The sequence below is a fragment of the Cervus canadensis genome, chromosome 29 (genome assembly GCF_019320065.1).
Source record: "Cervus canadensis isolate Bull #8, Minnesota chromosome 29, ASM1932006v1, whole genome shotgun sequence".
Taxonomy (NCBI): Eukaryota; Metazoa; Chordata; class Mammalia; order Artiodactyla; family Cervidae; genus Cervus; species Cervus canadensis.
In genome coordinates, this window is record NC_057414.1 from 24,852,215 (window position 1) to 24,916,073 (window position 63,859).

The following is a 63,859-nucleotide window of genomic DNA, read 5'->3' on the forward strand; positions in this document are numbered from 1 at the left end:
GAGCACGCGCGCGCGCACACACACACACACACACACACACACACTTACCAAAGCATAAAATTTGCTATCTTCACCGTTTGAAGTATATAGTGCAATAGTATTAAGCATATTCATGCTGTTGTGCAACTAAACTTCAGAACTTTTTCATCTTGTAAAAGGAAACTCTATATTCATTAAACTACCTATCTTCCCCTCCCCAGCCCCTGAAACCACCTTTCCACCTTCTTTTCTATCATTTAACCGCTCCAAAAACCTCAGATAGCTGGAATCCTGTAGTATTTGTCTTTTTGGGGAGGCTTATTTCAATTAACTTAATCTTCTCAAGGTTCATCCATCAAGTAGCATCCAATTATGTCAATTTCCTTTCTTTTCAAAGTGGGAGTAATATTCTATGTTATGTATATATCACATTTTGACTATCCTTCTATTATTAATGGATGAAAATAGTTTTCACCTCCTATGTAGTGTGAATAATGCTGCTATGAACACGCTATAAACATGAATATTCAGGCCGCTTTTGGATGTATATTAGAAGTAGAATTGCTGAATCATAGGGTAATGTTAATTTTAAATTAATTGAGGAATCTCCATACTATTTTCCATAGTGAATGCCCCATTTTACAGTTCCCACAAACAGTGTACAGTTGTTCCAATTTCACCATATTTTTTTTCCTTTTTCCTTTCTTTTCAGTGAATGCCATTTTAGTGGATGCTGGGTAACATTTCCTTGGCAACTTAACTTGCATTTCCCTAATGGTAGTGATATTAAGCATCTTTTCATCTTCTTATTGTCTGCTTTGCAGTATGTCTATTTCAGACCTTTACCCTCCTTTTAATCAAGTTGTTTTTGTTGTTGATGATGGAGTAAGATTTTAATAATTGGTGTTTGCATGTGTGTGTGTGCACATATAAGTAAAATTCTATGTTTTGTGCTATATTAAAGTTTTAGATACATAAAATATTTAAACTGGTTTATTTATTTTATTTTATTGTTGTAATTCCAGTCATCACAACACTGATTTAAGAGTCAAGAAAAGTGGATGGAGTTCATTCAGATTTGGTTTTCTTACATCTTCAACTTTAAAGAGAATATATTTTTAAAATTAATGTAATTGTTTTGTATCCCAAATACTTTGCTCGTGTTTCTGATTTCACTTGACCCTGATGGCTCAAGCAGTAAAGAATCCCTCTGCAATGTCAGAGACACAGGAGATGAGGGTTTGATCCCTGGGTCTGGAAGACCCTTTGCAAAGGAAATGGCAATCCACTCCAGTGCTCTTGCCTGAGAAATCCCATGGACTGAGCAGTCTGGCGAGCTACAGTCCATAAGGTTGCAGAGTCAGACAGGACTGAGCACACATGCATATATGCATATATTCTGTTTTCATGTAAATAAATAAGCAATTGCATCATAATTTGAAAGGCGAGGTGGTATCATTCATTCATTCATTCAACAAACTCACTCAATACTTACTAGGTCACTGGGCCTTGTCCTGTGGGCATAACAGTGAATAAGACAAATGTTATGGAATTTTCCATTTAAAGACATCTACTGAACGAGTTTAAGTATTAGTGTGGTTAAGTATCTGTCCATAATTAGTCTCCAGACTTTACCAGAACTCACAGCATATGGGTTCTTCTAGCTGTATCCAGTATTAAGTGGACAGAGAACTAATACTACTTAAATCCAGCATATTGTCTAGGTTACACTCCTATAGCACAGGAATAAAATTCTAGGTGATTTTAGATTTTTCAAGTCAGGTTAAGAGGGGCCATAGAACTATCATGTTATTCTATGCTTTAGTGAACGTCCTTTTGTTCTTTTGTCTCAGGTCTTTTGTAATGGCAGCAATTTATTGTATTCAAAATCTTCACTTTTTTTGTTTTAATGGTTTCAAGTAGTTTGGAAACTTTTGAGACTAAAAGTGGAATACAGAAACTACAAATCACTAGAATGTCATAAAAACTAAGAGCTGACATGTCTGTGGGATCTCCAATAAATATTACCCACTCTTACTCCATGGATTCTGGAGAAAACTGAGAAATAATTATCAACTAGAATATTGTTGTAGACTAAGTTGGAAGCTGTAACTTGGTGGGAAAACCAGATTAGCATGGTAATTGAACTCAGTAATCAAGACATCTTCTCTTCAAACAAACCTGGACAGGAGAACTTCCCTAATCCTTTTACATTATAGAGTAATCTGGGATGTTGTCAGTATGGTAGAGTAGGAAACATGGACAGTAGGAGCTGAGGGCTGGGACTAGACCTGGCTTTATCATAACTAAGCATGTGTTATGAATGGCAAGATACTTATTGCTATACGTCAGTGCCACCATGTACAGAGGGGTACAATGGGTTGTGGCACAGAATTAGTGGAGATAATAATAAACTCAATGTATAAACAAGACCTGTGTCAGTGCATGCTTTACCAGTTATTTACTGAACACTCTCTGAGCATTATGAACTCTGGAGAGAGGTAATGAGGATGAGCAACTGCCAAGTAGGTCCTTTAAGGCCGTCATGGGGTAAGAGCTATGTAATTAACAAGATCTGAGCTTCAGGCCTGGTTTTCCACTTAATGTGCAACCTTGGGTTCATCTAAATTCTCTAATCTTCAAAGTTCTGTTTACAAAATGAAAACTACTTTATGGTGTGATCATGATGTGAAGATTACATGAGACGTTATCTGTGTAATATTCATCACAGAGCCTGGAAAACAGATCATGTTCTGTCAATGGTAATAAAAACTATTAGCAACATGGAGGAAATGAAATGTTTATAGCCAGAGAAGGGGAACAATTACATCCTAAATGGAGCAAAAAAAAAAAAAAAGAAAAGAAAAGAAAAGAAAAGGAATGAAGGGTGGTTTGGCACAGAGAGGGCTGTTAAAGATCCTTCTTCTTGGATAGCCACAGTTTCTCACTATGAGCAGCCAGGAAACACAGGCTGCCCATTGTAAGGACAAGAAATCTGTCTCTAGCTCTTTGGTATGCCTCTTGGACTTCTTTCCTAGGATTAAGGTACTGAGGATAGTATTAGTTATGGAGTTACTGTTGGGACTCTATGGTTTACACACAATGATAGAAAGTCTTATTGGGTAAACAGAATTTAACACTGTAGAGAAAGGATTTTCTATTATCTGTTTATTCATTTAAAAGGAAGGGAAGTTTAGAGGAGAATGATACATGTATATGCACGGCTGAGTCCCTTTGCTGTTTACCTGAAACTGTCACACCATTTCTAACCGGCTATGCTCCAGTTAACAATACAAAATAAAAGTTAAAAAAAAAACAAAACAAAAAGGAAGAAATGGACGATCTTATTTGCAAAACAGAAATAGAGACACAGAGAATAGAAGTATGGCTATTGAGCCTGAAAGCAGGGGAATGAATTAGGAGATTGGGGCTGACATATATACACTATTGATACTATACATAAGGTAGATAACTAATGAGAATCTCCTGGGTAGCACAGGCAACTCGACTCAATGCTCTGTGGTGGCATAAATGGGAAGGAAATAAAAAGAAGGGATATATGGTTGGGTACGGCTGATTCACTTTACGGTGCAGAAGAAATTAACACATTGTAAAGCAACTATATTCCAATAAAAACTGTTTTAAAAAAGAAAAAGAAATAGAGAATGATGTTAAAAGACAAGAAGTTTCGAAAATCCTTTACAAAATTCACAATTTATTTCAGAGCAGTAAATACTACATTGTAGAAAACCATTTTTAGGGATCTTTTCACTTCCTTGTTCCTTAAGGAATAGATTAAAGAGTTCAGCATGGGTGAGACAGTATTATTTAATATTTGCACTGTGACACCTAGCAAGGGGTTGGGTGTGGGCTGCAGATAGACAATGATTACAGGTCCAAAGGCACAAAGAATGGCAGTGAGGTGGGCACTGCAGGTAGAGAAAGCTTTCTGCCTGCCCTCTGCTGAACGGATCCTCAAAATGGCAATCCCAATGCGTGTGTAGGAGACACAAACACACAACCAAAACATTAAAACCAGAAAGCCAACATTAGTGGAACTCACTCTCCGGGCCAGGGAGCTGTCAGCACAAGCCAGGGGTAAGACAGCAGGAATGTCACAGAAGAAGTGGTCCACCCGATTGGGGCCACAGTAGGGTAGCTGAAAGACAAAGGCTACCAGGACGGAGGCATGAAGATAACTTAGCAACCAGGCTGCCACGACCAAACCAACACAGACTCCAGGTCTCATGATGAGCATATACCTCAGTGGGTGACAGATGGCAACAAAACGATCATAAGCCATCACAGAATAGAGGCAGCCTTCCGTAGAACCCAGGAAATGATAGAAGAAGAGCTGAACAGCACATCCCTTGTAAGATATGGCTCGGCTCTGGCCAGAGAGATAGAATAGCATCTTGGGACAGGTGACAGAGGGGAACAGCATGTCCAAAATCGATAGGAGTCCCAAGAAGAAGTACATGGGAGTGTGAAGGGTCGAGGAGGAGACAATTGCTAGAAGGATGAGCAAATTTCCCAGCAGGGTCAAGGGGTAAATAAATGAGAAGATGACAAGGAGCACAGTCTCCAGTCCCTCTGTCTGAGGTATTCCCAGTAGGATGAACTCATTCAGCTCTGTGTGGTTCCTCATGTTCCTGGGAGGAAGGTCTAGGGGAGAAAAAAGAGCAGAAAGCATGACTGTGGAGGCTGACTGTGACAGACACAATACCTATACATTCATCACCATTCACTCTTAAAGGAAATCAACCCTGAATATTCATTGGAAGGACTGTTGCTAATCTGAAGGTCCAATTCTTTGGCACCTGAATGAAGAGCTGACTCCTTGGAAAAGACCCTGATGCTGGGAAAGATTGAAGGCAAAAGGATAACGGGGTGGGCAAAGTATGAGATCGTTAGATAGCATGACCAACTCAATAGGCTTGGATTTGAGCAAACTCTGGGAGTTAGTGGAAAATAGAGGAACCAAGAATGTTGCAGTCCATGCGATGGCAAAAGAGTCTGACAGGACTTAGCAACTGAACAACAACCACCACCATCTCTGTTTAAATATAAAGATGATGTTGAAAATGAGAATTAGAAATTCTGCCAAGAATATTGTGGGTCTACTAAGTGCTTCCCCAGTGACTCAGTGGTGTGGAATCTGCCTGCAGTTCAGGAGAAGTGAGTTCCATCCCTGGATTGAGGAGATCCCCTGAAGAAGGAAATGGCAACCCACTCACGTATTCTTGCCTGGGAATCCCATGGACAGAGGAGCCTAGAGGGCTACAGTCCATGGGGTCGCAAACAGTCAGACACGACAGAGCAGCTAAGCAACAACTTTATGGCAGCAGACAGCCCAGGGGTAGGCATAGTAGAGGCTCCTTTCCAATTTTCATCTTTTAAATATTTCTCATATCTTTTTCAACTTGTCTTAACTTTTCCAACACAGCGAGGTCTTCAAATCATAGATCAACCCATGAATTCTACCCTAACTAGTTCAAGCTCTATTTTTATTTTTACTTTACTTTTACATTGGTGATTACAATGAGAAGGAGAGGGTGAGAGTCAAATTATTGTTTTTTTAAATGAAGGATAAAATTTGGGCACTTACAAGGCAACATAACTGGCTGGTGCTATTGAGTTGAATGTTGCTTTTCTCTCCTTCTGCAGGAGAAGGAAGCCGCCCTGTCCTGCTGAATTCCCATCAGCTTTTGCAGTCTGCTGGTAGACCTCCAGAGTGCTCTTTTCTGATTACTTTCAAATAGAATGTCAAAAATCTCAGTGTGTTTTCTCTCTTATAGTAATTTCCTCTCTGACTCTAGGAACTGCAATGATGCCCAAACAAACTTTAGTAACCTTGGTCTTCCTTTGGGTACTAATCACAGAAGTCAGGGACCTTATTAAACCAGGGAGCTTAATTAATATAATTAGCCTTTAGTTAGCAATGAGACAGAAAGAGAGAGAGGAGGAAACTGATTAAACAGGAAATATTTTACGATAATCTTTACAAAATATACTTCAGTGGAATGATATTATAATTTAAAAATTCATTTGGCACATATATCACATATTTATAGGTACATTTATATATTTACTATTTTTCATGTGTATGTGTTGTTTTAATCAAACAATTGTTTTACTACTTGTGTCAATAAGATTGATTTATTGCAAGGACTAGTAACTGGGTTAGCTCAGAAAATTAATGAAATTGTTGAAAAACTAGGCTCATGGAAGGCTAGGAACTAGGGCAGCTCCTCAGCAGTAAGAACTTGTGGCACATCTTCAGGGCCCTGCTGTAAGTTGATTCAGCCTCAGCTGCCCATTGTTTCTGGGAACCTCAGCTCCAGATTCAAATCCAATTTCCTTGGCAGAATCACCTGCCCGCCTCTGTGGCCAGGATACAGGGTGCAATGGGATAGAGACTGAAAGTTATCCAAAGTGTAGGGGAGATAAAGGCCTGTTGTTAGGAGAGAAGTGGTAGGAAACACGCTGATAAGTCAAAAAAAACTTTTAGCTGGAACTTGAAGTGTGTGTCTTTTAGTACTTGATATCTGTTCAAATGTCTAAATGCCTAGAATACTCAATAAATATTTGAGGGGATAGATTTCAAAGTCATCATTGAACCCATTCATTAGCTTGCTTATTTATGTATACATGGATCCATTTATTTGCATAAATACTGAGTCCCAATCATATCAGGCAGGGCATTAATTATTTTCCAAGAGTCAGAAAGTTTAAGGAGGGCAGAGTGGTTAATTATAACCCCTCTGCTTAAAATTCTATCTGAAAGGAAAAGAGTACTTGACAGTCTTATTTAAACCCTTTAAAACTCTCATGAAGTCTTCTACAGATAAGGAAAGTTAGGATCCAAGAACTTTATTTGCCCAAAATCATGGAGTTCACTCCGAAGGAACTGGAATTTGTTCTCTTTAGAACTTTTGCCCCTAAAGTTTCTGATCATCAGATTTCAGGGTTTAAAGAGCATTGAGGTAGTTACATTATTCCAAGTATATCTAGAATTTCTATTTAAAAAGTAAACATTATTTTTGTTGCACATCTCACTAAGGCTAAAAAGATGTAAAAGTTGATAATTCTAGGACTTCCCTCATGAAGTGAAGTGAAGTGAGGTCTCTCAGTTGTGTCCAACTGTTTGCGACCCTGTGGGCTGTAGCCTACCAGGATCCTCCATCCATGGGATTCTCCAGGCAAGAACACTGGAGTGGGTTGCCATTTCCTTCTCCAGGGGATCCTTCTGACCCAGGGATCGTACCCAGGTCTCCTGCATTGCAAGCAGATGCTTTACCCTCTGAACCACCAGGGAAGCCTCTAGAAAAGATATAAAAGTTGATAGTTCTAGGGCTTCCCTAGTAGCTCAGTGGTAAAGAATCTGCCTGCCAATGCAGGAGACACAAGGTTGGATCCCTGGTCCACTGATTCCATGTGGGGTGAGGCAACCAAGCCGGTGCACCATAGCTACTGTGTCAGTGCTCTTGAGACCGGAGGTCACAACCACTGAGCCTGTGCATCACAGCTACTCAAGTCCGCATTCCCTAGAGCTCATGCTCTGCAACAAGGGAAGCCACCGTCTTGAGAAGCCTGATCACTGCAATTAGAGAGTAGCCCCTGCTAGCCATGATTAGAGAAAAGCTGGAGCAGCCATGAAGACCCAGCACAGCCAAATAAATCTATCAGTCACTCAGTCGGGTCCTACTCTTTGCAACCCCATGAACCGCAGCACGCCAGGCCTCCCTGTCCATCACCAACTCCCGGAGTTTACCGAAAATCAGGTCCATTGAGTCGGTGATGCCATCCAACCATCTCATCCTCTGTCGTCCCCTTCTCCTCCTGCCCTCAATGTATAAATACCCTAAATTATTAAAAAATATTGTAAAAAATGTTAATAATTCTACCATCCTATTTATCTTTGATTATCTTTAATACTTTGAAGCATGACGACCTACTTGAAAAACCTTTACAGGTTGTATAAATAAAAAAAGATGATAAACATGATTTTGATTAAGAAATAAACACCATTGAATTGATCTTGGTCTATAAAAGTGTTCAGAGTTAGGGTTAGGAAGGATAAATAAATAAAAAGTAGAAAAGACATGAAGTAACTTGTAGAAGTTTAATTGTTTACTTGTAAGTTTACTTGTAGAAGAAAAAGAAGGGATAACAACAGGAGGGGTGTTTGCAGGGTTTGAAGATAGGAATAAGAAATAATATGGGAATACTCTCATACATCTGGAGAAGAGAATGGAAATCCACTCCAGTATTCTTGCCTGAAGAATTCCATGGACAGAGGAGACTAGCAGGCTACAGTCCATGAGATTGAAGAGTCAGAAAAGACTGAGTAACTAACACTCATATGTCAGAGATATTGAAAGAAAAAAAAGCTGAGGTAAGATGTTTTGGTGTGTGTATGTTTATTTTCAAAATTTTGGCAAAACTGCTATATTGAGTAGAGCTGCATGAAGATTTGAGACGGAATCCCAATTCTATGCACAAACTGTAATTTACAGAAATCTACCCAATATCCCTAAGCCATGTTTCACCTTCTGTAAAGTAATCTCAGCATTGTTTGTAGATAAATGAGATATAACATGTAAAGCAACTGAATTGCACACTGTCTGGTAAGGAGTAAGGACACAAATGATAACTCCAGGCAGACCCCCTGAAGCCTACCTAAGACTGCATTTCTGACTCTTCTCTGCCCACAGCAAACTGAGGTATTCAACAATTTAACAGTAATTTGAGTGGGTTCAAGAGTAGATGAAGTTATAAGAAAAAGAAGAGAACTAGCAAACTCAAAAATCTCAGGATATGTGAGAACCAGAGAAGGAGGCTTCTTTTTACTTATTATTTTATATTGGATTATAGCTGATTAACAATGTTGTGCTAGTTTCAGTGAACAGCGAAGGGACTCAGCCACACATATACATGTATCCACTCTCCCCCAAATTCCCCTCCCATGCAGGCTACCACATCACTTTGAGCAGAGTTCCCTGTGCCATGCAGTAGATTATCCATTTTAAATAGAGCAGTGTGTACATGTCCATAACAAATGAGCCTCATTTTAAATAGTGGAAAAGCAATACAACGCTTAAATTTACCATCTTAACCATTTTCAGTACACAGTTCAATAGTGTTAACTATATTCATGCTATTGAGCAACCGAACTTTGCAACTTTTTCATATAGCAAAAGGAAACTCTATATCCTTTAACTTATATTCATCTATTTCCCCCTTCCCCAGCCCCTGGCAACCACAATTCTTCCTTCTTTTTCTATCATTTCACTACTCTAAAAACTTCATATAATTTGATTCCTACATTATTTGTCTTTTGTGACTTCTTAAATCACTTAACACAATCTCCTCAAGTTTCACCCATCTAGAAGCATCCATCTGTGTCAATTCCTTTCCCTTTTAAAGTGTGCATAATGTTCCATGTATGTATACATCACATTTTGACTATCCATTCATCATCAATGTACACTTGAATAGCTTCCACCTGCTACCTATTTTGAATAATGCTGCTGTTAACATTCTATAAATATGAACATTCAGGATCCTTTTAGGTGTATACTCAGAAGTAAAATTGCTGAATCATAGAGTAATTTTATTTTTAAATTTTTGGAAGAATCCCCATACTGTTTTTTCCATTGTGGATACACTATTTTAGAATTCCCACCAACAATGCATAATGGTTCCAGTTCCTCCACATTTCTTTTCTTTTTTCCTTTGGTTGTGAGGTGATATCTCATGGTGAATTTGATTTGAATTTCCCTAATGATTATTGATATTGACCATCTTTTTATATGCTTGTTGTGTTTTCTTTGTAGACTGTCCATATGAGACCTTTACCCTCTTTTTAATCAAGTTATTTCTTGTTTTTGATGTTTATGGAATAAGATTTTAAGAATTGGTGTGTGCATGTGGGTGTGTGCACTTGTGTTTTAAGTAAAATTTTATGCTATGTGCTATACTAAAGTTTTAAATACAGCAAAGATTTACACTGCTTTATTATTTTTTTTGCAATACCGGTCATTGCAACACAGATTTAGGAGCTGAGAAATATTGTTGGAGTTCGTTCAGATTCAACTTCCATATATCTTCAACTTTCATGAGAATATATATTTAAATTGTGTATATGGTTGCTCTCTATCCCAATTATTTCATTCATGTTTCTGTTTTCATGTAAATAAATATATAATTACATAATTTGAAAGGGTAAATTGTCTATATATTGAAAAGTAATGACATTACTTTGCTGACAAATGTCCATTTATTCAAAGCTATGGTTTTTCCGATAGTCATGTATGGATGTGAGAGTTGGGCCAGAAAGAAGGCTGAACGCTGAAGAATTGATGCTTTTGACCTGTGGTATTGGAGAAGACTCTTGAGAGTCCCTTGGACTTCAAGGAGATACAACCAGGTAATTCTAAAGGAAATCAACCCTGCATATTCATTGGAAGGTCTGATGCTGAACCTGGAGCTCCAATTCTTTGGTCACCTGATGTGAAGAGTTGACTCACTGGAAAAGACCCTGATGCTGGAAAAGACTGAAGGCAGGAGGAGGAGGGGATGACAGAGGATGAAATGGTTGGATGGCATCACCAACTCAATTGACATGAGTTTGAGCAAGTCCAGGAAATGGTGAAGAACAGGGAAACTTGACATGCTACAGGAATGGGGTCACAAAGAGTCCGACATGACTGAGCAACTGAACAACAACAACAAAAGGATTAAAAATATAAAGGCAGAAATCTCTGAAAAGAGAGAAAGTCTCTGAATCAGACCATCACCAATGGATGGTGAGAGATCAACCGTTCTTGACAAGGAAACTGCAGTCTGCTAAGCCCCAAAGGGAAGAAGCTTAATTAGCAAGCTGTTTATCTAGAAGTAAGTCTCAAATCATTCCCAGAGCAAAGAAGCCCCAGAACTTCTCCTTATGATGGCCCTGATCACCAGACAGTGCAAGAGTCATCAAAGAGACGATGAACTTCACCAGAGAATTATTCTTGTGGGGTTTAAAGCCCACATTTTTCACCTTGAATTTAAAGAAGAAATCAAAGAAAACAAAACCCAATACCATAAAACCAAATCATTCCCAGCACAAGGAATTTTTTAACCAAGAGTGTCATAGGTATTTAACTTGGAATTTAATTTTGGGCTAAGTAAAAAGTCTTATGGAATGATGGCCCATCAAATGCAAAGAAAGGCATTTGGGAAAAAAAGCTAATTATTTATCACAATATGGAACATTCTCATCCACGAGGATTCAAGAGCCAAAACAATATCTCTTGAGATATCAAAGCAATCTAAAGTTATATTATTTAAAATCAATGTTTCTCTAGCTTTTCCTCTAGTGGTTTTGTCTATGAGGGGAAAAAGAAGCACTTTACTCATCAAAGATGGACAGTTTCTTTAAATTTTGAATTTTACTTAATGGTCCAAATCCTAGTTGTAAGATTGGTAAGTAGCAAAATCTTAGTGTTTTTCATTGCTTGGAATTTTGGGGTGATTACAATGTGTTTATGGTCATAATTTTGTTTTACATCTTCAGCATAAGCAGATATTGCTTTTGTCATGGCTTATGGAACCACCTTTGTGTCATTTTATAAAAAAGACAATATGAAATTCCATAAAATTACAAGTCAATAAAGTTCTTCCTCCATGCACCATAGCTTTTCAACTCTACATTTTAAACAAAAGAAAAACTCCGATTTTATCACATGCTCCAGAATAGAAGTGTGTTGCTGATATGACTCTGTGGCATTTGCATCTTCAAAATTCAAGGAGAAATGTTCCTCTTCTCTTACAGGGGTCCAGGTGTCCAACCAAATTTCTCTTCATTTCATTCCTTTTCTCTTTGAATATGTAATTGTTCACTCAGATCACTCAAACAAAATAAAACAAAATAAAAATACTTACAGTATGAGTCCTGGAATAATAGAAATCCCCCCCCCCCAAAAAAAAAAATGATTTCAGGCTACCTATTATCCTTTACTTTTAAAAGCACATTTGTATTTGTTTTATAGCAAATATAAATATTCAGTCTTAGGACTCAATTCCCATAGATACAGTTTAGTTCTATTCATTACTATTTAAGTAGATTGAACCCTTCATGGCCATCTCTAAATACATTGTGAGATGATTTGATCACACATTTTTTTTTCATTTATTTTTATTAGTTGGAGGCTAATTACTTTACAATATTGTAGTGGTTTTTGCCATACATTGCATTGAATCAGCCATGGATTTACATGTGTTCCCCATCTTGATCCTCCCTCCCACCTCCCTACCCATCCCATCCCTCTGGGTCTTCCCAGTGCACCAGCCCTGAGCACTTGTCTCATGCATCCAACCTGGCTGGCGTTGATCCACTTTTTAAGGAAGATGATTAACTGCTTAAAATCCTGGAGGGAAAGGAGATAAAATAAAAATTTATAAATACAAATAAACATTGTATAAGAGGAGTTGAGGAAAGCAGTGATATTCTGACCACCAGTGCCTAAGTTTGGTGCCAGATTTCACTTAGAAACAAGAGACCATGGTCTAGGGTGGGATGGAGGAATCTGGCTGCAACTAATGCTGGACCAGTATTGGGCTCCTGACTTGACACATCTACGGCTGACCAGAGAGCTTTAGGAAGGCAGTTTTCTCTCCACAATCAAGGATGAAGGTCTCTTTGTGTGCTCAGTTGCTGCAGTCGTGTCTGACTCTTTGCGACCCCATGGACTGTAGCCCGCCAGGCTCCTCGGGCCATGGGATTCTCCAGCTAAGTATAATAAAGTGGGTTGCCATGTACTTCTCCAGGGGATCTTCCTGACCTAGAGATCAAGCCCCGCGTCTCTTGCATTTCAGGCAGATTCTTTACTGACTGAGCCACCGGGGAAATCTTTAGGATCTTTTTTTTTTTTTTTTACTGTATTTTTTTTTCATTTATTTTTATTAGTTGGAGGCTAATTACTTTACAATATTATAGTGGCTTTTGCCATACCTTGACATGAATCAGCCATGGATTTACATGTGTTCCCCATCCCATCCCTCTGGGTCTTCCCAGTGCACCAGCCCTGAGCACTTGTCTCATGCATCCAGCCTGGGCTGGTGATCTGTTTCACCCTTGATAGTATACTTGTTTCAATGCTGTTCTCTCAGAACATCCCACCCTCGCCTTCTCCCACTGAGTCCCAAAGTCTGTTCTCTTTTTATGTTTTGCATATTGGGTTATCGTTACCATCTTTTTAAATTCCATATATATGCATTAGTATACTGTATTGGTCTTTATCTTTCTGGCTTACTTCACTCTGTATAATGGGCTCCAGTTTCATCCATCTCATTAGAACTGATTCAAATGAAATCTTTTTAATGGCTGAGCAATATTCCATTGTGTATATGTACCATAGCTTCCTTATCCATTCATCTGCTGATGAGCATCTAGGTTGCTTCCATGTCCTGGCAATTATAAACAGTGCTGCGATGAACATTGGGGAGCACGTGTCTCTTTCAGATCTGGTTTCCTCGGTGTGTATGCCCAGGAGTGGGATTGCTGGGTCATATGGCAGCTTATATTTATTGTGGAAACCCTCTGATGATCAAAAGACAAAATCTGTATGTTTGGAAGTATGTGTGTATGTGGCATATATTTCTGTCTGTCTCTATGGTGTCTGTATAGGCATGTATGTTAGAGAAAAACAGAAAGTGAAAAAGAAAAAGAGAAAGAGAGAGAGGCTTTATTCTTAGAGTAGCTATCAACTCTGAAAAGTAGCTAGTTTGGGTATATCTTTCCTAATTCCACAGAAAAAACACTATAAAATTTACTCCTCTTTTCTATTTAGCTGATTTCATATAAATTTAGTCCTCTTTTTAATTTCGCTGTTTCTTTTCTATTGGGTGATTTAGGTTCTGCAATAGAGAAACAACCATTCCTCCTCAGAGCCCCATGATGAAGCAAACATGCTATCTGCTATCTTTGTAACAGATAAATTTATCCATTGTTTTCTCTATAAGCTAAGATGCAGTTGGTATATTTCATACTGAAATATGTTCTTATATGAAATATGTCAGTGTTGGATTTGCTGTCCTTCCTGTAGGAACAGAGTACCATACAGAGGAGACATGACAAATGCGAGCCTAGTGATGACGTTCGTCCTCTCGGGCCTTCCCCACCCACCAGAGCTGGACACGGTCCTCTTTGGAATCTTCCTGGTGATCTATGTCCTCACTGTGGTGGGAAATCTCATCATGCTAGTGATTATATCGAATCCCCACCTGCACACCCCCATGTACTACTTCCTGAGCAACCTGCCCTTCATTGACATGTGGTACTCCACGGTCACTATGCTGAAAATGCTGATGACCCTGGTGTCACCTGAAGGCAGTCCTATCTCCTTTTCCAGCTGCGTGGCCCAGTTCTACTCCTTTGACTTTCTGGGCAGCACCGAGTGCTTCCTCTACACCGTCATGTCCTATGACCACTTCCTGGCCATCAGTTACCCACTCAGGTACGCCAGCATGATGAGTGGGAGGACGTGTGCCATCATGGCCACAACCACATGGCTCAGTGGCTCTCTGCACTCTGCTGCCCAGACCACACCGACATTCCATTTGCCCTTCTGTGGACCCAACCAGATCCAGCATTACATCTGTGACGCACCGTCTATCCTCAAACTGGCCTGTGCAGATACGTCCACCGTGGAGATGGTGATCTTTGTCAACATTAGGTTGGTGGCCTTGGGCTGCTTTCTTCTTATTGTGCTGTCCTACGTGTCCATCGTCCGTTCCATCCTGAAGATCCGCACCTCGGCAGGGAGAGGGAGAGCCTTCCAGACCTGTGCCTCCCACTGCATTGTGGTTCTTTGTTTCTTTGTTCCCTATGCTTTCATTTACCTGAGACCAGGCTCCAAGGAGGCTATGGACAGGGTTGTGACTGTTTTCTACACTGTGCTGACGCCCCTTCTGAACCCTGTGGTCTACACCCTGAGGAACAAGGAAGTGAAGAAAGCTCTGTTGAAACTGAAAAAGTGAGTTAGTGTTTTCTCAAAGTAAATAATCAACACAGATCAGATATGACTAACTTTTATTTATAATTAAGTTAAACACCAACAAGAATTTATACTAAAAAAAGAAGAATTGATACTTTTAAGGGACATTTCAATTAATTCTTTAATGAAAACAGTAATTTTTTACTTTCTCTCCCTGTGCAGAGTTCCAGCTTAAGCAGCCTTTTAATGGCAATAATTTAAGGGATGTTCCCTGGAGAAGGAAATGGCCACCCACTCCAGTATTCTTGCCTGGAAAATCCCATGGGCAGGCTATAGTTCACAGGGTCACAAAGAGTTTGACACAACTGAAGCAACTTAGCACAGAGCACACATATATAGCACAAAGCACATTATAAACAATAGAAACACAGAAAGACCCAAATCTCTGCATTCGCAAAGGTCATCGTTGGGTAAGGGAGAAAAATAAATGCAGCATCAAACAAGGTACATTGAGGTAGGTGTCATGGGTGCCCAGGAACAGACTCATTAATTGTTTTAACTTGGAAATTCACTGGAAGACTCAAAATACTATAATAATATGTATGAAACAAAACCATGTTGAAAGTTATTTAGATTTTTAATGAAGACACAAAAGGTAAATAAAAGTCAGTGTCTTTTTTAATTGAAATTTTTCTTGGTATAACTGTAATATAAAGTTATAAGAACTAATACAGAGAGATCCCTTGTATACAGAGAGAAACTTTGCCCAGATTCCCCCAATGGTAATGATTAGCAGACTGCACCATAATATCACAACTAGTATTTGGACATTGATATAAACCACAGATTATTCAGATTTTCCCAGATTTATTTATGTGTGTGTATGTTAAGTTGTACACAGTTTTAATTCCTGTAGGTTTGTGTATCCACCACCACAGTCAATATATTGAACAGTTCCAAGACCATAAGGATCTCTTATATGATGATGTTTTAGCTGATGTGAATATTGACCACTCAATAAAGCCATCAAATATTATTATTTTGTTAAAAGAATTGGATAAAATAACTTTGAGAGTTTTTTTATTTACAGTTTTTTTGTGTTCTTTTTTTTTGCTTTTCTGAGTGAATCAATATTTATTCAATATATAAATATGTATTTAGTGGCTACTATGTGGTATGAACTGTGAGTACAAAGACTAAACAGACATAGACCTCAAGGAGCTTGTAGTCTTTGTAATTATATAAGAAGAATAGGGTGTTTAAGAAAGTCAGAAAAATCAGACTAATTATGAAGGAACATATATACAATACTAGGATGAAGGATTCTTATCTTTCAAAATTGGGAGAGTAATTTAAATACAGCCAATGTAACTGTCATATGACCACATTTATATTTAGAGATGTAATTAGTATGTGAAGAAAGATGGGAGGAAGGTAAGCCTTAAGGCAGAAAGATCAACTAAAGAGCTTTTTCAACTGCATATTAGGAAAGGAAAAAAAAACAACAACATGAAAACCCAGGTTCAGGCAGTGAAAGTGAAAGTCACTCAGTCGTGTCCAACTCCTTGCGACCCCATGGACTATATAGTCCATGGAATTTTCCAGGCCAGAATATTGGAGTGGGTAGCCTTTCCCTTCTCCTGGGGATCTTCCCAATCCAGGGATCGAACCCACATCTCCTGCATTGCGTGTGGATTCTTTACTTTCAGGCAGTAGTAGTAAGAATCAAGATGGTGCAATGGATGGTGAAGGGCCAACTTCACGAGAAGGTAAAGCTGCTAGAGAAGGTTAATACACTTTGGTAGTTATGATAAAACTCAATACACTGATAATGTGATAAGGGTAAGTTCTTAGGATAGAATGAAACATCTAACTCTGGAATTACTTGAATGAAATACCCGTGAAAGTTTCAGGCAAAATCACCTGGTTGATAGTGTAGCCTAGGAGACAAGGCAGGGAAAGCCTACAGATTTAGTAAGCAAGGGGACTAGCCACAACATTCTTTGGTTTCTGGTGGCTTTTTAAACATCCATTTCCTAAACCTGGAGAAGAAAACTTCTATTGGGCAGAATAAAGGGGCCAGATCAGTAAAGGAAAACCACTGCCTTTTATATGTTTCCAAAGTAAGTCCAAGAAGATTTACACAAATCTGCTATTGAAACTTACAGAATCATTTTTTACAATAACACGAAAAGACCTTTACAGAGACTGTAAATTTAAGGAGTCCCAGAGAAGGCGCTTATGAAAGTGGCTACTTCTCAGTGACATGGTCCTGGGAGCAAAGGATTCAAGGACCAAAGCTGTTGCTCTTCTAGTTTCTTCATGCCACTGAACTATTCCACCTCAGAGATGACATATAGACATCATCCATGGAATATTTGTAGGCGATTAAAAGGAAATGAGGAATTGAAAACATTCATTTGAATAACAAAGGGGCAGCTGGAGGATTTGGAGGTGAAAGTGCATATAGTTGTCATGGAAACATAAAACCCACATGTTTAAAAACATGTAAAACATAGTAATCAAGTTTGCACAACTGGCATGAAGTACTGACAAGTAGGTCAATGGAGCAGAATGTGAATCCACACCCACACATGTCACTCAGACAATGTTTAATCAAAATGCCAGAGCGTTTCAAAGGGGAAAGTATAGTGCTTTCAACAAATAAAGCAGAAAAACCATCAGTAAAAACCAAATTTTGAGTGTTACCTTACTTTTTATAAAAAAATTATTTTATTTATTTATTTTTGTAAGTTAATTTATTAATTTTAATTGGAGGCTAATTACTTTACAATATTGTAGTGGTTTTTGCCATACATTCACATGAATCATCCATGGGTGTACCTGTGTCCCCCATCCTGAACCCCTCTCCCACCTCCTTTCCCATCCCATCCATCAGGGTCATCCTAGTTCACCGGCTTTGAGTGCTCTGTCTCACGCATCGAACCTGGACTGGCAATCTATTTCACATATGGTAATAAACATGTTTCAATGCTCTTCTCTCAAATCATCCCACCCTCACCTTCTCCCACAGAGTCCAAAAGTCTGTTCTTTACATCCGTGTCTCTTTTGCTGTCTAGCATATAGGGTCATCGTTATCATCTTTCTAAATTCCATATATATGTGTTAATATACTATATTGGTGTTTTCCTTTCTGACTTAATTCACTCTGTATAATAGGCTCCAGTTTCATCCACCGCATTAGAACTGATTCAAATGAATTCTTTTTAATAGCTGAGTAATATTCCATTGTGTATATGTACCACAACTTTCTTATCCATTTGTCTGCCAATGGACATCGAGGTTGCTTCCACGTCCTAGCTATTGTAAACAGTGCTGTGATGAACATTGGGGTACACGTGTCTCTTTCAATTCTGGTTTCCTTGGTGTGTATGCCCAGCAGTGGGATTGCTGGGTTGTATTGCAGTTCTATTTCCAGTTTTTAAGGAATCTCCACACTGTTCTCCATAGTGGCTGTACTAGTTTGCATTCCCACCAAGAGTTTAAGAGGGTTCGCTTTTCTTCACACCCTCTTCAGCATTTATTGTTTATAGACTTTTTGATAGCAGTCATTCTGATTGGCATGAGATGGTACCTCATTGTGGTTTTGATTTGCATTTCTCTAATAATGAATGATGTTGAGCATCTTTTCATGTATTTGTTAGCTATCAGTATGTCTTCTTTGGTGAATTGTCTATTTAGTTCTTTGGCCCATTTTTTGATTGGGTCATTTATTTTTCTGGAATTGAGCTGCATGAGCTGCTTGTATATTTTTGAGAAGAATTCTTTGTCAGTTGCGTCATTTGCTATTATTTTCTCCCATTCTCGAGGCTGTCTTTTCACATTGTTTATAGTTTCCTTCACTGTGCAAAAGCTTTTGAGTTTAATTAGGTCCCATTTGTTTACTTTTGCTTTTATTTCCATTACTCTGGGAGGTGGGTCATAGAGGATCCTGCTGTGATTTATGTCAGAGTTTGTTTTGCCTATGTTCTCCTCTAGGAGTTTTATAGTTTCTGGTCTTACATTTAGATCTTTAATCCATTTTGAGTGAATTTTTGTGTATGGTGTTAGAAAGTGTTCTAGTTTCATTCTTTTACAAGTGGTTGACCAGTTTTCCCAGCACCACTTGTTAAAGAGATTGTCTTTTCTCCATTGTATATTCTTGCCTCCTTTGTCAAAGATAAGGTGTCCATAGGTGGTGGATTTATCTCTGGGCTTTCTATTTTGTTCCATTGATCTATATTTCTGTCTTTGTGCTAGTACCATACTGTCTTGATGACTGTGGCTTTGTAGTAGAGACTGAAGTCAGGCAGGTTGATTCCTTCAGTTCCATTCATTCTTCTTTCTCAAGATGGCTTTGGCTATTTGAGGTTTTTTTGTATTTTCATACAAATTGTGAAATTATTTGTTCTAGTTCTCTGAAAGATACCATTGCTAGCTTGATAGGGATTGCATTGAATCTGTAAATTGCTTTGGGCATTATACTCATTTTCACTGTATTGATTCTTCTGACCCATGAATGTGGTATATTTCTCCATCTATTTGTGTCCTTTTTGATTTCTTTCATCAGTGTTGTATAGTTTTCTATATATAGGTCTTTTGTTTCTTTAGGTAGATTTATTCCTAAGTATTTTATTCTTTTCATTGCAATGGTGAATGGAATTGATTTATTAATTTCTCTTTCTGTTTTCTTATTGTTAGTGTATAGGAATGCAAGGGATTTCTCTGTGTTAATTTTATATCCTGCAACTTTACTATATTCATTGATTAGCTCTAGTAATTTTCTGGTGGTGTCTTTAGGGTTTTCTATGTAGAGGATCATGTCATCTGCAAATAGTGAGAGTTTTACTTCTTTTCCAATCTGGATTCCTTTTTTCCTTTCTCTTCTCTGATTGCTGTGGCTAAAACTTCCAAAAGTATGTTGAATAGTAGTGGTGAGAGTGGGCACCCTTGTCTTGTTCCTGACTTTAGGGGAAATGCTTTCAATTTTTCACCATAGATGATAATGTTTGGTGTGGGTTTATCATATATGGCTTTTATTATGTTGAGGTATGTTCCTTCTATGCCTGCTTTCTGGAGGTTTTTTTTTTTTTTTTTAATCATTAATGGATGTTGAGTTTTGTCAAAGGCTTTCTCTGCATTTATTGAGATAATCATATGGTTTTTATCTTTCAATTTGTTAATGTGGTGTATCACATTGACTAATTTGCAGATATTAAAGAATCATTGCATCTCTGGGATAAAGCCCAGCCCATGATGTATGATCTTTTTAACATGTTGTTGGATTCTCTTTGCTAGAATTTTGTTGAGGATTTTTGCATCTATGTTCATCAGTGATATTGACCTATAGTTTTCTTTTTTGTGTGTCATCTTTGTCTGGTTTTGGTGTTAGGGTGATGGTGGCCTCAAAGAATGAGTTTTGCAGTTTACCTTCCTCTGCAATTTTCTGGAAGAGTTTGAGTAGAATAGGTTTTAGCTCTTCTCTAAATTTTTGGTAGAATTCACCTGTGAAGCCATCTGGTCCTGGGCTTTTATTTGTTGGAAGATTTTGATTACAGTTTTGATTTCCATGCTTGTGATGGGTCTGTTAAGATTTTCCATTTCTTCCTGGTTCAGTTTTGGAAGGTTATACTTTTCTAAGAATTCATCCATTTCTTCCAAGTTGTCCATTTTATTGGCATATAGTTGCTGAGAGCAGTCTCTAATGATCTTTTGTATTTCTGTGTTGTCTGTTGTGATTTCTCCATTTTCATTTCTAATTCTGTTGATTTGATTCTTCTCTCTTTTTTTCTTGATGAGTCTGGCTAATGGTTTGTCTATTTTATTTATCTTCTCAATTGGATTAGTGACCTAAATGTAAAAGCATTTCCATGGGGAATGTGAGAGAAAATTTTCATAAACATGGAGTTGGTGCAGATTTCTTAGAAAGGCCAGAAAAGCATGGGCCATAAATAAATTAAAAATTAGATTTACTTAAATTAAAAACTGTGTTCTTCAAATGATATTAATAAAAACATGGGTAGGTATGAGACACATTGGATGCAAATATTTGTAATAAATGTGTAAAGATATCTCACAAATCAATAATCAAAAGCAAACAATTCAATGAGAAATGGACAAAAGACTTGACTACACACTTCATAAAGGAAATAAGTGAATGGTCAAAGATGAAAAATGTGCAGCATCATTAATCAACAATAAAATGTAAAATTAAGCCATAATAAAGTGTTATCACACATATCCAGTTGGTTAAAGTTTTAAAAGTGACAACATCAAATATTAGTGAGGTTACAGAACAATTGGAAGTCATATATTACTGGTGGATATATAAAATGGTATAGCTGACTTGCAATTTGACTTATCACTTGACTTAGCCATTCTACTTTTTGACGTTTACCCAGGAATATTGAAAACAAACGCCCACAAATATTTGCAAATAAATGTACATAACATCTTCATTAATGATATACCCAATCTGGAAACAACACAAATGTTAAATTATAGGTGATAAATTGTGATGTATTTATAGAATAGACTACCCTTCAGTGAGAAATGAATTATTGTTATGTACAAATACACAGATGAATGAGGAAAAGGCAGATGAACAAAAGAAATGGGATTAAGATATGCAAACTATTATATATAACAAATAAGCCACAGGATATAATGTATAGCACAAACAATTGAAAAAAATTGTAATTTTTAAGGGCATATAATCTGTAAAAATACTTAATCAATATACTGTATAGCTGAAACTAATATGATACAATAAATCAACTATACTTCAATTAAAAATAAATGAGACACAAAAGTATATGTAACATATGATCCCATATATAGGAAACTCTAGGATAAATCTAATCTACACTGAGAGAAAGCAGTTGAGCTGAGTCTGAGTCTCAGGAGGTGGGAGATGACCTAGAAGGGACACAAGGTATTCCATACAGTGATGGAGAGGTTTTTTAATCCTGGTTTTGGTGGAAGTTAACATTTGTCATAACAGGTGAAACTGTGTACCCAAAATGGATGCATTTTAGTATATGCACATTACACCTCTCTAAAGTTGATTTTTAAAATCAGGCAAACAGAAAAGTCAAATTACAAATTAAAAATGAAAGAGGAAAACTATTTCTACACAGCCATGATGAAGTAGCCTCTATTAACAAGTATCAACAATATAAAATATAGCCCCTCAATATAGAAATTACCACAGGAAATTCTAAAATTGAATAAAATGATCCCAGATGGAAGTGCAAGAAGGAATAAATAGCACTGGAAAAGGTAAATATGTAGGTAGAAATAAAGGACTACTGATCATTAAAGTGGGCTTCCCTGGTGGTTTAGACAGTAAAGAATCTGCCTGCAATGCAGGAGACCTGGGTTCGATCCCTGGGTCGTGAAGATTCCCTGGATAAGGGAGTGTCAACCTGCTCCAGTATTCTTGCCTGGAGAATCCCATGGACAGAGACAAAATCTTGTGAAGTTTACAACACAGTTGGAAATAAAATAGTGGACAACAATATAAAAAATATAGAAAGCTGATACATGTACTTAAATGACTGTAAAGATCTTGGATTGTTTAGAATTTAGCATGGCCTCTAACAGTGATGTTTAGTTAATACACAGCAGATTGCCTATTATGACATTGTTCTTCTGAGTAGAGCTTTGGAGCTGTGAACACTTGTGAATGGCTTGTCATGCTTCACTAATAATTTCAAAACACCCTAATATCACATCATCAAACATGTGAATATACATCCAATGGACATCCTTTAGAGGAGTGATGGAAAGTCTTATATGTCTTGTCCATTAATGTTTCACTCCAGGAGAGTCCTTGTCATCTCTTTATATCTAATGATCTTAAATGCTATCATTAGGGAATCTGACCACTTCAAACTTGATTCTGCACAAATTTCAAACGTATTTTCAAAATTCTTTTTATGACTTTCCACTGCCTCTGCTGACTGTGCGTGAAATAGATGCATAGGGTGGTACTGAATCTGTTGTTTTGTTTTCCACTCACTAAGTTGTGTCCCACTCTTTGTGATCCCATGGACTGCAACATGCCAGGCTCCTCTATCCTCCACTATCTCCTTGAGATTTTTCAAATTCATATCTATTGAGTCTGTTATTCCAACCATTTCATACTCTTCCATCCCCTTCTTTTACTTCTTTTAATATCTTACTACAGACTATCTAATATTTCCACATCACCACCACAGAGACACAAAAGGAATTCATATTCTGGCCTTCTTGTGATTGGGAGGCAGGTCCTGGCCAATATGTATGCATGGTCTGGGCACTGAGGTTATCAGAGAATAAAAATGGAGGTGAAAAGTTTTGAATTTAGTCTCTTGTGTCCAAAATTTCTTCTCGTTAGAACTAAAAGACTCAAAATGCATTGTGACCTGGGCTGAAAAGCAGAATCTCTGAGAATTTGGGGGCAGACTCCAAAACACGTGAACTGAAATAATCTCTTTATTATTCACACATACTCAGTCGTATCCGACTCTTTGAGACCCTATGGACTATAGTCTGCCAGGCTCCTCTGTCCATGTGATTTCCCAGGCAAGAATACTGGAGTGGGTTGCCATTTTATCCTCCAGGGGATCTTCTCTACCCAGGGACTGAACCTGCGTCTCCTGCTTTGGCAAGTAGTTTCTTTACCACTGAGTCACCAGAGAAGTCCATATTATTTATGCTCACATGTTATTAATATGAACTACATGTTTGATTATTATCTGTGTATGTAGTTTTATTTATTTTCAGATTGTGACTCACTCAACTGCCTAACCTCTGTTAGATGCCATATGGTTTACAATTTCACCTGATGTATACTTTATGACATTCTAAAACTCACTTGTTTACTTATGTGTTTCAGGTATGTACGCTGGACTTCTGGAACATGAATACTGTCTTGATGTTCTGTTTTTCCTGTGCCTTAAATATCTTGTTGTTGTTCAGTTGCCCAGTCATGTCTGACTCTTTGTGACCCCATGAACAGCAGCACACAGGGCCTTAAATATAATAGTCATTTAATTAAAAATTTTAAAGGAATTATTGCATTGATTAACTGAGAATGCAGGATTGGATGGATGAACAGTATCAACATTAAGATTATTATAAAAGTCATCCTATTCCTTCCGGATTTAACCAGCTTCTTTCCATGCTAGCTACTTACATCTCATACTTTAACTATGTACTTCTATAATTTAAGATCCCTTTTGGCTACTAGTTAACTCAGAAGATATAACTTCAAGGAATCAATTAGACACATCATGCTATTACAAACAATGTTTTAAAATTTGGGGCTAGCAGGGGAATGATAGCATAATAATGAGTCTCCAAGGACAAGTTCAATACTCTATAGCTGTTACTGCAAGGAAAGACCCAAGAGAATACATGAATATATGACACAGGATGTTGAAAGTTTTTCTGTTTTCATCATTCCCCAACTGGAATGGAAACATCAACTCTGAATTATTTTATTAATTAAAAAAAATTGTTTTCCCTTTTGAAAACAGGCCTGATAATGTTTAGGGCATAGTAATTACATAAAGAAGTATTTACAAAATAAAGTTTTCCCAATTAATATTTGAAAATATGAAGAATTCAATATAGAAGTATTAAAATTATCCACTATGCTTCTTTATTTTGCAGAGATTTTTCACGCCATTTGAACTCTCTCATTTTTTTCTATTTATCTCTTCTCTTATCCCCTTTTCAATTGTATGAAGAAGTGTATGAGGAAGGATTATGGGCAGACACTGAGTTTCAGAGTAGCTTTATACTGGGATAATCATATCACATAAGAGACAAATGTTGAAGAAGAGGGGGAAATGTTTAGACATGTAAAATTTGATGCAATAGCTTTATCTCCTAATTGAAATATCTGAGAAACTAAAGTTATTAGGGACTTGAACAAGGAAAGCAGGAACAGCATGGAGATAAAGAGAAGGCCCCTGTTTAGGAGTGATACCTAATATTATGAGTGTGCATCAGAAGTTGGGTCCCTAAGAAAGTAAATAAATATATTGGGAAATAGAAATGGCCTATAGCAGAGAAAGCATCCTAAGGAAAGGAGGCAAACATTTATAAAGATGGATTATTACAGGATAAGACAATATTTTTCCTTGAGAAGTCCACAACTTAATGTGGAGCATGTAAACAAAGTGTGATGAAGCATTTAGAATCTAAATCAGGCAAAGGTAAGGTAGCTAAGGTGCTTTTCATAGTATATGGGGAGAAAAGTAGTTTATAAGAAATTGCATTTGATATATAAAATACAACTGTATAAAATGTTGTATAAAATACAACAAATACAAAATTATCTGCTGTGTGGTTTTCAATGATTATTGATGTTCATTGATATTGTCCTCCCCAAACACTTAAAAGTTTCCTCATATTTAGTGATAGCAATGTAGGGTAAAGTTTAACATCACGGGCTTTGGTGCAGGATATCTGGGGTTAAGCCTTGACCATGTTCCTTACTAACCCTGCATATTTGAGCAAGCGACCTAATCATCTTTAGTTTTCTTACCTTATATATCAACAGTACAAATCTCATAGGGTTCTTGTAATGATTAAATTATAAAGTGTCTAGTATATCCTAAGCTCAGTAATATTTATATTTTTGTCTTTGAATTGTTCTAGAATAATTTGGTGCAATGTAATTTTTGTTGATTTTATAATTATTAAGTTCCTTGAAAACTAGTAAATATGGCCATATAAAATTTATCGAAATAGTTAATCAGAATAATTACATTGTGAATAATGGTGATAATCATGACCATAATTTATTATCAGTGATTTAAAGAAAGTTACATTCATGCATCTACCAAATATTATATCAGTGGCTAGAGAGTCACTGAAATAAATTGTAGAAGAAAAGATTCTAAGAATCAGGCTATCTGGTGGTCGCATGTTTTAATTTTAAAACTTTAAGAACTTATTGTGACTTGGTATTGCTCAAGAACATTAATTCCACTAAATCATTTAATCCTCTGAACAGTATTGCTAGAGAAGGTCTTTAACAGATGAGAAATTGAGATACAGTCACATCTTCATCATTACACATGGAAGTCCACGAGTAAGGGCTGTGTACCTATGCACCCCCGCTCCAGTATCTTGCCTGGAAAATCCCATGGATGGAGGAACCTGGTGGGCTGCAGTCCATGGGGTCGCTAAGAGTTGGACACGACTGAGTGACTTCACTTTCATGCGTTGGAAAAGGAAATGGCAACCCACTCCAGTGTTCTTGCCTGGAGAATCCCAGGGACGGGGGAGCTTGGTGGGCTGCCGTCTATGGGGTCGCACAGAGTTGGACAGGACTGAAGTGACTTAGCAGCAGCAGCAGCTATGCACTTTTTTTTTTTTTTTAGGGTGTTTTGTCTTTCAGTTCAGTTCAGTTCAGCCGCTCAGTTGTGTCCGACTCTGCGATTCCATGAATTGCAGCACACCAGGCCTCCCTGTCCATCACCAACTCCCGGAGTTTACTCAAACTCATGCCCATCGAGTTGGTGATGCCATCCAGCCATCTCATCCTCCGTGCCATCTCATCCTCCGTCCTCCCCTTCTTCTCCTGCCCCCAATCCCTCCCAGCATCATGATCTTTTCCAATGAATCAACTCTTCACATCAGGTGGCCAAAGTACTGGAGTTTCAGCTTCAGCATCAGTCTTTCCAATGAACACCCAGGACTGATCTCCTTTAGGATGGACTGGTTGGATCTCCTTGAAGTCCAAGGGACTCTCAAGAGTCTTCTCCAACACCATACTTCAAAAGCATCAATTCTTCAGTGCTCAGCTTTCTTCACAGTCCAACTCTCACATCCATACATGACCACTGGAAAAACCATAGTCTTGACCAGACGGACCTTTGTTGGCAAAGTAATGTCTCTGCTTTTTAATATGCTCTCTAGGTTGGTCATAACTTTCCTTCCAAGGAGTAAGCGTCTTTTAATTTCACGGCTGCAGTCACCACCTGCAGTGATTTTGGAGCCCCCAAAAATAAAGTCTGACACTGTTTCCACAGTCTACCTGTCTATTTCCCATGAGGTGATGGGACCAGATGCCATGATCTTAGTTTTCTGTAATTAAGCTTTAAGCCAACTTTTTGACTCTCCTCTTCCACTTTCATCAAGAGGCTCTTTAGTTCATCTTCACTTTCTGGCATAAGTTTTGTCTTTACTAGGCTTTATTTTTCTAACTTGTAAAAGAAATATGTTGAAATCCCATTATACCAAATGACTTAATTATACTTTAATTATTCTACTTTCTAAATAGGAAGCACCCTTGGCTCCAGCTTGCAATGTACGGTGTCCCTGTCTCAGAGGAAGCTGAAGTTTGGTGAATCTAAGGAGCTCTCTGAGCAGCTTGACTGTCATCACCACCCATAGTGAAATAGCCCAGCATAGAATGATTGTGCTGAATATGGACATCTGGTCCAGTAACACAAGAATTTAAAGTCAGATTATGTGATGGAGACTGAAGGTATTTGATGGTAGCTTCCTCCTGATCACACTGACCAAACCTGACAAACCACAGGGCTCTCTGAAGATGGTGATGGTTTCCAGTCTCTGAAAGGAGTCTCTCAGAGCCACAGCTTATCCTGGCAGACCTATCTAGAGAGACAGATTCCTCAGAAGTGTGGGACTCTTACAGTGTGGCAGCAATGACCAGGGTCAAGATGTCCTGGGAACAGGACTAGTTACCTTGGGACCTTCATGCAAACAGACACATGTAGACACAGACACACGCACACATGCAGCCACAAAAAGAACTGAGGAGGCAGATGCACAGCTGCATCCATAAGTAAATGACCTCTGATAATTGTTTCTGTCCTTGAACAGTGCTAACAGTGTCCCCGGATTCTAAATCCCCATGTTTGTGTGCATAAGACATAAACAAAAATCATATTATCAACTTAAGAATATATAAATAAGTCACTCCTCTGCATCTGAGATACAGGCTGAATATTTACTTTTTAAAAAGGTAGAAAGCGAAGTCACTCAGTCTTGTTTGACTCTTTTCGACCTCATGGACTGTAGCTCCTCCATCCATGGGATTTTCCAGGTAAGAATGTTGGAGTGGGTTGCCATTTACTTCTCCAGGAGATCTTCCTGACCCAGGGATAGAACCAGGTTTCTCTCACTGCAGGCAAACTCTTTACCATCTGAGCCACCAGGGAAGCCCTTAAAAAGGCAGAAACGATGTTATACGTCAACTATATGTCAGTAAGAGTGGGAAAAATGTAACATAAATGTACTGCAGAGAAATGAGTTCATAGATCAAAATTTAAGCATGTTTATTGTAAATAAAAAATTTGTAATTTTTAAAAATTCTCAAAGAAATCTGTGAAACAGATAATTCTGACTAAGTAGTGTGAATAAAGTTTAACACTGAAAACTATATACATAGTACATTTCATGTTGAAGAAATGATATTACTATATTATTTTATTACTGTTTTTAAAATAAGCATATGTACAGTGCAGAGATTATTTGCTTTGTGAATATGCTACTTTGTTTTTAAGCTTCAACAGAGCTTTCTTCACTTCCTTGTTCCTTAGGGTGTAGACCACAGGGTTCAGAAGGGGTGTCAGCAAAGTGTAGAAAACAGCCACAATCCTGTCCACAACCTCCTTGGAGGCTGGTTTCAGGTAAATGAAAACACGGGGAACAAAGAAGCAAAGGACCACAGTGCAGTGGGAGGCAGAGGTCTGGAAGGCTCTCCAGTTCCCCTCTGAGGTGTGGATCTTCAGGATGGAATGGAGATGGATACGTAGGACAGCACTATCAGGAGAAAGCAGCCTGAAGCCACCACCCCAATGCTGACAAACTCCACGGTGGACCTGTCTACACAGGCCGTTTGAGGACAGATGGTGCATTGGAGATGTAATGTTGGATCTGGTTGGTTCACACAAGGGCAAATGGAACATCAATGTGATCTGGACATCAGACTGCACAGAGCCACTGAGCCATGTGGTTGTGGCCAGGAGAGCGCACGTCCTCCCACTCATCATGCTGGCGTACCTGAGTGGGCAACTGATGGCCAGGAAGCGGTCATAGGACATGACGGTGTAGAGGAAGCACTTGGTGCTGCCCAGGAAGTGGGAGGAGTAGAGCTGGGCCACACAGCTGGGAAAGGAGATAGCACTGCCTTCTGGGGACACCAGAGTCATCAGCATTTTGGGCACAGTGACCATGCAGTACCACATGTCAATGAAGGACAGGTTGGCCAGGAAGTAGTACATGGGGGTGAGCAGGCAGGGATTCACTATAATCACCAGCAGGATGAGAAGGTTCCCCACCACAGTGAGGACATAGATCACCAGGAAGATTCCAAAGAGGAATGTGTCCAGCTCTGGTGGATGGGGAAGGCCCGAGAGGATGAATGTTGTCACTAGGCTCATGGTTGTCATCTCTCCACGTTTTTGCTCTCTCTCTGTGGGAATATCAAAAGCACCCAGCATTAAGGGAGAACTGAGAACCCATTCTCTAGACAGAAGCTTCATCATTCAAGGTAGATAGTTCTAGAGTCATACTCAACTTTGTTTATTATGAAGCTTCTTTGAAAAAAGTAATGGAATGATTTCATCATCATCCTCTCTCTCTCACACACACACATACAGATATGCAAAAGGAAGTGGAGAAATTCTATGAATTCATCTATTGGTGTATCATAAATGACTACACATTCAGTAGCATAAAACAATTCAAATTTACTGTCTTAAAGGTTTTTTGAGTCAAGTCAGCTGGGTTTTCCTACTCAAGGACTCATCACATTGAAATCAAGGTTTCGGCTGAGTCTGAAATCTTGTCTGAGGCTCACGATCCACTTACAAACTTATTGAGGTTGTTGTTATTTAGTTCCCTGAAGCTTTGGGGCTGCTCAGTAAATGATAGTGAACCTCACAGTACTGTGCATTTTATTACAAAATTACCATATATATAATATATGATATATATGTATGCATAATATATATTATACATGTATATAATATATATCATATATATGTGTATATAGAGAGAGAAAAAAATAAATTCTCATTGTGCTATAGAGACTTCTCAATTTCAAAAGCTACAACTTCAAGGAAAATTTCATCACTGGTATTGGTACTTGTGTCTCATTAATACCACTTCCTGCTTATATAGGAAATACTCTTAGAGCAGGTTAAGAATCTAAACTCCAGTACAGAATTCTACAATCTCCAATATGATCAATAAAATACCAACCCTCATAAGATTGCTGGTATGATGCTTGTCTTATGTGAGACTATGCTTTATGAGGCTCTAAGAACAGAGCTTACATGTGTTCTCCCAACTACAATTCACTCGGTAGGGGCTGGTTTCTAACATACGTATTTCAGTCTTAAATATGAAAGTATTGTTAGAAGTGATATCCCTCCCCGCATCTTCCACTCCTCATATTCGTAAATCCAGGTGATGCCCTCACAACAGAAGACAATTTCATCAAATATCTGATGCATATTTAAAACCTACTACCTGTGACAAGAAAGACAGAACCAATGGAAGAATAAAGGGCCTATGCCATCTTGAAGTCAAGAAAAGTAGGAGTTGTTTACAATGTGAAGTGAGGAAGAGATGATGCTTGTAATTTAATGCAAAATATTGTTGAGATCAAGATTGTTATTATTTTTTGAGCAATGACTCACCAACATGGGAGAAACAAGGTTCTCTGCTCTTAGCAAAGCCCATAAAAATGATCATATCTCCAGACAATGTGGCTTGAGCTACAATAAAGCTATATTTTTCAAATAAGGGAATAAATAACATAGACTTATCCTAATCACCAATATGGATATCAGAACTCAAAAAATGGAAATTTTTGTTGTACCAGTGGGATTCTACCATAAGAATACATCAGATTTAGATTAGATAAAGTATGAAAATTTAATCAGGTGAATTGCAAGGTAACCTGAGATAGGAGTATCAGTGAAAGGTATCAATGTTTGACTTGTCTGTTCATGTAATAGCAACTTAGTCCCTCTTCATAGGTCCTTATTACAGACAGTATATATATATATATATGTATTATGAGATGGTTGGATGGCGTCACCGACTTGATGGGCATGAGTTTGAGTCAACTCCGGGAGTTGGTGATGGACAGGGAGGCCTGGCGTGTTGCAATTCATGGGGTCGCAAAGAGTCGGACACGACTGAGCGACTGAACTGACTAACTGACTGATGTTGTATATACAGTTGGCTTTTGAACAATGCATGGCTTAGTGGCATCAACTTCTCACTCAGCTCCTTCACAGCCAAAAATCCGTATATAACTTTTTTACTCCCCAGAAACTTCTCTACTAACAGCCTACTGTTGACCAGAAGCCTTATAGATAACATAGCAGTCAGTTAACACATATTTTGTATGTTTTATGCATTATATACTATATTCTTATAATAGAGTAAGCTAAACAAAAGAATATGTTATAAAGAAAATCATAAGGATGAGAAAATACACTTACTGTACTGTGTTTATGGGTACTGTAAGTGTATGTCAACTGTTTACAAAGAGAATCCTCTGTGTGTCACCATGTACATCAATATTGTCTTATAGAATAGAACACACTGTAGATGTTATACATATTACTAACACTAGATCTCAAAAATGAAAAGATAAAGTGAAAAGATTTGTATTTATTTACAGCTATAACAACTCATGACTTCCCTCCTGGCTCCACAGTAAAGAATCCACCTGCTAATGTAGGGGGCACGAGTTCAATCCCTAGGTCGGGAAGATCCCCTGGAGGAGGAAATGGCAACCCACTCCAGTATTCTTGCCTGGAAAATCCCATGGACAGAGGAGCCTGGCAGGCTACAGTCCACGGGGTCATAAAGGAGTAAGACTCGACTTAGTGACTAAAACAACAAACAAAACAGTTACAATTCATGCATTAATAAGAAAGAAGCAGCTATATGATTGCTTCAAGGTAGCCTGGCCCATATATTAATGAATGGATTCTTAGAAAATTCTTATGTCATACAGTATTATAGTTATATCCCTTACACAGTATTAAAAACACTATTACTTCCTTTTTTTTTAAACCACTTATTTGTGATGATAGGCTAATATAGTTTCTTCCATGATGATGGAAAGAGGCATTCTGTATGGTAATGTAAGTCTTTGAAAACAAAGTTATGATATGGTTCAAAAACTAACAGGCTTCCACAATGTTAGCTTTATATTAAATATCTCTCACCTTATGCCTTTCTTTCACCTTATATGAAAAGTGAAATATCTTTCACTTATATTATATTTCACTAAATATCTTTCACCTTATATGAAAATGAAAGTGAAAGTGTTAATCGCTCAGTCGTGTCTGACTCTTTGCAACCCCTCAGACTATAGCCCACCAGGCTCCTCTGTCCATGGTATCCTCCAGGCTACAATACTGGAGTGGGCTGCCATCCCTTCTCTAGGGGATCTTCCTGACCCAGGAATTGAACCTGAGTCTCCCACATTGCAGGCAGATTCTTTACCATTGAGCCACCAGGGTATGCCTGGTGAATATGCCTGTATATGAATATCTACATATAATTTATGCATTTGTAACATGCCAGTATACGAATATCTTCATATAATTTATGCATTTGTAACATAACTTTTTCTTATTTTTTTCAATATTTCTAGGCTATACTACTTGTGATTTTTTTTTCAAATTGTTGAAAAGTTCCAAAAATATTTCCAATATATTTATTGGAAAAGTCTGCATGTAGGTAGATCACAGTGTTCAAACCCGTGTTACTGAAATGTTGACTGTATATATATATATAAGAGAGAGACAGAGACTTGATAGATGTATTTAGGTGGAAATCTAACAATTCTCAAGTAACTAATCTCTGAATGAAAGTTTAAGAAGGAAAATAAGGGGAAGCAAGAGAAATCTACCTTTCTAAGAAATTACCTTCCAGTATGTGATGTCTTTCAACATAAAACTCATGTCCCTTTTTAGTTATTTTTTAACCAAAATTTTAAGCTTTCTATATGCTATGTTGAGGTATTTTTTTGCAGGTTACTAATAAAAGAACAGGTACTGCTCTATTTACTTGGTGAGAAAGAGTGGTTACCCTCTGTTCAAGGCCCCAACTAGTTTATGTGCAGAGAATGGAAACTAACACAGCTAGTTGGGTAGAAGATTAACTTGATTTAGTGTCTCAGGGGATAGAATTACTCTTGGGTCTTCAGGTTCCCCTGATGAGCAGAAAAACAAAAGAAAGAGATTAATAAAAGGTTTTTAATAATCATACTTATATTTCCTATGTGTTTGTTATTTGAACTCTCTTGAGAAGAGTTCATGTCATTCTGGAACTAATACTTATATCTAAGAAGAAAGGTGATGCAAGTAGACTCATAACAGATTCCTCTCAACTTAAAATGGCCCAGCATCCATAATATTCATTGTCAGGGAACATTCAACTTTAAGGGATCCAATATGTTTTCTTCCTTTGTGTGCCGTTTCTCAAGGAGTCTCTATTCCTTATCAGTTCCTGGAAAACAGGAAGGAGCAGAGCTTCACGCAGTTCTCAGGACTGAGATCATGGGAAAGAGCAGCTGCTTGGATTCCTTTCAGTGACTCCCTTCAGTGATTCCCTTCAGTGACCTTTTACTTAAAGGTAATCTATTTGGTTATGCCCCTCTTACTCAGGATATGGAATGCTTTCTGGCCCTTTGAAGATTGTTATTTGTTTGGCTTTGTTTTTGCTCAAGTTTTTTACTGCCTAAAACTGCCTGTGTGAAGATATAAAAACATGCATTTCTGCACATAAAGCACCCTTGTTTCACTCGAGACTTGGGTCCCCTGCATCCCTCTTCTCATCGACTCCAGTCCCCAGGTCCCGGTCCACAAAGACTGCGACAATTCATCACCAGCTGGCCCTCTCCATCTCACTGTCACTCTCTTCCACCATCTTCCTCAGGTGTTTCAAAACATCTTCCAAATTTCTTTTTTCAATATATAGAATTTTAGTTTGGCTTTTCCTAAAGAAACCTAAAGAAGCGTAATTATTTCCAAGTTTACAATTAATAATCAGATTCTATTTCTGTCATTTCATTGCTTTTACAAGCACGACTAAAACACATGATACTCTTTAAGTGTATCTTATTTTGCAAATTAGCTTTTCATGAACTTTCTTTTAGAGTGATAATCATTTTATTGATTCATCTGAACTTTTTCAAATTAAAAGTATTAATTCAAGTTATAAATATCAACATCTGACTGACTTAGATGAAAGAAATGTTTCATCTGACGTCTGTTTGTAGGTTATTCTTTGGAAAAAATATGATGATGGTTTTCAAATTTAAAATATATTTATGTACACTCTCAAATCCAGGAATTCCACACCAGAAATCTATCTCATGAAAACAAAAGCAGTAGTACATAAGTAGATATATTCAAACTCCTGTGTTAACACATGATTTATGATGGCAAGACAACTGAAAATCTAGTGAATATTCCTAAAGAGAAATGGGTGAATAAAATATGGTACTGCTACATCATGAAATATAAAGCAGTTATTTAAAATACTGAAATATACCTACAGCAGTTAACTTTGAGTGGTTTTCAGGAGATACCATGATATTTTCTTTGGGGAGGGGATGTGATGTACAGAAGTGGAGTTAGCATTGTGCCGTGTTTGTAAAGCAAGAAAGACAATTTGTATGTCATCGAAGCATAGAGAAAGAAGCATAAAGATATATTATTTGCTTTATTGGAGTATAGTTTCTTTATAATGTTGTTTGAGTTTCTGCTGTTAAGCAAAGTGAATCAGCTATAAGTATACATATATCCCCTCTTCCTTGGATTTTCTTCCCATTTAGATCACCACAGAGTGTTGAGTACAGTTCCTTATGTAAGAACTGACTAGTTATCTACTTTATACACAGTGTTGATAGTGTATATATCAACTGAGTTATATATCAACTGAGTGTATATATCAGTTGAGTTAATCCAAATCTCCCAATCCTTTACACCCTCCTTTCTCCCCTTGGTATCTGTATGTTTGTTCTCTATGTCAGGAGCAGAAGGATATAAATGACCTTGTTAAACTAATCTGGGGTTGAGGTTGTGTGAGTGATTAAAAACAGTTTAAACATACAAAAATAATAATATAATATTAATGAGATAATTACTTTTACATCATGTGCATTGTTGTGTGCATAAAGAAATCAGAAAATATAAGAATTGTATATTGATCTACTGACTTGGAGGGTAGTCCATGATACAGAATTTAAATGAAAAAAGTAAACTAAACAAAATCGCATATTTCAGTTAAAACATACTCTTTCACACACACACACACACACACACACACCCACACCCACATAACAAACAAAACAATCCAGAAAAGCCAAAGACCAAGCTTGTAAAAGGAAAAGGAATCAGGTAGAATTATTGCAAAATCACACCTAGTGAATATCTGGTGAGGGTCCACCGCTGTCTCCATGCAGCTCAGCCCCACAGAGGGCCACCATCACCACAAACATAAATCTCCTAAAGCCCTGTTGTCATGAAGTCAGCCCTGCCTTTCAAAACTGTGTTGCCAATGCTGTCATTGCCATCAGCTGATTTCATCCTCTCTTGGACTCCCAACCACTGGACCAGCAAGCAAGGAAGCACTTGTATTTTTATTAATTTAGAATGTTGCCTTTGTGTTGAGTCATTTTATTCACTAAGACTGCTGTTCATGTTTCACTGAATTTTGAAAACACGGTAAAGTTTGTATATATTTTTAAAACTTTATACATTTAGAATCAAAATACTCAAGTCTCAGCTCTACCGCTTATAAATCCTAATTTGGAACAAGCATGAACATCTCTGAGCCTCAGTTCATCATCCATGAGATGGGAACTAGGATTCCACTCCCTAATTCCCTCACTGTTCTTCCCTGAGGAACACACAGCCTGACAGACGCAACAGTGCAGAGAAAACTGCAACACGACCTCTAAGAGCAATCGTGACACCCGGCAAGTTCTCTCTATTAATGTGTGAGATGGGTCTACTGAACCTCATGCCACAAGGGGACTTCAAACATCCCAGGTGATTCCACCAGTCTCCCACTTATTGAGGAAGAGGGATTCTCTGCCTTAGAATGTATAACTTCTCCATTGAGTGAGCTTTTAATATTTAAAGGTGTCTATTTCAATGGACATGAGTTTGAGCAAGCTCTGGGTGTTGGTGATGGACAGGGAAGCCCGGCGTGCTGCAGTCCATGGGGTCACAAAGAGCTGGACATGACTAAGTGACTGAACTGAACTGAACTGATTTCATATACCAAACCCAGCATATAAAGCAGCAACTTCATCTGGTGCTAGGCTGACGATACAGGTAAATTGTGCCAGATTTGGGGAAACACTGTATCTGTCCTCAACAGGGACATCAATTCACCAGAGTCAAATTTCAGTTAATGGGTGCTTTGCTTGTTGTAGCTAGTACACAATTAAATGCATGATTGAATCAATAGCCATTTCTTATTGTTGGAGTCAATGAATATTTCCTGCTCGGTCTTGCCCCTCAGGTGCTGAAACCAAGAACCATGTACTTGAATGTGCTTGCAAAGATTAAAAGTGGGTTGTGTGTCCTCTTTGACATAAATCACAGCAAGATCCTCTTAGAGTAGTGAAAATAAAAACAAAAATAAACAAATGGGACCTTGAAACCTAAAAGCTTTTGTATAGCAAAGGAAACAATAAACAAGATTCAAAGATAACCCTTGAAATGGGGGAAAATAATTGCAAATGAAACAACTGATAACAGATTAATCTTCAAAATATAAGAGCAGCTCATATAGCTCAATACCAGAAAAAAAAAACCCAATCAAAAAATGAGCAGAAGACCTAAACAGACATTTCTCCAAAGAAGACATAGAGATAGCTAATAAACATATGAAAAGAGGCTCAGCATCACTAATTATTGGAGAAACGTAAATCAAAACTACAATTAGGTATCACCTCACACCAGTCAGAATGGCCATCATCAAAACATCTACAAAAAATAAATGCTGGAGAGGATGTGGAGAGAAGGGAACCCTCTTGCCCTGTTGGTGGGAATATAAATTAATACAGTCACTATGGAGAATAGTATGGAGGTTCCTTAAAAAACCAGGAATAAAGCTACCACCTGACTCAGCAATTGCACTACTGGGCTTATATACTGAGGAAACCATAACTGAAAAAGACACATGCCCCGATGTCCATAGCAGTGCTATTTACAATAGCCAGGATATGGAAGCAACCTAGGTGTCAATCAAGAGATGAATGGATAAAGAAGATGTGGTCCATATAGACAATGGAGTATTACTCAGCCATAAAAAGAACAAATTTGAGTCAGTTCTAGTGAGGTGGATGAACCTAGAGCCTGTAATACAGAGTGAAGTAAGTCAGAAAGAGAAGAACAAATATTGTTTATTAATATGTATGTCTATGGAATCTAGAAAAATGGTACTGATGAACCTATTTGCAGGGCAGCAGTGGAGATGCAGACATAGAGAACAGACTGTGGACACAGTGGTGGTAGGAGAGAGTGGGATGAATGGAGAAAGTAGTATAGACATGTGTACACTATCATGTGTTAAAGAGATAGCAGGTGAGAAGTTGTCATGTTACACAGGGAGCCCAACCAGGAGCTCTGTGATGACCTACAGAGGTGGGATGGGGAGGAGGAGGGAAGCTCAAGAGGGAGTGGATGTATATATGACTGATGTGTATTGTCATATGGCAGAAACCAACACAACATTGTAAAGCAATTTTCCTCCAATTAAAATATAAGTTTTAATAAAGGGGAAAAAGTGGGTTGTGTGTCATGCAATTGAAGTTAGGCAGTGATCTAATAAAATATAAGGCTTGAGGACACTGTAAGTGTGTTTGTGTGTGTGTATGTGTGTGTAGGAAGGCAGAATAAGGAGGAGTGTATAATGGGGTTCAATACAGTCAGGGGTTCAGGAACTAAAGGGACATAGAACTCAGAATGCCTTTTACTTCTGGTTGTCTTCAGCCCTTGGCCACAGTGCATTCTGGTCATACTCATTCTAAAGCTGATCCTGACAACAACAGTAGCTCACTTAGAGCTACTGAACATTAAACACATTCAGAATATCCTCAAGGAACTTTCTGGTCGTTAACGAGGAAGAAGATTTTGTTATGTCTTGAAAATCAGAGCTTTCTAATTGACCAGGCTGGTACATAGGCACAGGAGGATCCTATGGCATAACTGTTTGATTCTCTGCTGTGCCAACTTTGATACAATCATATTTTCCCTCATAGCTCCTTTTATCTCATTCCATAATAGAGCAAAAAAACCCACAACCCTCTACAAGTGACAGTTCTATGCTGTGCATGTAAAACAACTGACCTATTTTTTCTAACACACCCCTCCCTTTTGAAAGAAGTCCAAATAGCCATATAGTACTTATATGCACTAAAAAATCAAACTGCCTCTCTGAAACTTTGCCATCCCTTACCTTTTAATCTGTATGCATGTCTGTTATTCTGATTAATCTTATGCAAAATAATACAAAAGGATGAAACCTAATTTTAAAGAAAGGATTTTTTTTTTCTGAGATTAAACAGGGTTCATTTGTATTTTGAGCCTCATCAAATAAAAGATCAATGACAACTTCAACCCACACTTTGGGCCACTTCTAATACTAATGAAATATATGATAGGTTGAACACACTCTGTGATGTCTACCAAGGTTCCCAAACAGCACAGATGCTGTTTGCCTATTGAGATATACTTTTCTTTCAATCTGGAAAACAATTTTCTCAGAACAGTTACTAAAAGAAAAGCAAAAAGAAAAACTCCAACCAAGATCAACTATTTCATATACCAAGAACTAGTTAAGTGAAAATCAAGCATATTAATATTGGAGTCAGGAAATGAGATATGAGTGGTCATTTAGAACACAAAGTCAAGTATTTAGCAGTGCTGAACATCTAAAAACAAACAAGCAAGCCAACAATCCAGATATGCTAAATTTCAAAATATCTAAATATTGAGTGGAGACTAGAAAAACAGCAAGTAATAGAAGTTATTACATTCTCTTGTTGTTCAGTTACTAAGTCGTGTCTGACTCTTTGTGACCCCCATGGACTGCAGCAGGCCATGCTTCCCTGTTCTTTACCATCTCCCAGAATTTGCTCAAATGAAGTTGCTCAGTCATGTCTGACTCTTTGCAGCCCCATGGACTGTAGCTTGCCAAGCTCCTCTGTTCATGGGATTTTCCAGGCAAGAATACTGGAGTGGGTTGCCATTTCCTTCTCCAAGGGATCCTCCTCACCCAGGGATCGAACCTGGGTCTCTCACACTGCAGGCAGACTCTTTACCATCTGGGCCACCAGGGAAGACCTGGAGTTTGCACTAACTCATGTTCATTGCGTTGGTGATGCCATCCAACCATCTCATTCCCTATTATCCCTTCTCCTGCTGCCCTTAATCTTTCCCGGCATTAGGGTTTTTTCCAATGAGTCGGCTCTTCACATCAGGTGGCCAAAGTATTGGAGCTCCAGCTTTACATCCACCCTTCCAATGAATATTCAGTGTTGTTTTCCTACTTGTTTAAATTCTCTCTTGGCATCATAATAAGGATTTTTGAGTGATCATCTTTTTGCCTGTTTTCTCAAAAGAAAAAACAAACAAACCCAACATCTAATTCTAAAAAAGATATGGTAACAATTAGCTTATTCATTAACTACTTCTTTCAAATTGCTTTTGCTCTTTCAGGTGCCATTTGTGGATTTTGTACTCAAAAAATCCATATAAGAGTAGCATAAAGAAGCCAACAAAAAAAGGAATGGTTTTGTTTTTCCTGGGTCCCACAAGTCCTTTCAGTTTAACTTTTTAATATCAAATAACTTAAGCTTTTATGACCCTCATAATATTTTGAGAATCTTCCAGAAAGAAGAGAGACATAGAAAAAGTTTGTTTTTTCCTTACCATTTACATTCTATTCTTTCTTCCTAATTTGAGTTTTGATTAACAGTAACTATGTTATCTTTTTAAGAGGTCATTCTTTCTCTTCCTGGTTCCCCACAAATTGGTCTTCATTCTAAAATTACTGTTAATGTGTGGTCATTGTGTATTATAAGTTTTAATGGAAGCTTTATGGACAGTGGAGGATAATTACAGTATTCTACATCTCAAGATACAGATTCAGAATGAAACACAATTTCTAAATCTCATTGTCCATTCTCTTGAGGGACTTCTTACTTACTGACTGTGTCTCTTTGGACCATGGACAAATGACACATTCATGAAAAATTTTCCTCCCATGCTCTGTTGTATAAATTGCAAGATCCTGAAAATATTTCATTTTTTACATAAAAAGTCAATTTTCAAAGGAAATGTTTTCTCATATGTGTTATGCAAAGAGTATAATAGAAAGAGTGGTAGACTTGAAATACGAGACTTATAGTCTATTCTAGACTTTCTTTTATAATAAAGCAGTTGTGTGGTTTTAACTAAATGAATAACATTTCTTTCAGTATTCTATCCATATGTTAAATATATATTGAAAATCTGTTGTGCTTCTTTGACTGTAGAAGGTAAGCATGAAATCTCTGAGGTAAATATGAAACCAGGTTAATGAATGACGTTCACAGCTACAAAGTGGGGTATATTACATAGTTTTTATAGAATCTGCTATAATTGTGAAACTGGCATTTGAGTCATAGTCCTGACCACAGTAGGGAGAAAGAAAAGAGTTAGGACAGATTATCTGATTCATGCTTCCAGTGGCACTAGTGGCATTTAAGAAATCCCCCAATGTGCAAGGTGTTACTTTATTGATCATTCAAAATCAGACTTTAAACAGACTTTAAATTCACACTAGTGCTACTTTATTGGTTGCTAGCAGTACTGTTCATCTTCCAAGTGAAAAAATCCATAATGATAATTTTAAAATAAAAGAGAATAATTTATTTCTTAATGCTTCTCTTAAATGAGAAACATAAAGAAAACATAAAAAAATTGTGAAAATGGTGATGAAAAGACCTAAAAATTGGAACAATTTGAGAGAAGACTCAGATTTCCTTCTCCGTGGTGAGAAATAGGATGAGAAAGCTGCCACTAAAACTATTAAAAATAAACACACGGAATCTCCTGTCCTATGACAACCTGCACAGAGACATTGATTCTAATCAAAATTTTCTCCTCCCCAGGGTTTTCCTCAGAGCAAGTTTAACATCTTTGTTCCTCAAGCTGTAGATTAAGGGGTTCATCATGGGAACCACATTGGTGTAAAAGACAGAAGAGATTTTCCCCACATGCATGGACCCAGCAGATGATGGTTTAAGATACATGATTGCCCCTGAACCAAAAAACAGAGAAACAGCAATTATGTGGGAACTGCAGGTGCTGAAGGCTTTGGACCTGCCCTCTGTGGAGCATATTTGGATGATGTTGGAGAGGATGAGACCGTAAAAGACAAAGATCGTGAGACTGGGCACAATGATATTGATACCCACCACAATGAAAACCACCAGTTCATTTACGTAAGTACTTGTGCAGGAGAGCTGGAGCAGAGGGAGGATGTCACAGAAATAGTGGTTGATGGAGTTTGCATCACAGAAGGTCAGTCTCAGCATGCATCCAGTGTGAGCCATGGCATCAGAAAATGCCATCAAGTATGAACCAAGCATAAGGCTGGAACACACTTTAGGGGACATGGCAACATTATACAAAAGTGGCTTACAGATGGCCACATAGCGGTCATAGGCCATTGATGTCAACACATAGCATTCAGAAACGACAAAAAAACAGAAAAAGTAGAGCTGAGTCATGCACTCTATATAAGAGATCATATTCTTCTTTGATAAAAAATCTACCAGCATTTTTGGTGTAAACACAGAAGAATAACAGAGGTCTATAGAGGACAAGTTAAAGAGGAAAAAGTACATGGCGGTGTGTAGGTGTGAACTCAGCACAATTAGTGTTAACAAGCCAAAATTTCCCAACACAGTGACCATATACATTACTAGAAACAGGAAGAACAAGAGAAGTTGAAGATCTGGTTGGTCTGTTAACCCCACCAGAATGAATTCAGCCACAAAAGAACCATTTCCAGGAGCCATTCTTCGCTAAGGGAATCTGTGGACATAGGAGAAAAGGGTAACATTAGAGAACAACTCAGCCCTTCTGACAATTATCTCATCCTACATGAAAGTGTATATACTGAGCATGTCTGAGACTAGCCAACCTGGACCCATAGAATCTGCCTTTACCATTATCATGATAGTCAGTGACATAGACATTCCCTTACCAGAGGCTTAAGATGTTAGTTACACAAAGAACATCGCAAACAGCCTACAGAGAGAGGGAAGTGCTGCCATATGCAAAATATGCCAGAGAAAACAAAAGAGAAGAGACACGGATGTGCCAGGACAGAATCTTCCTTCTCACATCTCATCGTTTCTTCATTCACATAAGCCCTCCCCTCACCAGTAAAATTACACTTGATCTTAGCCAAAAGGCCGAGAAGTGATCACCAGTAAAATTAGAAGGCAGATACCCTAGCTCCCTGGTGCTGACCTCTAATACATTATAGACATGGTGGAGTGGGAACCACGGTGTCTCTAAACAAAAACTAAGGAACAAAAGGCTAGAGGAGGTTAAGTTACTGCTCCATTTCACAGAATAAAATCCATAAATGTAGAAAAGTGAGAGTCCATTCAGAGAGAAAGAACTTACTGACTGAGATACTGCATTTTCTGAGCCTCTTAATCTCTGAACCCTCTTTGATCTCCTGTGAACATACTCCGCTGACAGTTTCATTTGAATCTCAGGACTGCACACAACAGAAATGAAAGTGGCAGATCTTATACCTCTGGCCTTCCATCTCAAAACAGGACAGACATTAAATCAACAGAATTCAGAAACTCACTCTCTTTGGTGCTAACCCTGTAGTTCTGGAAATGCAGTTTCAGGTTTGAGGTTCCTTAAATTCTAAAAGGATGCAGCCCAGACTGAATTTCAGATATGCCCTGGAAATCTTTCTGACCTACACACAGCACACACAAATGTTAATTTCAGATTACGACTTCAAGTCTTCTTAAGAAGCAGGGGAAAATTAACAGCATTGTTATCAGGTTTGCTACTTGATAAGACACAGAAGACTGTGATTTAATGATGCAGCATGCTTGATTATAAACAGGGTGGAAGCTTACTCAGTCTCTCCCCAGGGAATACAGTCTACATGTGTGCAAAGAAATAAGGGAGTTGGGTTTACAGTCTGGACCATGTTCTCTGTTTAGTTCTTTAGGGACCCAGTATTTGAATCCAGCTTACACATCACTCCAGGGACTGTACATTCCCCAAGGCAGAGACAAAAGTAGACTCCCATCTTCCTATCATCTTCATCACTTTAGAAAAATCTATTTACAGTTTCTTACTCTGTGTCTTTCTACATCCTAAGTGGAAAATTTCCAGAGAGTACTTATAGGTTTCTTCATATCTTTACTATAAATTTTGCAAAGACCCTAGTAACTAATTTCTGTTACTATCTTTCAAGAGTTATCTCAAAATTTTTTGAGTTACTTTCTCCATTCTAAAGTTTTTATGTTTAAACCCCTACTGGAAATTTCTAACTGAGGATCTAGCTGAGTCCTTAAATGTATTAAGTTATTTCATTAACTGAGGTCATCAATTCCTTCTCATCATATGGCTTTGAGTCCTACCACCATGCTTACTAACTTGGGCACAGTGATTCAACTCCATGCCTCAGGTTCATGATTTCTAAAATAGTGATGATAATGATAGCATCTTTTTCATTGTACTGTCTTGATGATGAAATTAAAAACTGTACAAAAATTGGTTAGCATAGTACCAGTCAAGTGGTATATAGTCAAACAATATCAGCTATCAATACATATGTTGTCAAAACTTCCAGTAGGTCCTCTGTCATAACACTCACCAGGCATTCCTTTTCCCCTCTAATTCCCGTGTCCCCCTAGACACTATAAGATCTATAAGGACAAACATGTCTTCTGTCTTATTACTTTTCTCACAGTGCTGTGATAGTGCAGAGTCCACAGCAGGCCCTGCATAAATAACTCTGTAAGTTACGTTGTTCTTTGGTGAAAGCCTTCTGAGTATTTCTCACGTTTCTCACATGCTCAGCATTAGGGTCTACAGCCACACTGACTTTAGTTTTTTATTGAACTATTGAACTACATGCTGAAATATGGTGACTCCAGCTGTTACTCTAGATTTTCCCACAAAGTCCCTCTTATTTGGCTATGGACGCAGATGTTAGAATAAGTTCTGAAAGCACAGATCTGTTCCTTCCTAGTTTAAAATGTTCCATGATCTTAAGCTACCCAATGGGCAATTGAAACACCGTAATAAAGGCACACTGGAACACTGCAATAAAAACATAACTATCAAAACTATGATTCAGATTTGGATAAAAGTAAAGAAAAAGTCAAGTGAGATACTATAAAGTCAAGTGAGAAGGTTTCCTTCTTAGTCTGAAAGTGCCAGGTTCTTTAACTTTTCACACTGCTCAAAATACTACTGCCTCCAAAACACATCATCAAGATGGTTAAAAAAAAAAAGGACAAAAACAACAGCAAATAGAATGAGAGAAATATGTTTGATAAGGACCTAGTATCCAAATGGGTTTCCCTGGTAGTTTAGTTGGTAGAGAATCTGCCTGCAGTGCAGGAGACCTGGGTTCTATCCCTGGGTCAGGAAGATCCCCTGAAGAAGGGAATGGCAACTCACTCCAGTATTATTGCTTGGAAAGTCCTATTGACAGAGGAACCTGGTGGGCTACAGTCCATGGGGTCACAAGAGTTGGACACGACTTAGTTACTAAACCACCACAGTATCCAAAATACTTTGGCAGGCAAATTCTTTACCTCTAGTGTCACCTGGGAAGCACATTTTTTTTTTTTTTTTTAAAGGAGACACAGGTTCAATCTCTGGGACAGGAAGATCCCCTGGAGGAGAAAATGGCATCCCCTTTAAGTATTCCTGCCTGGAGAATCCCATGGACAGAGGAGCCTGGCGGACTGTAGTCTATGGGGTTGCAAAGAGTGGGACACAACTGAGCAGGCATGCACATGTTTTTAGCATCCAAAATGCATAGACCACTCTTTCACTCAATAATAAAGAAATACAATAGTCCAAAGAATGCATAGTTCCATGGACTGAAATACAGAGTCCATAAATAGATCCACATACATCAGAAACAATAATTTTGGCAAAAAGACAAAGACAATCTAAAGAAGAAATGACAGGCTTTTTACACAGTGAGGCAGGAATAATTAGATACACAAAAAGCAAATAAATATACAAAGAAACTCAATGTGTACCTCACAACAGTAACAAAATTGTCACAAAATGAATCATAGGTACTCATGTAAAATATAAAATTAAAAGTTTAAAATAGAAAAAAGGACAAGATGGTGACAGAGTGTCCACTGACAGACAAATGGATAAATATTGGTATGGAGTACTGCAACGTCGCTCAGTCATAAAAAAGAATGAAATATTGCCATTTATGTTATGGATATCTCTAATTAAAATAAGTCAGAGAAAGACAATAATGTATGATCTAATATGTGAACTCTAAAAAACAAAACAAAAATTAGACTCACACATACAGAGAACAAATGAGCAGTTGCCAGAGGAGATGGTGTGGGGGATGAGAGAAATAGGTGAAGGGAATTAAGAGGTGCAAACATCCAGTTATAAAGTAAATGTCATGGGAATACACAACATAAGAAAAACGGTCAATAAAACTATAATAACTTTGTATGAGGACAGATGGTTACCAGACTTATTATGGTGACACTTTCATAATGTGTTTAAATATTGAATCACTATGTTGTACACCTGAAAATAACATAATATTTACACCACGTATATTTCAACAAAACCAAACAGCAACAACAACAACAACAACAAAATCTTAAAGAAGCCAAGGGCAAGAAGTGTTTTACCCATAAGGAACAGAGACAAGAATTATAGAGGGACTCTCACTGGAAACTATGCAATCAAAAGGAATGGAGTGAAATATTTAAAGTGTTGAAAAAATCACCAATCTGTAATTTTAAATCCAATAATATTATCCTTCAACTGGAAAGTGAAATGATGACCTTCTCAGACAAACAAAATCTGAGAGAGTCTGTTGTCAACAGAACTGCCTTGCAGAAAATACTAAAAGAAGCTTTTTAGGCAAATGAAAAAGAAAATAGGTCAGAAGCTTGAACTGACATTTAAAAAAGAGCATCAGAGGGAAAAAGTAGTCTTAAAAAGTTTGTCTTATTCTTCTTAATTTATCTAACAGATAATTGTGTGTTTAAAATAACAGTAGCAACAATGCATTAGTAATTACAACATGGTTCTGTGAAATGAATAACATCAATGTCATAGGAGCACAGAAGGAAATAAGTAGAAACCGTCCAAGCTCCCTGCACTACAGATGATGTCGTATAGAGTTATTAGAAAGTGGATTCAATTAAATTAAAACATGTACTGTAAACTTTAGGATAACCAGTGTAAATATTTTAAAAGAAGGATAATTGATGTATTAGGATAGGAGATAAAATGGAATAACAGAAAATACTCAATTAAATCTGGAGAATAAGAAAACAAAGGGGAAGATTAAGAAATAAAGAACGCATCATGTGCACAAGTAGAAAACACTTATCAGCATGATATTAACTCAGGTTTATTAATACAGATGGTCCCCGACTTAGGACTGTTTGATTTATGAGTTTTCAACTTCACCATGGGTCTAAAGCAAATATGGGTCAAATGCCACAAGCTGCAATTCCCCACCAATCATTCGACCAAGAGGGTAAACAGCCCATACTCTTCCAATTGCAAAGCCTTTGACTTTCAGCACAGTATTCAATAAATTACATGAGGTATGCAACACTTTATTATAAATAGCTTTTTTCCTTTGCATATTTTAATCAAAACAACATTCTAGCTTTATGTTAGATGATTTTGCCCAACTGTAGGCTAATGTAAGTATGCTGAACACATTGAAGGGAGGCTAGGCTAAGCCATGACATAGCCCCAGAACCCCATCGTGAGTTGAGAAAGCTTTGCAATCACTTTAAATGTATGTTGTACAGATACACCAATAAAAATACAGAAATTTTCATAGTGGATAATGAAAGAAACACCAAATATGCACTGTCTAGAAGAAACTCATTTTAAATGTAAAGATTTAAGTTAAGAGTAAGAAGATGGAGAAATACATACCATGCTAACACTCAAAAGAAATCTGGGGTCACTATATTAATTTCAGAAAACATACTTTAAGGACATAGGAAGCTTACCAGGGACATTTAATCTTTAATAAAGAAGAGGCATTACAGAATGATAATAATTAAGCAGGTAGAAACACTGTAAGGATCCAATTGAAATTGGGAGATGAAATAGCATCCGGCAACAGCAGTATGTACATTTTTCTCAAGCTCACATGGAACAATGAACAGTTTTCTCTTTCACACACAGCCTGGATGCTTGTGGTAGCTAAGAACAGCAGAAAGAGGAAAGCAGTTGCTGCAGCCTGCTGGCTCTGAGACTGGCCTTCCTGTGCCTTCCCCCCAGGAAATCCGCGGCAGAAAGGAGCCTGCCTCCTCCATCCTGACCTTTCCAAGACTTGTCCTATGACCTGAATTCCAGGAAAATTTGCTCTGAAAGTACTAACTCTGCATAAACATAAAACTATTCACTTCCTGACATCTTGATGAATATCATTTTTAATACAGTCTTGAAATTCAGTAAATTAAGGAAGAGACTCAAGTAAAGAGAGCCTAGTCTTTCAGTAAAAGTAAGTTTGTTAGGGACGGCTTTTTGACCATTAAATTTGATGTGACTATATTTAGCATTAAAAAAAGATGTTTATATCGTTAAGTCCCAACTCTTTTAAATATATTTCATAGTGTTCAGTAAATAGTCCATGCATTAGTTTGTTAGGGCTGTTATAAAGAAATGCTATACTAGGTGGCTTAAAAAATAGAAATTTATTTGTCACAGTTCTGGAAGCTTTAAGTTCAGGATCAAGGTGTTGGCAGGTTTGTTTTCTCCTTGGCCTGCAGATAACCACTCTGTCCCAGTGTCCCCATGTGGATTTTCCCCTGTGAAAAATATTCTTATCTCTCTGTGTGTCCAATTTTCTTCTTCTCAGCTAAAATGTCTCCTTCTCAGAAAAATCCTTCCTGAACACCCAGTCTGCAGTAACCATGGTTACTTCCTGTACCATCTCGTTAATTCAAGACTTTGTGTGGCCTTTCCCATCTATACACATATATCTGTTTATTTGCTCATAATCTGACTCCTCCTGCTGCCCTCTTGCACCCCACCTCCACCTTCCCATAGACAATTAGCCTTATGAGAGCACAAACATTGCCTTGTTCACCGTGGTATCTCTGCTGTTTAAAAACACAAACTGATACAGAATAGGTGCTCAGTTTCAATTTGTTGATTAAGTAAACTATATTATTTGTACCTAATGTCCCCGGGACACCTAAAGAGAAACTTTTGAAATCTTTATTTAAAATTTTATTTCATTTATTTTTTAAAATGGGAATATAAATGCTTTACAATGTTGTGTTAGCTTCTGCTGTACAATAACATGAATCAGCTATGTGTATACATATATCCCCTCCCTCTCGAGCCTACTTCCACCCTATACCCCAACCCTCTAGGTCATCACAGAACGTCAAGCTAAGCTCCCTGTGCCATATGGCAGCTTCCTACTAGCCATCCATTTTACACTCAGTAGTGTATATATGTCAATGCTACTCTCTCAATTCTCCCTACCCTCTTCTTCTCTACCCCCCATGAAAAATCTGACAATCTTACCATTACTTGATATATTACCATTCAACTTTCTCAATTTAAAACCTTATAGGCTCTGAAAATAAGCTGAACAATGACAACTTCCCCTATTTTCTATGAAAGGATGAAGAGCTGATCCTCCTTTTCCTTATAGTGATTTTTCTTATGAAGTGATTTATATAATGAGCTTAATTTATGCTATGATTTAAATCACTTGCATTTCTACTTTAATTTCTATGTTCTCCATGTCTTTATACATTGTGTGTCCATACTAAGATGTGGCATCAATAACTAACAAAATTTTCATTCAGAATACTCTTTTCTTCAAGGTCTTTCTCAATGCAATTTGGACATCTTTGTTCCTCAAACTGTAGATGAAAGGATTCACCATTGGCCCCACAATGGTGTAAAAAATTGTGGACACTTTATCTTCATCCGGAGACCGAGCAGGGAAAGGCTTAAGATACATGAATGCAGATGATCCAAAGAAAAGAGAAACCACAATTATGTGGGAGCTGCAGGTACTGAAGGCTTTGGACCTGCCCTCTGCAGAATGGATACGAAGGATGTTCAAGAGGATCAAGGTGTAAGAAATGGAGATGGTGACACTGGGCACTATGACATTGACACCCACCACAATGAAAATCTCCAACTCATTGATGGAGGTGCTTGTGCAGGAGAGCTGGAGGAGAGGAGGAATGTCACACATGTAGTGATTGATGATGTTTCCATCACAGAAGGAGAGTTGCAGCATGCACCCAGTATTGGCCATGGCACCCACAAGCCCCATCACGTATACACCCACCATCAGCATGAGGCAGACCTGATGGGACATGGAGACCTTGTAGAGCAGGGGCTTACAGATGGCCACGTAGCGGTCATAGGCCATTGACGTTAAAATATAGCATTCATCAATAACAAAGAAGGAGAAGAAACACAGCTGAGTCATGCACTCTGCATAAGAGATGATGTTCTGGCTCACAAAACTCATCAGCATTTTAGGGGTAATGACAGAGGAGTGGCAGAGATCAATGAAAGAGAGGTTGAAGAGAAAGTAGTACATGGGAGTGTGCAGGTGAGGGTTCAGAGCAATAAGAATAATCAAGCCAACGTTCCCCACCACAGTGACCACATAAATTGCCAAGAAAATGAAAAAGAGAGGCAGCTGGAGTTCTGGCTTCTGTGTTAAACCCAGCAGGATAAACTCAGTCACTGAAGAGTCATTCTCTGGGACCATTCTTCCCTAGGACACACCTGGAGAACAGGACAGAGGGTAACGTTAAAATGAGTACCCCGCTCTCTCCACCCAACCCCACTCTAACGAGAGAGACCCAGAATGCGAGAAGGAACCCCAGCCCACCCTTCTGTGTGCCTTTGTTTTCTCCTCTGTATAAAGGCTGAGGAAACTTTTAAAGAAGTGTATCAAAAACACTAATGGGCAAGTTCTACAGAGATAAAATTCCGTAACCCGTGGACTCATGACAACAGCCTCTCTGCTCCACTTCTGCTCTGACAGTTTACCAGGCCCACGCGATAATCAGTGGTCATCTCAGCAGAGAGAAAGCTGTCATTTCAGGGAATCCTTGGCTTCCACAGATGAGGTGTGGAAGACGAGTAACAGGACAGATAAAATTCAACACTCACCCTTCTGTATGGAGACTTCAGTGTTGGGACTTGCTACCTCTGCTTCCTTATTTTCAAGGAAGAGCAAGTGGCTCTGATGAATTTTAGAGATGAACATCCCAGAACAGAGATTCTTCTTCTTTGCTATTGTTTCTGTTTTGAGTGCGTTTTGGAATGAGAGAGTCAGAGCACAGACCTCGGTACCCCAGGCTCTGAGGTGCCGTGAGTTACAGGTCGTGGTTTCTGATGGTGGTTCTGCAGAGTGTCCTCTCCAGCCTAGGGGGTGGAAATAGCATCTGCTGGTGCCCAGGGAGCCACCTGCTAATATGACCCAGGGGTTATTGTGAATTGGGAAATCCTGGGGACCTGATTAAAACTTAGAAGTCTTAGGTTTTCACTGTGTTTTCCCCAGAGATCATGATTTGTAGCAAAGAGAAATTACCTACCCTGTATTTGAGTTCACTATAACACTGATGTATTGGAAGTAAACCATTTTGCACACATTTTTGTCTGTTGACAAATGGGGCACATCCTTAAATAGAAAAGCAGTTGACCTTTCCTGAATGCACAGCACCTACCCATCTATGAAATACTAGTCACTTATTTGTTCAATTAGTTTGTTTTCTCACAACACATACACACACATTGATATGCTCAGGTGCATTGGAATCTAAGTTACATAAGGGCAGTGATTTTGTTTATTTAGTTCAGTGCTATTTTTGTAACAACTTAGAGTAACACCAGGCATATACAGTAGGTATTGAATAAATATTTGCTTAATAAACACTGAAGGAATGAAAATCCCTTTTCCCCATGTTTCTTGGGACCAATTTTAGATGTTACAATAGAATTATTACCCCACAGGCAATTAAGTCAATGTTTTTCTTTGTAGACCTGAGTGTAGGGCAGGGAAAACATCAGTAAATTATGCTCTGGGGCCTCAGTTCTTAGGGCCTACACTTTTGTGGGTTTCTAATAGGTACTATTTCAGATGCTGAGGAATTATTAGGGGACAATCCTATGCCTTCTAGGAGCTTATGGTTTAAGAAAAGTACACATATATAAAGAAACACTTTAGTATTTGTTACAAATAAGAAGCCTGAGTGTGGAAGAATTGATGCTTTCGAGTTGTGGTGCTGGAGAAGACTCTTGAGAGTCTCTTGGACTGCAAGAAGATCAAATGAGTCAATCCTAAAGGAATTCAACCCTGAATATTCATCGGAAGAACTGATGCTGGAGCTGAAGCTCAATACTTTGGCTACCTGATGTGAAGAACCAACTCATTGGAAAAGACCGTGATGCTGGGAAAGATTGAAGGCAAAAGGATAAGGAAACAGCAGAAGATGAGATGGTTAGATAGCGTCACTGACTCAATGGACATGAGTTTGAGCCAACTGTGGGAGATAGTGAAGTACAGGGTATCCTGGTGTGCTGCAGTCCATGGGGTTGCAAAGAGTCAGACACGACAGCAAATGAACAACAATAACACAGGTAATTATCATATTGAAAACACTCTCTGATACAGCTGGTCTAGTCCTAAACGCCCAAGAGAAACTCTAGCTCATGGGCAGAGAGAACTGTGTATAAGAATATTCATAGCAGCACCATTTGTAACAGAATAAAGAAAATAAGGCAGCCCTGGTGGCTCAGGGATAAAGAATCTGCCTGCCAATGCAGGAAACATGGGTTCAATTCCTGGGTCAGGAAGATCCCATAGAAAAGGGAATGGCAACCTACTCCAGAATTCTTGCCTGGAGAATCCCATGGCTAGATTAGACTGGTGGGTTAACGTCCATGGGGTCACAAAAGAGTCGCATACAACTTAGTGACAAAACAACATCAAAAGAAAACTGCTAGTTTTTCATCAACTGGACAATGAGTATTTCACATTATATCCCTAAAGGGGAAAACTTAACAGTAGTCTGAATGAATGAAGTAGAACAAAACTTATCAATGAATCACAAAACCATAGAGTCAAGTGAAAAAAACGAGTTGCTAAAAATGATCTGTACAGTACAATATTTAATGATCTTTGAATGCTTGGATAGCTACTCTCTACAATTTTTATAGATGCATAAAGTTGTAGGAAAGATGACATGAATGTAAAATTATCAACAATGCATCATTAAAGGTGTTTTACAGTGAAACAAATGAGGGAATTAAGATTAGAAAAACAATTAGGGGCATATCAGTTATGTCTATAATGTGAAAGTTGGGTGATGTATACATAGGTATTTATCATGTTGTTTTGTGTTTTTTCTGAAGGGTTGAAATATTTTACAATAAAATCAATGAGACTAAAGGTAATATACATTATTCCAAATCATTGTGATATATAAAGTTAATGATACAGCAAGTATCAGTTATATGATGATATTTATTGTATTAGTAACAGATGCTATTAAATGGTGAGAACATATAAAAGCTGGTCAGGGTAAAACAATTTTTTTAAAGTTTCTTCTGGATCTTCTTATAGACCCCAATCCAGTTATAGTCATTTACATAATTCCAAACCAGACCATACAGCTGGACCTTCACACACCACATATGCACAAGCTGTTGCCATTAAGATGAACATATACTGAAAGATAAATTGTCAAATCATAGAGCCTAGGTTACACGATGTGCTTGGACGTGTGATCTTTTTGGAGAATCTTCTTTCACGTGGGCAGAGTGTACCCGGACAATACTATGAGGCATTGCAGTACCGCTGGTAATGAGACAACTTTGATAGAAACCCCATGTTGCTCCATAACTTGACTTTCTCTGGCAGATTTGCGGATGGTGATCAGGCTGCCAGAACCATTGATGGACTGCTTGTACTGTAAGAGAGAGAGGAATCCTGGGAAAAAGAGAAGCCAGGGGAGGGTGATGAAGGAACAATAGAAAAGTCACAGAAACACTTCCCTCCCTATGGGCCACGAAGCCCAGACCTAAAGCCTAATGGTTCCCTTTGAACTGGCCCAAGGCATTCAGGAGGAGGATGCTTTAGCAGGAGAGTGCTGGTGGCTCAGACAGTAAAAGCATCTGCCTACAATGCTGGATACCCGGGTTTGATCCCTTTGTCGGGAAGCTTCCCTGGAAAAGGAAATGGCAACCCACTCCAGTACTCTTGCCTGAAAATCTCATGGCCAGAGGAACCTGGCAGTCCATGGGGTCTTGGAAGAGCTGGACCTGACTGAGTGCCTGAGCACACACAGGCAGTGCTCAACTCAACACAGTTGAGAATTCTTTCTGACAGAGGCCGTGCTTCTGAGTTAGGAAGTTCAATTCCAAGGGAAACTTTAAAAGGCTTCTTAGAAGAGCCCCTGGTGTTTGTAGGTGGTCACTGTGCATCAGACACTGATTCTGTCTGCCTTCAGGCTGTCCTGGCCTGACGCTATGCCCCCAGGGCCACTGCCTCCACATGAGTGAACATTCCCAATCAGTTACTCTCTTTAGTCTTGAAGTTAGCACTTATCTCCACTCTGAATGGGGCAGGTATGAAAGAAAAGGTGGAAAGGAAGGGTTCCCTTGGAGGCAAGCATATTGAACATCTCACTCAGCCCACATCCTTGTAGGAACCATCCTCAGAGTGAGTCTAACTCCCCCACTGGCCCTTTAAAATGCAAAGGTTGGGAGACTTCCCTGGTAGCTCAGGCTATAAAATGCAAAGGTTGGTAAAATTTCCCTCTATTTTCTTTCCCATCCTCTCACTCTCCCACCTATCAAAGATGGATTGGTTCTTAGCACCCATCAAGGGCCCTGAGGACACTCACCAGAGGTGAATAACAATAAAATGTTTAAGTACGCAGTGAAAATGATCCAGGAGACCTTGTAACTCGAATAATACACGGATTCACCTTGAGTTAGCATGTGGTGATACAGTAGGAGTGCACTGAGCAGAAGGATGCCTGATGTCTGGACAAAAGGAGAAAGAAAAGTCCCTTCTGATGGACCCTGGCTCTCGTACTTAAGTCTTAACCCGAAATATGCTTGACTTCCAAACCCCTAGCACGCACAACTGCACCTTGTCCAAAGGCCCATGCCACTTGAGTGGTGGATCCAATTTGGCAGCTGTGTATCTAAGCCAAAGAACTGGGAAGGCTGAGTTAGTCAGAGACCACAGCCTGGACCTACAAACCAAGTATGCCTCCAATCCTGTATTAGGGAAGACAGGAAGTTACCTGTGACGGAAGACAGGAAGTTACCTGTGAGGAAAGCGAAGCAGGCAGTCATAATGAGAGTATATTTGGTTTGAGGAATCATATAGGTGAATTCAAAACCCAGGAACAAGTTATGCATGAAAGAAAGGCCGAACACCACAATCAGAATGTTCCTGACCACTTCCAGGCCATCCGTTGAAAAGAAGAAGCTGTATTGAGGCAAGGAAAGATATTTCTTCTAGGGTCATTTCTACCTGGGGCACACAAATCTCTAGGTAAACATGAATGAGGTGAAACATTTGATTAAGTAATAAAGAGCAGAGGTAGGGAAAGAAAGAGGTAGGGGTCTTAAGCTAAATGGGAGACAGAACCAAAAGAAACTGTTCTCTATCCTTGTATCTCTGTAAACTTCTTCCTCTTCTATTTTTTCAAAATGCATTTCTTGCTAAACACGCTTGTCTTCTAATGGCAATGTAACATGTTTTCTTTGCTGCCAGTCACCTTTCTTTTATTTCCTCACATTCTAGATGTGCTAGATACCCTGTGGTTACTATCAGGGCTTCTCAGAGATTCATCAGTTAAGTCTGTGAGTTTCCAAACTTTTCTCTAAAATGTGCAAATGCTGAGCTTTTGGGGGTAGGCCTTGACTGTGTTAATTATGGAAGTGGGCACACTGCAAGCACAGGTGGTTGCACTAGAGGATAATGGTGAGATGAACGGACGTCGAGGAAAGATGAACCCTTGTTCTCCACCTATCTCTTTCCAGATAATAGCTCTGACTGGATGGCCACAGGGAAGTACAACATATCCATGGATTGTGGCTTATCGTAGGGTTTTGGGGTCCCAACTTCAGTTCAGCTCATTCTTCTATGATGAGTCCTATCACCAAGAATACTAAGACCCAGGAGGAGAAGAACATGTTGGTGGCCTCGACCTTTCTGACCAGTATGTGCACCATTGTGATTGGGGTTTTCCAGTGGAGACCATCACCAATATCTCACATGCTTCTTCTCAGATAGGATTAGTCACAAGAAATAGGGCAAAATCTTTTAGTGACTGCTGATGCAATGGCAGTGGCAGAAGCTGAAGTAGCCTATGGAACAGAGAAGATAAATCCTACTGTTTCCCACTCCTCCATTTGGGCTAGTCTGTTTTCACGGCTGCCAACTGCCATGGAATCATCTTGGTCTGACCCTTGACCCCGAGACCTACAACAGTGGAATCACCAGGTGGCCTAGAGGCCCTGAAAGAGGAACCAGATACAGAAGGAGATATGATGTTACACACAGAGAACACTATCAGCTATAGGAGCAACTAGAGGTCCTGAAAGAGGTTAGACATGTATGATGGAAGACATTAGGATTATATGTTCCAGGACTGATGAACATTAGATAGGGATCAATGAAATGAAGAAGGTAATTGGATCAATATGTGAGATGTCAGCTAGCTAGCATCACAAAAGAGAATGCCCTCTCATAATTTGCGATGTTTTGAAGATAGGTGAGGGATTAGTGAGACACAGGTCAGAGAAGAAATGATATATGTAGTTAGGAAAAACAGGAGTCAAGTTTTTACCTCAATTATTTCCCTTTCCAATTAATTTTTTGTCCCTCAAATTTCATAAAACAGTTCAAACTTCTTTAATATGCCAGGATTTAAGGGGACCCATGTTTATCTGTGCACAGAGTTTGCTATATCTCATATAATTTTTCCTATTTAAACAAGTTTAAGAAAATAATATTTTAAAAAGCAGTTATGTTTTTCCAGCAAAGCTAAGCAGAAGATGCAGAGATTTTTCATATACTCACTGTACATCCCACATAGGGACAGCCTTCCTTGTTCTCATCATCCCCACCAAAGAGGTACATTTGTTACATTTATAAACCTACAATGACGTATTATTATTGTCCAAAGTCCACGGTTTATGTTTGGGTTCACTCTTGGCTTATGTCTCATGTATTTCCACACTAGACAGTTCTTAATGTTAACTTTGACTTCACCATTGAAATCTATTTGGGACTGTGTTCACATGTACAAATGTTTCCCAGTTGAATGTATCTTGGAAAGTAGGAACTATAGTATTGTAGCATTCATGACTGCAAGATTCACTAGTAAATAATGAACATAGTCCCATCTAGGACAATTAAAGCTTTTCCTGGGACTTACCTGGTGGCACAGTGTATAAGAATCCACTAGTCAATGCAGGGGATATGAGTTTGATCCCTGACCTGGGAAGATCACACATGCTGAGGAGCAACTAAGCCTGTGAGCCACAACTACTGAGGCTGCCCTCGAGAGCCTGTGAGCTGCAAGTACTGAGTCAGTGCAGCACAACCACTGAAGCCCGTGCACCTGGAGCCCTTGCTCTGAAGCAAGAGAAGCCATTTCAGTGAGAAGCTCGTCCACTGTAATGAAGAGTAGCCCCCGCTCGCCGCAACTAGAGGAAGCCCGCATGCAGCAACAAAGACCCAGAACAGCCGTAAATAAAGTAAATGAATTATTTTTAAAAAGAAAGAAAGGAACCAGCTCCTCTCACACACCTGAGGGCAGGAATGAACGCAGGTTCTCAGCGGGACAGGAAGGTCAGTGCCCAGACCACCTGGGCCTCTCTTCTCTGCCTTTCTCTGCTTCCCTCACCCCCACCTCCCTGGGGCCCAGCTCCCCTCCCACTTCCCCTCAAAAAGCAGAATCTTTTACTAAACACTAGGAACTCTGGAGACCAAAAAGAAAAATGGAATAATTATTCATCTAAAGCAGTGTCTGTGTCACTTATCAGCTTGATTAAGTGCCTCTTTGAGCCAAACAATTTTAAGACAAGAGTATCCTCTAAGACTCTGTCCCCCGGGTTGGGGTACCATGGACAAGTCTAGGACTGTGTTGTTTCTGGGTCTGTCTCATGGATACTTATTTTCCTTTACTTCTAAATAAAAGTATGATAGCTACCTTCCTCTGCTCTACTTGGAATACCCTTCAGCTTAGGAGTGAGAGACCATAGGCTAACAGTCCTCACTACCTGAGACCTGGATGGTCTGATTCCTGCCCGTGGGATATGTATTCTAGGCAACTGAATATATAGCTCTTTATCATGATCCCTGTAGCTGAAATAGCTCTTCCTGGTATCTTCTTGAAGAGAAAGGCATAGAGGGTCAACCCGAACCCTGGGGCTCACATATATACGCAGAAGATCCCCTTCTGCCTGTTGGAAATTAGCGAAGATGATGACTGCAGTGTTTACGGGTGGGGAGTCTCTATACAGCATGTCTATGGTCTATGTCTGTACTTCTACTCAGACACTTTTCATGTCATTCGGCTTCCCTATCCCCTTCTTCATCAGTTGTCTTTCTGAGGTGTGGACTTTGACATTCAGGACAGATTCTGATCTGCAGAACTGGGCGGTGGCATTTTGCTACATTCTAGCCCAGGATTTCTTGATTATGTACCTCTCTGGAATGCTGAGATGGTTGGATAGCATCATCGACTCAATGGACACGAGTTTGGGTAAACTCCGAGAGTTAGTGATGGACAAGGAGGCCTGGCATGCTGCAGTCCATGGTGTCTCAAAGAGTCGGACACGACTGAGTGACTGAACTGAATTGGAATGCTACTGAAATTAAAAATTTCATTTTCCAACCCCAGATTTGCATAATCAGACAACTGGGGTTAGAGGGAGCCACTTTAGCTTTATCTCCCCTCAGACAGGTAAAACCTGAGGACAGTGTGAAGCTCTCACTGAGATTGAACTCTGGATCATTTCCTTTTTTTCATTTTCATAGTATCTGAGGGATCTAAAAACCCACATTTGATTTTGGTAGAAATCTCTACAAGATGTTGCTTCACATTACCATTTGTTGGATAAACACCAGCAAAGCATAACAGTCATGCAGACCAAGTGTAAGAACATGCCTTCACTCCACCGACCATGGCTCCCTTCAGGCTAAAGCAGCCGTGTCTGGTGGAGCAGCAGCAAGCCCAGCGTGCCCATGGGGGCTGCCAGGCGCTGTGGGTGGGGGTGGAGGGGGACTCTCCCCGGTGGCTTGTACTTAGGACAGTGAGAGCAGGGTTTGGAGGGAGCAGCGGTTCTTTCCAAACCTGAATGCCCCAACAGAAAGCTTCAGAAAGTCATAGCTTAAAAAGGGCTAAAAAATTAAAAAACAAGATGAAAAGACAAAAATCATCTCTCTAGTGTCCAGGCTTTTCACTAGCTCACATGACTTTAAATATTCTTCTTTTCTCTATCTTGAGACAGCACCTAAACCATGGCTTTTGGATAAAGGAAAAGAGGAAGAAGAAAGATGGCATCCAAGTTATTCTCTGTGTTTACTCTTAATGCTTGTCTCTCTGTGTAACTTCTTGATCTCTGTTTTATTCCACTTCAGAAACTTTCCCCAAGGAAGCAAAGGAGAGTGACAGGTATAAAGTCAATAAAATCTTCTATATTGATATCCCCAAAGCAGCAGACGAGTTGATTTTCACGTGTTATTTCACATAATCCTAATAACCCAAGTCCTATATTATTTTCTGTCTAAGGATTAAAGAAAAATATCTCCTAGAGGTACATGTATACCTTAGTATTTTTTTTGATGACTGCACCATGCCATTGGTGGAATATATGCTTAGTCGCTCAGTCGTGTCTGACTCTTTGCAACCCCATGCACTGTAGCCCACTAGGCTCCTCTGGCCATGGAGACTCTCCAGGCAAGAATATTGGAGTGCATTGCCATGCCCTCCTCCAGAAGAATTTCCAACTGTGATGGAAATTTATTTATTTATTTCCAAAATAAATTACATAATTATCTGTATGAGAATAAGATCAATGATTTGCTTTGCCCCACAGAGAAGGATTTGATATATTTGAAATAATTATTCTGAGTCAAATAACACATTAATGATTATGTATAGGGACTCAGCTCACCTTTAATTCAACAAACATAAGTTAGAACACAGAGCAAGTCACCTAGATTATCTCCTTCCACATTGGGAGGGATGCCTGGCATAACTGTGAAGACATTGCTTTAGCTCATTTAACTTTGACTTATCCACATTACAAAAAGAATATGAGATAGTTTGAACACTTCTCCTTGCCTTTGAATTACATTTATTGTTTTTTGCAATCTGGTATCACCCCTCAAGATAATTTTGCAGCAAATTACAAATAATTTTTAGTTCCAAACAAGCTACTTGCATGGTGAGACAGTGACACATATATATACACACACACTCACAGGATCATAATAGTCTGATTTGAGGTTTATTTTACTAAACATTATTCACAATATGCGTGATTCGTGGACTGGTAGAGGGCTCATATATGTCTTGGGTATGCTTGAAACTTTCAGTTTAAAATACTTAACTCTAAAAATTTTTTTTAATAAAAATAAAAAATAAAATATTGACTCCAGTAGACCTTATGCAATAATTTTGCTAGAACATATATAAGGAGAACAGGTGTTTATCTGTAATATTTTATTTTAAGGATAAGCAAGAATATTGTATCAAATATCTACTCTTCTAGTACCATAAACCATATCTTTGAGGACTCATTTCCTTTCATTAAGAGCTGATCTCTTAGCCAAATTCAAGTATGCAAAATAGTATTAGGAATAAAATTCACATGCTGTACATCAGATTCCAGGAATTTATCTTATAACTGAAAAATTTTTAAAACAGTCACCATATAAGGTGGTTGATGTGTTAATGTGATAATCATCTCAAAATATATCAAATCATAAATTTTTATACCTTAAGTATGTATGTGTGTGTGTGTACTCAATTGCCTGGTCGTGTCTGACTTTCTGAGATCTCATGGACCATAGCCCACCAGGCTCCTCTGTCCATGGAATTTTCCAGGCAAGAATACTGAAGTGGGTTACCATTTCCTTCTCCAGGGGATCTTCCCAACCTGTAGATTGAACCCTTGACTCTTGCATCTCCTGCATTGGTAAGTGGATACTTTTAAACTAGGGCCACCTGGGAAGCTTACACTTTAAGCATACACAATATTTATTTGTCAGTTGCATGTCAGTAAATCTGGGTGACACACCCAATCTCATTTTGTGATTTTTCTAGGAAATGAAAAACTTTTTGTATAAAGTAGTGTATCTTAACCTCTTTTTTAGGCCGTGGATCTCTAAGCTGGAGAAAAACAAAGTATTCTGATTGAATTAGGTATCTGGGGGTGATTAGTTTATCTTACATCTGAATAGCCCTTTGTGTCCTTCAGCCTAAGTGAATTCTCCCTACTTCTGAAGACAGTTTAAAATCTACCCTTCCCTAAAGACTGCTATTATCACTATAGACAGTAGTGTTCTGCCTCATCTCTGAAACTCAACCAGTTCCTACCACTTTTTATAATGACTTGCTGGTCTCCTCAGGCATGGGCTTGATATATGAGGAGTGACGGTTCTAAGCCAAAGAGAGCACTGGATGCGGTGCTTCATTCATTCAGCAGTTGGTCAGGATGAGGCACGTGTTGGCCCGTCCGCTCCTCACTGGACTGCGAGGCAGTGAAGGGACTGACGCTGCGTCATCTTTCCGTGTGCTCATCTGTACTAGAAACCCTCAGTACTTGTTACGCCCATGTTCTGTGACTTATGGGAATCTCAGTTCCTCAACCAGGGATTGAAACCAAAAGTCATAGCAGTAAAAGCACTGAGTGCTAATCACTGGAATGTGAGAGAGCTCCCCAAAATACTTAATAAATAAATTTAAAAGATTCCATCATTTGTCACTTAAAATTATATGACCAAATTTTTTCCATTCCTGGACATATATTCAGAAAAGACAAAAACTAATTTGAAAAGATTCATGCACCCTCATGCTCATAGCAGTACTATTAAAAATAGCCAAGACGTGGCTCAGTGGTAAAGATTTTGACTGCCAAGTAGGAGATGTGAGTTCGATTCCTGGGTCAGGAAGATCCCCTGGAGGCGGAAACGACAACCCGTTCTAGAATTCCTGCCTGGGAAATGCCATGTATAGAGGAGCCTGGCAGGCTACAGTCCATTGGGTCACAAAAGAGTCAGACATGATTTAGTGACTAAACAACAACTACAAAAAGACATGGAAGCAACTTAAATTTCCATTATCAGATGAATATATGAAGAAGATGTGGTATATATAATATATACAATGGAATATTGCTCATTCTTTAAAAAAGAATGAAAAATACCATTTGCAGCAACATGGATGGTCCTAGAGATAATTACACTAAGTGAAGTAAGTCAGATAGAAAAAGACAAATATGATATCAGTTATATGTGAAATCTAAAAAAACCACACAAATGAATTTATTTACAAAAGAGAAATAGGCATAGAAAACAAATTTATGGTTACCAAAGGTTTGAAAAGGGAGGGAGGGATAAATTAGGATTTTGGGATTAACAGCTACCCAATACTACATATAAAAATAGATAAACAACAAGGACCTACCATATAACACAGGGAACTATGTTCAATATTCAATGTCTTGTAATAATTTATAAAGGAAAAGAATCTGAAAAAGAATACATATATACAGACATATACATAACTGAATAACTTTACTGTACACTTGAAACTGATACAACATTGCAAATCAACTACATGTCAAAAATTTTTAAGGGAGAAAGAGTAGTTATATAATTTTGGGGTAGGAATAAATTTATGGAATATTTGAATTATTCTTATATTTTTTAAATTAAAACTTTATCCATATCTTAATTAAAAATATGACTGGAAATCTACTACTATAGTTTAAAATGTTTCTTAAGAGAATATTACATGCTTTCCTTTACACATTCTATTTCTTCATCATTGTGTTCTAAATATGTATCTGATATTAGGCTATATTAATTGCACAGTTCTGGAAATATGATATTACACAGGTTTCCACTTGTAAAAAGAATATTATAGGATATATTCTTACAAATATTCAGGCCACTAAACCCCAAAGATCAGAATCCCTTGAAGGACACTTGCTTTTATCTTTCTCGGCATAAAATACTTGAACTGAGAACAGAAGTCACATTCATTTAAACCTGCTTCTTCTTATTGTAAAGATAAAAAGGAATAACTGACATCTTTCCTCTTAAAGTGATGAGAATAGGGAAAGAAAAGATACTCAGCTAGTTTCAGAGGAGGAAGGTGAGTTTCACAGTCACAATGTTCGTGTTGTATAGGAATTAAAACAAACGGGTTCTAAATTGACTCCTGATTTTCCCGTAAGCTAGAGGTTCTGATGTTTGCAGGCCACTGAGCCTCAGGAGTGGAGAGAAGAGCCTGTGGACGCCTATCGTAGACTCCGATGTGTGGTGTCCACTTATGCTTAGTCAAGTCACAAACTGTCTAATGTGTGAATTAGTCTGACATCATCAGCCTCTAAAACAGGAATTTTAATACTAGAAATTCTTTTATACACAATGGACAATGCACAAAATGTCTTGTTTAATTTGTATGGCAATTCTTAGAAGTATTTATTATTTTTTTTTACAGGTTAAAACATAAGCTCAGAGAGCCTCTCTGATAGATCAGATGGTACCCGTTAGAGCTGGCACTGAAACAAAATGTATTTGACTCGTGATTTGGTGCTGTTTCTGCCACTTTTGTGTTAATGGTTCCCTTCTTTAAAAGGGGGCAATTATCTGACAATCAACTTTGATTTTTAAAAAATTATATTCTAGACCTGTGTTGTCCAATATTATAGCCGCTGACTATCCATGTGTGGTCACCGAGCATTTGCAATGTAGTATGATTTGAGGTGTAGTGTAAATATAAATACATTATTAACTTCAAAAATTTGTACAAAAAATGCAAGATGCTTCATAAGGAGTTTTGCATCATTATATGTTAAAATATGTTTTTGCATATACCAAATTAAATACAGTGTTAAATTGATTTCAGCTACTTTTTTGTGTGTTTGCTTTTAAAAAATGGGCTTCTAGGACGTCATAATCACTCATGTGACTGTATTATCTTTCCTTTTCTAAATCTTTTTTTCTTTTTAGTTTTTTGGCAATGTGGTATGTGGGATCTTTGTTCCCCAACCAGGGTTCACACCTGTACCTCTTAACACTAGAAGGGTGGTGTCTTAACCACTAGACCACCAGGAAAGACCCTGTATTATCTTTCTATTGAACAATGCTGACCTAGATTTCACTTTAAAAAAATACTTTCAATTCTCATAGTTTTAACAGCAGTATGTAGTACAGGGAAATATTTAAAAGCATAGCTTTTAAATTTGCTAAATTGCTTTTGAATTCCAAAATGCACCTAAGGCCTGAGTGAGCACAAATATTCTCAGTTATTTGCACTGTTAACCCCCAACATTTGATTT

At 38.4% G+C, this 63,859-nt stretch overlaps 4 protein-coding genes and 2 pseudogenes across 4 annotated transcripts; 1 reads left to right on the plus strand and 5 right to left on the minus strand.

Annotated features, from left to right (window-relative positions):
- Positions 1-3,694: 3,694 nt before the first annotated feature.
- Positions 3,695-4,627, minus strand: LOC122431387 (olfactory receptor 148-like). The gene has a single exon (XM_043452687.1). The coding sequence runs from the start codon at positions 4,625-4,627 to the stop codon at positions 3,695-3,697; it is 933 nt and encodes a 310-aa protein (XP_043308622.1).
- Positions 4,628-14,097: 9,470 nt separating this feature from the next.
- LOC122431459 (olfactory receptor 10G9-like) lies at positions 14,098-15,006 on the plus strand. The gene has a single exon (XM_043452789.1). The coding sequence runs from the start codon at positions 14,098-14,100 to the stop codon at positions 15,004-15,006; it is 909 nt and encodes a 302-aa protein (XP_043308724.1).
- A 13,453-nt stretch (positions 15,007-28,459) lies between these two features.
- On the minus strand, positions 28,460-29,383 carry LOC122430535 (annotated as a pseudogene).
- An 11,735-nt stretch (positions 29,384-41,118) lies between these two features.
- On the minus strand, positions 41,119-42,051 carry LOC122431046 (olfactory receptor 145-like). The gene has a single exon (XM_043452090.1). It carries the CDS (start codon positions 42,049-42,051, stop codon positions 41,119-41,121), a length of 933 nt encoding a protein of 310 aa, XP_043308025.1.
- A 7,037-nt stretch (positions 42,052-49,088) lies between these two features.
- LOC122431102 (olfactory receptor 8B3-like) lies at positions 49,089-50,027 on the minus strand. The gene has a single exon (XM_043452179.1). The coding sequence runs from the start codon at positions 50,016-50,018 to the stop codon at positions 49,089-49,091; it is 930 nt and encodes a 309-aa protein (XP_043308114.1). The 5' UTR covers positions 50,019-50,027.
- A 2,978-nt stretch (positions 50,028-53,005) lies between these two features.
- LOC122431101 lies at positions 53,006-55,507 on the minus strand (annotated as a pseudogene).
- Between the last annotated feature and the right edge of the window lie 8,352 nt (positions 55,508-63,859).

Bases quoted from the DNA above. Each gene is read 5' to 3' on its own strand.
- LOC122431459 (XM_043452789.1), top strand. From the start codon at position 14,098: ATGACAAATGCGAGCCTAGTGATGACGTTCGTCCTCTCGGGCCTTCCC.
- LOC122431102 (XM_043452179.1), bottom strand. From the start codon at position 50,018: ATGGTCCCAGAGAATGACTCTTCAGTGACTGAGTTTATCCTGCTGGGT.
- LOC122431387 (XM_043452687.1), bottom strand. From the start codon at position 4,627: ATGAGGAACCACACAGAGCTGAATGAGTTCATCCTACTGGGAATACCT.
- LOC122431046 (XM_043452090.1), bottom strand. From the start codon at position 42,051: ATGGCTCCTGGAAATGGTTCTTTTGTGGCTGAATTCATTCTGGTGGGG.